The sequence below is a fragment of the Oncorhynchus keta genome, chromosome 24 (assembly GCF_023373465.1).
Source record: "Oncorhynchus keta strain PuntledgeMale-10-30-2019 chromosome 24, Oket_V2, whole genome shotgun sequence".
Lineage (NCBI taxonomy): Eukaryota > Metazoa > Chordata > Actinopteri > Salmoniformes > Salmonidae > Oncorhynchus > Oncorhynchus keta.
Genome location: NC_068444.1, coordinates 38,582,867 through 38,654,955, shown reverse-complemented (window position 1 = coordinate 38,654,955; position 72,089 = coordinate 38,582,867). Strand labels below are relative to the sequence as shown.

The following is a 72,089-nucleotide window of genomic DNA, read 5'->3' as shown; positions in this document are numbered from 1 at the left end:
CAAGGGTCAATATCCTCGGGGACGACGGTGAGCATGATGTCCTCGTTCCCCCGCCGGACCACCATTCGCAGCGTGTCGTCCCTCTTGATAGAGCTGCTGACATCACTGGCCGAGGTGATTCGCTGGCTGTTGATGGTGATTATGACGTCACTCTCCTGCAGGCCACCTCTGTGGAGAGGAGAGAGGAGTTAGGAGCATGTAGCAACAAAATAATGTGCTTTACTGATATAAAGTAGAGTACGTAAGACTCTAAGAAGTGTATACCATTAGGTTTCAACCCACAGAATATAAATAGACCTTCTTACATCTGTGAAGAAAGAGTTTTCCTCATTCCAAAAAAAGCTAAATGAATTTACAGAGGCAGTAACATTCTTCTTAGACACGGTGAGAAACTAAATCTGACCATAGTCTATGAAAAATCTAAGCGCCCTCGTTACCACAAATACCCATCGGACAAAAGGAAAGCTATTAATTTCCTTCAGTGGGAGACTGCTGCCTCAGCGCAAATTATTTTATGTGGCCACAAAAAAATATATAAAGACAGTGCATTCTGTAGGAGTGAGTAACCTAGATAGACTGCCCTATCATGTTGCTTATGTGGTCATGAAATGCTAATTCATTGTGCTACGAGGCCAGTCTATTTTTAAGACCAGAGGACGATGAACTCCAAGCAACCTTTATGGGACTAAAAGAGACTACAGCCGTCCAAATGCTTCCTATCCGAAACAGTTTTTGCTTGTAGTATGACAATTTGTAATGATTTTGTTAATTTTGGTCTTCCGCAAGATTTTTTCCCGGGTATTGGAGCACACAAAGCATTTCCTCGAGGCAAGACAAAGAGCCGAAGCCCTGTCGTCGGTCAATGGTCAACAGTGGAAATGTGTTTGTTGTAATTCAACGATTGTTGACTCTTTTTAAATGCACATTTTTTCACTCAAGAAATATTGCACCGAACATCTTAGATGTAAAATTGAACGACTAAGGTCTCCTCTGCAAAAATGTAAAAACGAATGACAGATTTCTGACTACGGCATCTCAAGATGGACAAACAGCGCCAGTCGAACCGAAGCGTGCGGAAGCCTTTAGCCAACTACCAAAGGAGTCCTCAAATGCTCCTGTCCGAATCCAAGGTCAAGGACATGAACTGTTGGCTCCTGTTTGTACTGATTTGAGTCAGTCCACCGACTTCTGGTTCAGGTATCAGTAAACTACTACTTACGTCTCAGCTGGTGTTTTTGGGATGACCTCGATGACATATGCCCCTGAGGTAACATCAGGGAAGTCTGATGTTCTCTCCTTCAGCTCCTTTGCTAGCCTATGACCAATGAAAATAGAGAGATAAATGTTTAATGTGCCACAAGTATTTGGAAGAATTGAATTCCCAAGATGAACCTTACGTTGGAGTGACAGTCATCATCCTCACACCGATGTACTTCTTCTTTGGTAATAATCTACCTAAAGAAAAGAGGATAAACACTACATAAGCATTATCAAGATGATAAACATTGACCATGTAATATGCAGGACCTGATCAAAACCGTGGGTGTGAACCTTTAGATAGGTCTAGCACAATATTTGTATAGTCGTCTAACCGACAATAAGCGTAAAAGTACAAATAAGTTGTCTTAATACAGGCATTTTATGAGTGGGGGGGTTTCAACCTTATTTTCAAGTAGATAGAAATAACCCAATAGTAGTCTAAAACATTTTTTTTTTTAAACGGGGGTGTCAAAGCCGAGTTGTATTCATTATGTGTTTCATAGATCATTTTCAAATGAGCACTAATTTATGACGCATTACAAGCTCAAAACCTTAAAAAAATTTAAATAAAAAAAAACACAATTATGACAACGCCTTTGGCAATTTAAATGACAATGAATTGTCACCTAAATATCCATAATCGTCACAGCCCTACCTTTAGATTGTCTGCCGTGGGACTCTGCCAAGAACTGACGGATCTTGTCTGAGGGGATGGCGAAGGAGATTCCTGCTGTCACCTTCAGTGTGTTGATCCCAATCACCTCTCCGTCCTGAAGACACACACACACACACACACACACACACACACACACACACACACACACACACACACACACACACACACACACACACACACACACACACACACACACACACACACACACACACACACACACACACACACACACACACGTCTCTTAGTCTAGTCCCACTTTCACTCTAACAGCTCATTTAGCTCCACGGATATGTATTTAATGCCACGTTTTCAAATAAAACATACTAAACGCTGCTTTTGAGGAAACATAGGTCTTTACTTATGTGGATAAAAACAATGGTGCTATCGCTAAATGCTGTAACGTGTAACTGCTTGCCAAGGTTTACATATGGATTCATATAGCCTTGTCTATCCCCCTTCGGAGGCGTCTTTATTCAAATACATCCTACAGACGTCTCATAGATTTACATGATACATATTCTAGAAGATGCAATCCTTATCAATAACAAATGATATCTTACCAGATTGACCAGGGGTCCGCCAGAGTTCCCATACTGAAAAGGAACAGCATTCAGGTTAAAGGGCTGATCAGATGGTAGATCTACACTTCCTTCCTGTGTAATGGGGAAAATAAGGAGGAGCTACTGTTGTGCATTCCACAACTAAATGCCCTGTGCTGATATAGATCACAGCTGTGTGTGCGCGCGTGTGTGATGTGCATGTATCCCTCACGTTGATGATAGCGTCCGTCTGGATGTATTCCATATCAGAGTTCCTCAGGCCCAGCTCCTTGCCTCCTCTTTGGGTGGTGCTGACGATACCTGTGGTGACCGTGTTCTGCAGGGAGAAGGGGCTGCCGATGGCCACAACGAACTCACCAGGCCTCAGGTCAGCTGAACGACCCAGCAGCAGCACCGGCAGTTTCGTCTAAACAAAGGGACACAGGACTCAGATCAGTCAAGATGTTCACATAGATTCATCCTGTGATCGTTACAAAAAAGGGGACAAGGAAAAGTAGAAATGTACTGTGCGTTCTGAACACAAACAATGCGTACGGTATCTACGGTAACAAGACCACCCCTCTTTGGAGACACAGCTGAAGTGCCTTTGCTATATTCTGTTTGTTTATGTACAACAGAAATAGCCCAGCGCCAGTTGAAATACATATGGGGGACAACATAAAGTTCCACAAAAATCTATTGAAAGGAAGTTGTGATGCCTGAAGCTATGATGTGCCATGACGTCGGCATACTCTGCATGCTTTCTGAGAACATACCAAGGCAGTGAACTACCACTTCCTCCATCTCAATGACACAATCTACAATAGACAAAATCCATTAACAATGCCAGGAGAACGGATTGGAGTTCTACGGTTGGATCTATGGTAGGTTGTGGCTAGGTTACACCAGACCTTCATATTAATAGGACAGGACAGGGCAGCGGGGTCAGGGAACTTTGCGATGAGGATACAGTCACAGTATATGAGGACAGGAACCATTGCCCCCCCTCCCGACACCTTGGGCTCAGTGCTCCAGGAATCCAGACCTGATATCCAGACTTGACACAGGAATAGCAGGCCGCTCCCTGGCCGACAGCCCTAAGCACTCTACCAGATGGGCTGCAAGTCGGATAAACGAACACGGGGTCAGGTGGATGGAATGGGACTGGGAGGAACGGCTTTTGGCACATGGTGACATGTCTGCCAATGTGTCTTTCTGTCACCCATCTGTCACACTGTCACACTTACTGGGTTACAGAGTCTAGGATTTTACTTTTTTTTTTTTACATAAACAGTGGGATAATACTATAGTACTACTATAAGAGTACTATAATACTACTGTATATTTGTAGTTGGACAGTTTTGTCTGTGTTGTTGTTACACACATACTGTAAGATACACACACAGTCATACACCGTCATACACCATCTAGCACAGGCCATCTTAGTGAAATATTACCATACACAAGGCGGGAATCTGAGTTTCCTGTGGGATCCACTGCGGAAGTGGCCTGGCCATCACTTGATCAAGATTCCACTTACTAAACATTTCCTAGTAATTCCTCAAATGAGCGTAGGGAGTCCATGAAAACAGTAGATGACAAGAAACAAAATGACAGTATTACACTTGAGATCCAGCCAGGTATAGATCCAGGACCATAGAACTCCCAAGATAATGGCACCTGAATACACGTTTGAAAAGATACAGTATCTCAGGATTTATATCTACCTCCGGAGGCAAACAACTCATGTATAGTACAGTACCGTGCGCTGTATACCTCAATCTGCAGAGTCTTAAGGTATCTGGTGCATATCACTCTAGTCTAGTGAGGACGAGGGCTTTGAGTGCCACTGTGTTTTCCCCAGGCAGTGAGAGACAGACTGACAGGAAGTGTTTTGCAATCCACGGTGTTGTACTCCCAGATGCATTATCAGACCACCAGTCTCCCCTCCTCCATCCCTTCCACTCCCCTCTTACCCTCCTCCATCATCCCCCTTCATCTGCTCGAGACAGCTGGTCCCCCCCCTCCCCAGTCCCAACAAGCACCCAATGCAATGAACTCAATCCACCCACACACTAGTCTAACTGTTACTGTGAAGACGTGCAGAGGCACGCCTCTCGCAAACGTCCTGTAAAACACCCTCCGTGTACTGGAAGGAATTACCTTGGAAAATAAAATAATTACTGCGGTTGTGAGATGCAATTATGAAATATTTGCTAGCAAGGTGAGTGGAAGGCTACACATGGTCTGTCTTTGGTTCTGTCTCAAATGACACCCTATTCCCTATAGTGCCCATAGGGCTCTGCTCAAAAGTAGTGCACTATATAGCGAATGCAGGGATGCAGGGCAGAAAAACTACTTGTCTGTCCTCGAGTATTAAATTGAGTAACAGGACCCAAGACTTATCGCTGGTGCACATTAGCATTTTTTCCTAACGTTTTTTGAGCTCCCTTGTTAGTAGGGGACCTCGGTCAACTCTCAGTGAATGGGATTACATTTGCTGCTGAGTCTGATACAGTGCCAGTGTGGAATGGTGAGAGACAGGTCTGTGTGTGCCAGTGGAAATGACCAGGCTGTCAGGGGAGGGGGTCTATGCTGCTGTCTATGCAGCAGTCTATGCTGCTGTCTGTTGCTGCTAAGGTGATTGACGAGGCACCTGTTTGCAAAGTGTGTGAGTGTTAGTGTGTGAGCTTGGTCTGTCAGGCCTGGACGTATTTGTGTTTGTATCTATGTGTCTGGACCTGAGCCAATGGGGACTGAACAGCCACCAACAGAGTTATTGTAGATTGATTTGCTCAGTGCTGATTAATGCTGAAATTAAATATAAAAGACACAATTAAGCAATAAGGCACCTCGGGGGTGTGATATATGGCCAATATACCACGGCTAAGGGATGTTCTTATGCACAATGCAACGCAGAATGCCTAGATTATAGCCCTTAGCCGTGGTATATTGGCCATATACTGTACCACAAACCCCCAAGGTGCCTTATTGCTATTATAAGCTGGTTACCAATGTAATTAGAGCAGTAAAAATACATGTTTTGTCATACCCATGGTATACTGTCTGATATACCAGGGCTGTCAGCCAATCAGCATTCAGGGCTCGAACCACCCAGTTTATAATATACTGTAAATCATAGAAAACAGGACTGTGATTACCAATAAAAGCAAAGAGTGTTATACACATATAATAAATCCAGAACTGCATGTTAAATATTGTCTATCGTCAAATTGTTTGCAAACATTCCAAAAAGTACATTTTGAAAAGCAGCTTGTGTTTCCATTTGGGATGAACAACACAGTAAAGCTGTCAAATAGCTAGTGTACAACCTGTTTTATCCCAGATTTACCAGTCTGTATTCAAGGTCAATCACACATCCTTTTGGAAAACTCATTCTGCTACTGCTACGTTCTCCTGCCAGGAAAGGGAGGACCTTACTTTTCCTCCCTTCTCATGATTCCTTCTAGCCGTGCGCACTCACATACACACGTACGCGCTCGTGTCATGGACGTCAGATTGCTTGCTTAGCGAGGACCACTTCCACCGCCAATGTGGTTCATACCTGGGTCGAACTTCGGGACCTCTGCTTTGCTAACACACGTGACTGCCCTCCTTGACCACGTTCCAACGGGTTGAGCCACTCAAAATGCCACAATCAGATGGCTCCATCTGCGACATTTCAAGCTAGCTGTGGAGTGAGCTTACGGTACGTTCCTAAGTCCGTTACACATGCAATCCATTGTCAGACTTTATCAGAGACAAATTATAAAAACTCTTCAGTTGTTGATTTATGATCTCGAAACTGGCTGTGGCAAACCACATAAAAAGTCACAAGCTATTGAGCAGCATCCAGGAGTTAGCCAGGGGCCTGAGAGGATTCACAACAAGGTGGCACAGAAAGAAGCCTGCAATGCTCCAGACACACCCCTCAAACATGCACACACGCATGCACGCACGTAAACACTACACAATATTCCGTCTTTGCTTGCATACGGGCCAGCAGAGACTCTTTAATTCTGCTAAGGCCACAGCTGAGTGTACAGTGTTCCCACAGCCCCCCTCTCGCTCCTTGTGTGGCTCTCCAGTCTGGCAAACACCTTTTCCACTTCCTCTAGTGTAAAAATCCCTTCCTGTCCCCAGGCAGGAGCTGTTCTTCACATTGAGTCAATCATGCATGGTGAGAGGGAGAAGGCTTCCTCTGAAAATAACTCTATTAGTCCACCGGACCCGTCTGTGATTGACCTGGACAAGATGCCTAAGGGGTTCGGCCGGTCTGGCTGTCTCCTGTCTGAGGAAAGACAAATGGGAAAATGGCCTAACTTTAAGAAATGGGGCAATTGGACTTGATAGTGTGTTTTCTTTCACTGGTTCCTGTCTGGCACCGACCATAGCAAGGATGAGCATCTGAAGTGATTCATCATTTCCCTCTTTCTGCAGATGGGATCTTTCCCCAAACCAACTTTCAACCGATAACAAACGCTCTCTGAGGCTGCTGAAAAGGGGAAAAACAAACACACACACTCACACACTTATATAACCCATTCCAATAAAGGCTCATCGATCCCAGATTTAGACTAGAATGTCAATTTTCAGTCCAGGCAGATGGAAAAAGTGACTGGCTGTTCCTAGATCAGGGACAAGGTCAGTAAATCATATTCAAACACTCAGACTCTGGGATTACGTTTTCAGGACCTGACTCTGTTGCTCTCAACTGTTTGTTGCTACGGACTTAGCAGCTCTAGACAAACTTACCATGTCACTGTTTTCTTTCTAGTTAATAAGAGACACAGCAAATCCCTCCGGACAGATGTCACTGAGGACTTAACAGTACTACACAAAGTCTCCCAGAGATTTGCAAATCGGGGAATCTTTTTCCTGAAATCTTCATGTCCCTGAGGGTGCAACAGGCCCAAAGACATCATTCAGAGCCAATTGAGAAAAACACAAGCCTGGGAATGCCAGCGTCCGGCGGAGGCATGTAATTGGGATGTCTTTCATCTCTGTTCCACACCACTAGAGCTTGCCTCTCTCAGACTCGACTCCAATTGAATGACACATGTTACAAATGTCCTCTTAAAAGTAGAGTGCAGGCTTTAGCCTGGTTACGAAGTCTTACCGCACGCAACGGAGAGAGATGGATGTTAAGGGCTCCACACGAGATGGATAAGACAGAAGCCCCGGAAAGTATGCAAGGATGAGACACTCCAACTGAGTGATGACTTTGTTGATGCCAGTGTCACAACTCAAAAATTCCGTCTCTCTCTTTGGTACTTGTTTGATTGGCAGAAATTGACGAGGTGGATGAAACCACAGGTGTGTAGAGTCTGCCTATGGGCTGGGATGAGTCGGGCCCCTTCTCTTCTCTGTGGTTTGGATTAGTCATGGTCGAATAGGAAACATGAGCTGGCACACACCCAGAGAAAATGATTTGATGTAAACTCCCCGTCATTTATTTGGTAAATCACCAACGTTTCGGCATCACCGTGCTTTAGAATTACTGGGAGTTTATACGCAGAGTGTGCAACTCTATTCTTTAAAAAACATTTTTTTATAGCTTATTGGATTAGTCATGGAACATGGAAAAAAAGTGTAGCAGGATAAAGACAACATCTGCTGGATGGAGAGACGGTATGGTAGAGGTTAAACAGCTGTTTAGTTGACCTAAAACCTGTTTACTTTGTACATGTTTTTGATTGATTCACCATACTCCGTCATCTGTGTGGGGCTGTTGAGACGACTCGGTCTCTGTCAAGAAGATTCAACAAAGTTTCTCAACGTGGTCTTCAGACCGTATCTTAACTTGATGCCTGTAAAAAAAACTCTTGACATCAATGAATGATTGATGAAAACTCTCGTTACGTAACGCTCACAAACTTCACGTTAGAATTCAGGCTGTCATTGTCCACAGTAGCAATGTAACAGAGGGTTCACTTTGGCCTCAGAGTTGGACAGCATCTCTTTGCTGACCAGCGGAAACAAGCTCTTCGTAGCCATTATCTAACATTAATGCATACAGTAATACGCCTCCACCTGTGAACCACATGGCACCCGGATCTTCCTCTTTACAGTACATCTGACTACTCAACGGCCTTCATATAAACAGGTCTGGTTCATTTCAGGCTATTTCAGGTGAAGATCACACCTCTTAAGGATCAGACCCTTTTTTTCAATTTTCGCCTAAAAACGACATACCCAAATCTAACTGCCTGTGGCTCAGGACCTGAAGCAAGGATATGCATATTCTTGGTATCATTTGAAAGCAAACACTTAGACGTTTGTGGAAATGTGAAATGAATGTAGGAGAATATAACACATTAGATATGTTCCATCATCTTTGAAATGCAAGAGAAAGGCCATAATGCATTATTCCAGTTTAGGCGCAATTTAGCAGTGTGTGTGTGCAAAGTTTTAAACTGATCCAATGATCCATTGCATTCCTGTTAAAAATGTTGTATCATGCCTGCCAAAATGTGCCTAATTGGTTTATTGATACATTTTCATGTTCATAACTGTGCACTCTCCTCAAACAATATCATGGTATTCTTTCACTGTAATAGCCACTGTAAATTGGACAGCGCAGTTAGACTAACATGGATCCTGTAAAAGGTTTTAAGAGGGAAATTGTAGAAGGGTCCTTTGACAGATGTGAAGCAGTGGTATACCATGTACTGCTACTGCACAGAGAGCTCAAGGCAGTTCATTCAGTAGGATGGGTAATGCCCTCCAGATGGAGGTTATGTAGCACAGTTAGGGACCTTATCCCCCTGGATGCAGGAAGCACGGCCCCAGGAAATGTCCTGTGCTGTACAGATCCGGGGAAATGAAAAGGTCAGTTGAGGGCCCCTTCAATTATATGTTAATGTAGATGTTTGATTAATGAGCACGGTGACAATATACTCTAATGGATGCAGTTCTTTGCCATCATCCAAGCTTGATGGCATTGAGCGAATAGAATGGCCCTTTGTGCCCATAGAATCCATGTTGGACGATGACCAAATCTAGACTAGAATGTCTGCTGAACAAAGACACCGCGCAGACATGAAGAACGGAAGGATTTTCAAAAAGTACAAACTTTTCATGATGGCAAGAGGGCATAGTATTGGCCGAGGCGTCCTAGTACTAGACCGCAAGGGAGATACTACAACGCAGGTCTGTTTTTGTGTGAACTGTCTTCCAATGACACAGCGCCGAAGATCACACGAACCACATACAAACCCAGCCACCACAGCAACAGAGAGCCATAGCCAGAAAAACAAAGGCTTCTCTTGTTGTGTGGACTATGATTAACCATGGCACTCCTGTAGTTTGACAGAACTGTACACAGCGTTTGGAAGTGACTCATCCATAGGAATTCACTTTAGTGACATTTAAACATGGACACATTTCCCCAACCAGTGTTTATTGCAGGCTGCTTGATGTTCGTTCTTTCCTCGGGAATGAGTACCTTTGGCAAGGTTCCCTGTAAACCTTCTGTACTGTGCCTATCTGTCCTCCATAGAGAACTTCAACAGTACGACAGCTATCAAATCTATCACGTAACATTCCCTCCGATACCAGCCTTAGCTCCACTCTCCTGCCTATCCAACCTCCGTCCCACTGTGGTCACGTGATAAGATTAGTGAACTTCCTCAGCCGAGTCCCAAGGGCCATAATTATACAGTGTGCAGATAGCATCACTGAAAATATTTATGCATTTCCGGGAAAACACGTTTCATCACTCTCAATAGGCTATGCAATGGAGGACTATAATTTGTGCTAAAGAAGATCAGTCTGTTTAACACTGATGTCCAGGCTTCCTCTAAAGTTCACGGAGATCGAGACATGTACAGTGATACACCGTGCCTTGCAAACTTATTCATCCCTTTTTCCTATTTTGTTACATTACAACCTGTAATTTAAATGGATTTTTATTTGGATTTCATGTAATGGACATACACAAAATAGTCCAAATTAGTGAAGTGAAAAAAAAAATAAAAACGTATTTCAAAAAAGTTAAGGAAATTAAAAACGGAAAAGTGGTGTGTAATAATGCATATATATTCACCCCCTTTGCTATGAAACCCCTAAATAAGATATGGTGCACCAATTACCTTCAGAAGTCACATGATTAATTAAATAAAGTCCACCTGTGTGCGATCTAAGTGTAACATGATCTGTCACATGATCTCAGTATATATATACACCTGTTCTGAAAGAACCCAGAGTCTGCAACACCACTAAGCAAGGGCCACCATGAAGACCAAGGAGCTCTCCAAACAAGTCAGTGACAAAGTTGTGGAGAAGTACACATCAGGGTTGGGTTATACATTTAAAAAAAAAACTTTGAACATCACATGGAGCACCATTTGATTTGATTTGATTTTTAAAAATGGAAAGAATATGGCACCACAACAAACCTGCCAAGAGAGGGCCGCCAACCAAAACACATGGATCAGGCAAGGAGGGCGTTAATCAGAGAGGGCAACAAAGAGACTAAAGATAACCCTGAAGGAGCTGCAAAGCGGAGATTGGAGTATCTGTCCATAGGACCACTTTAAGCCGTCCACTCCACAGAGCTGGGCTTTATGGAAGAGTGGCCAGAAAAAAGCCATGGCTTAAAGAAAAAAATAAGCAAATATGTTCACCAAAAGGCATGTGGGAGACTCCCCAAACATATGGAAGAAGGTACTCTGGTCAGATGAGACTTAAATTTATATTTTTTGGCCATCAAGGAAAACGCTATGTCTGGCACAAACCCAACACCTCTCATCACCTTGAGAACACCATCCCCACAGTGAAGCATGGTGGTGGCAGCATCATGATGTGGGGATGTTCTTCCATCGGCAAGGACTGGGAAACTGGTCAGAATTGAAGGAATGATGGATGGTGCGGTGCTAAATACAGGGACATTTTTGAGGGAAACCTGCTTCAGTCTTCCACAGATTTGAGACTGGGACGGAGGTTCACCTTCCAGTAGGACAATGACCCTAAGCATACTGCTAAAACAACCCTTGAGTGGTTTAAAGGGAAACATTTAAATGTCTTGGAAGGGCCTAGTGAAAGCCCAGACCTCAATCCAATTGAGAATCTGGTATGACTTAAAGATTGCTGTACACCAGCAGGAACCCATCTAACTTGAAGGAGCTGGAGCAGTTTTGCCTTGAAGAATGGGCAAAAGTCCCAGTGGCTAGTTGTGCCAAGCATAGAGAGAAATATCCCAAGAGACTTGCAGCTGTAATTGCTGCAAAAGGGGGCTCTACAAAGTATTGACTTTAGGTGGGTGAGTAGTTATGCATGCTCAAGTTTTCCGTTTTTTTGGTCATATTTCTTGTTTGTTTCACAATAAAAAATATTTTGCATCTTCAAAGTGGTAGGCATGTTGTGTAAATCAAATGATACCAAACCCCCCAAAAAACATTTTAATTCCAGGTTGTAAGGCAACAAAATTGCAAACAATGCCGGGGGGGTGAATAATTTCACAATGCACTGTATTCCAGACAATCCATTTAATTATAATACAGTAACAGCAAAACCTAGTTCCATCTAAAGTTATTAAAGTCAAGACGAGGTCCAGCTTTCTGTTTGCACATGCCCAGAAGGTGTAGGTAGAACACTGGCGATTAGCACTGCCATGACCCAGATCCACTCAGCCATTTAGTCCGTCAGTCGCTAAGCAAGAGACAGAGAAACATCGTCATGTCCTTGTTGCCAACAGGAGACCATTTCTCTTTTACTGCCTGTCCATTGACGCCGCCGAAGCTTGCGCCGACTCATCCTCTGACGTGATGGAAAGAGGAGCAGCGAGCAAACCAAAGGCACACGCAGATACCCGCCCAGCAGGGTGCATCTGTGTGGCTCCGGCGCCGCTTTAAGGACGATCTGCAGGCTAGCTACCACCGTGGCCCAAACGCCATTACCTCTTTCCAACCTCGTGCTCCAGGACAGGGTCAGGGAGTTTGGTCACTTCGTCTGGAAGGGGTCAGTCAGTCCTTGGGTTCTCTCCTAATGGTTCTTTCTGTGTTTATGGTGGGGTTATTACAGTGTAATTGTCATTTAATGACTTTCAACAATTTAGGTCTCTAAGGGTCAGATGATATCTGGAACTTACAGGCCTCCAGAACTAATATTGTACAATATGTTAACTGAGAACAGTGGAACAGTTCCTAACTATTAAAGAGACTTGAAGTCATTATGGGAGAAGAAAAAACACTGTCCACGCTCAGACTTTATCAAAGACATATGATGGAAAAAAACCTGTCAGAAGTGGATTTATGATGTTGAAACTTGCAGTTACCACGTAAAAAGTGACAAGCTATCAAGCAGCATCCAGGAATAAGCCAGAGGCCTGAGAGGATTGACAGCAAGGTGGCACAGAAAGAAGCCTGCCATGCTCTGGACACACCCCCCACACAAGCACATGCACGCACGTGTAACACATGGGGATGTGTGAAACTTACTTTTCAGCCTGAAGTGTACCCACTTCCGCCAGCAAATAGCTGGCTTTTCATGTGGTGCTGACTGGTAATAGACTTCAGGAGGGCGGTAGCGTGTGCTGGCAAGGCTAAAAACAGTCAATTACATCTAAATCATAGCACAAAAAGACCCTCCTGCTCTTGAACGTTTTTCACCGTTTTTACAATTAATAATGTTCGTTGCTGAGGCGCCCTATATCAACAATATCGCCATGCAAATATATTAAACCTGGCCTGCTCCAAGAATGTTATGAAGACCATTTTTTCATGCAGGAATTTGTCGGCCATAAATAAATTAATCCAGTCTGTGTTGGCAGATGAAAGACGATCTAAAAAATACTTGTTGTTATTTGTCTACTCCGTTCATAGCCGCTCTTAACCTCTCCATTGCATTCCTGTTCTCTGTCGCCATCTCAGAGAAAGAGATGGAGAGGGCAAGTGCGCGAGCGAGATCAAGATGACGAGCTAGATACGGAAGGAGTGAGTTAAAGAGAGAAAAGTGAGGTTGAGGTAAACAGAAGAGCTTGTAAAAAAGATACAGAATAAGCACCAGTGCATTCAGAGATGGCTGGAGAAGAGAGGCACCGAGAGAGGTAAAACAGGCCTTACCGGGGTGTCAATCTTGATGAGGGCAATGTCTGCCTTCTCGTCCACGTCTGTGATCTTGGCGTCGAAGGTGGCGCCACTCTTCAGCTCCACCTTCACCCGGTGCTTATTGGCCACCACATGGGCGTTGGTCACAATCAAGCCGTCCTCCGACACCACGAAGCCAGAGCCGCTGGCCACCGCCACCTCACGCTTAGAGAACACCATCCTGGGGAGAGGACAGACAGGAGACAGAGTGTGAAACAGGGGGACAGAGGGTGAGACAGGGAGACACAGGGTGAGACAGGGAGGGGAGGTGAGACAGGGGGACAGAGGGTGAGACAGAGAGAGGAGGTGAGACAGGGGGACAGAGGGTGAGACAGGGAGAGGAGGTGAGACAGGGGGACAGAGGGTGAGACAGGGAGACACAGGGTGAGACAGGGAGAGGAGGTGAGACAGGGGGACAGAGGGTGAGACAGGGAGACACAGGGTGAGACAGGGAGGGGAGGTGAGACAGGGGGACAGAGGGTGAGACAGGGAGACACAGGGTGAGACAGGGAGAGGAGGTGAGACAGGGGGACAGAGGGTGAGACAGGGAGAGGAGGTGAGACAGGGGGACAGAGGGTGAGACAGGGGGACAGCGGGTGAGACAGGGAGACAAGGTGAGACGGGGAAACGGGGCAACAGGGAAGCATTATTCATCTGTTTGCACCTAAAACACGTACAAGTAGAATAACTGTTCTGTAAAATGTGTAAGTCCACAGGTTCATGAGGAGACCACATGCTACTACTGCCAAATATACACCGGGATTTTGCTCAATGCAATTCCTCTTGAAGATCACTTGAACAAATGACCCGATGATGTGTTTATTAACAGGAGGGCCGGGGAGCATGTTTGTCTCCTTATGGCTACAACAGGACCCACTTTGTCAGGCTGACAACTATGTACACAGCTGTGCAAGATCTGGCCTGACATCTACAGTACTAAATATAGGTATGTATTTGTCTAACACTCCCTCTACCGCAATATAATTGATCAGGGTAATAGTTGGTAACTTTGTTGTCATAAGTTTTCTTGGGAAAAACAGCATCAGATACCTGAGCCCATATTCACAAAGTGTCTCAGAGTATAGCAGTGCTGATATAGGATCAGTTGTGACTTTTAAATGATAATGAATAAGATACGGAGGACCTAATCCTTGATCAGCATTCGAACTTGGAGACGCTTTATGAATATGGCCCAGATACCTGTAAATCTACTGTGGTCAGTGTGTGTGTGTGTGTGTGTGTGTGTGTGTGTGTGTGTGTGTGTGTGTGTGTGTGTGTGTGTGTGTGTGTGTGTGTGTGTGTGTGTGTGTGTGTGTGTGTGTGTGTGTAGGGGAGGTCCTTACTTGCGGTACAGTTCAATATGAACCACAGCGGGAGCAATCTCCTCCACCACATCAGCGATGAAGTTATATCTATGGCGCAGACTGTCTGGATTCTCCTGGCCTGGAAAACATTCCAGAAACACACTATTAATATAACATCAAATACATGCAGGGGTATATCATGTTGCCTCAAGCCCTGACATTAGAGGGTATCTCATTTCTGGGGGGAAATGATTATTTTGGCTTGGACTGGACCAGTCTACTCTATCTGTATAAAATGTTTGTTCAAAGTCTGAGCACTAAACTATATATATACATACAGTTCATTCAGAAAGTATTTAGACCCCTTAACCTTTTCCACATTTTGTTATGTTACAGCCTCATTCTAAAACGTATTAAATACATTTTCATCAATCTACACACAATACCCCATAATGACAAAGCGAAAACAGGTTTTTATAAATGTTTGCACATTTATAAAATAATATATATATATATATATATAGATATATAGAAATACCTTATTTACATAAGTATTAAGACCCTTTGCAATGAGGCTCGAAATTGAGCTCAGGTGCATCCTGTTTCCATTGATCATCCTTGAGATGTTTCTCCAACTTGATTGGAGTCCACCTGTGGTAAATTCAATAGATTGGACATGATTTGGAAAGGCACACACCTGAGGATTGTGTTGAGGCACCGATCTAGGGAAGGGTACCAAAACATTTTTGCAGCATTGAATATCCCCAAGAATACAGTGGCCTCCATCATTCTTAAATGGAATAAGTTTGGAACCACCAAGACTCTCCATAGAGCTGGCCGCTCGGTCAAACTGAGCAATCAGAGGAGAAGGGCCTTGGTCAGGGAGGTGACCAAGAACCCAATGGTCACTCTGACAGAGCTCTAGAGTTCCTATGTGGAGATGGGAGAATCTTCCAGAAGGACAACCATCTCTGCAAAACTCCACCAATCAGGCCTATATGGTAGAGTGGCCCGACGGAAACATTCTTCAGTAAAAGGAACATGACAGCCTGCTTGGAGTTTGCCAAAAGGCACATAAAGGACTCTCAGACCATGAGAAACAAGATTCTCTGGTCTGATGAAACCAATATTGAACTCTTTGGCCTGAATGCCAAGCGTCACATCTGCAGGAAACCTGGCATCATCCCTACTGTGAAGCATGGTGGTGGCAACATCATGCTGTGGGGATGTTTTTCAGTGGCAGGGACTGGGAGACTAGCCAGGATCAAGGGAAAGATGAACGGAGCAAAGTACAGAGAGATCTGTGATGAAAAGCTTGCTCCAGAGTGCCCAGGACCTCAGACATGAGCGATCAGACATGGACTTTCAAACAGGACAACGACCCTAAGCACAGCGCCAAGACAACTCAGGAATGGCTTCGGGACAAGTCTCCGAATGTCCGTCTCGAGACTGTAATCGCTGACAAAGGTGCTTCAACAAAGTACTGAGTAAAGGGTATTTGACATTTCAGTTTTACATTTGTAATAAATTTGCAAGAAATTCTAAAAACTTGTTTTTGCTTTGTCATTATGGGGTATTGTGTGTAAATTGATGAGGAAAAAACACTATTTTTTTTAGAATAAGGCTGTAATGTAAGACAATGTGTAAAAATTCAAGACATATGAATACTTTGAATCATGATATATATATATATATATATATATATATATATATATATATATATATATATATATATATATATAGCACCAGTCAAAAGTTTGGACACACCTGCTCATTCAAGGGTTTTTCTTTATTTGAACTATTTTCTACATTGTAGAATAAAGGTGAATACATCTAAACTATGAAATAACACATATGGAATCAAGTAGTAACCAAAAAAAGTGTTTAAAAAAATCAAAACATATTTTATATTCTAGATTTTTTAAAGTAGCCACCCTTTTCCTTGATGCAGATTTGCACACTCTTGGCATTCTCTCAGCCAGTCACGTGGAAGTCACCTGGAATGCATTTCAATTAACAGGTGTGCCTTGTTAAAGGTTAATTTGTGGAATTTCTTTCCTTCTTAATGCATTTTAGTCAATCAGTTGTGTTGTGACAAGGTAGGGTTGTATACAGAAGACAACCCTATTTGGTAAAAGACCAAGTCCATATGGCAAGAACAGCTCAAATAAGCAAAGAGAAAAGATAGTCCATCATGAATTTAAGACATGAAGGTCAGTTAATCTGGAAAATTTCAAAAATATTATTTGAGTTCAGTCAGTCACAAAAACCATCAAGCGCTATGATGTAAATGGATCTCTTGAGGACCGCCACAGGAAAGGAAGACCCAGAGTTACCTCGGCTGCAGAGGATAACTTCATTAGAGTTAACTGCACCTCAGATTGCAGCCCAAATATATGCTTCACAGAGGTCAATTAACAGACACATGTCAACATCAACTGTTCAGAAGAGACTGCGTGAATCAGGCCTTCATGGTCAAATTGCTGCAAAGAAACCACCACTAAAGGACACCAATAAGAAGAAGAGACTTACCTGGGTCAAGAAACATGAGCAATGGACATTACACCGGTGGAAATCTGTCTTCTGGTCTAATGAGTCTAAATTTGAGATTTTTGTTCAAACTGCTGTGTCTTTATGAGATGCAGAGTAGGTGAATGGAGGATCTCTGCATGTGTGGTTCCCACCATGAAGCATGGAGGAGGAGGTGTGATGGTGAAGGGGTGCTTTGCTGGTGACAGTGTCTGTGATTTATTTAGAATTCAAGGTTTGGGATGAGTTGGACCACAGAGTGAAGGAAAATCAGCCAAGTGCTCAGCATATGTGGGAACTCCTTCAAGACTGTTGGAAAAGCATTCCAGGTAAAGCTGGTTGAGAGAATGCCAAGCGTGTGCAGAGCTGCATCAAGGCAAAAGGTGGCTACTTTAAAGAATCTAGAATAAAAAATATATTTATTTGTTTAACACTTTTTTTGGTCACTACATGATTCCATATGTGTTACATCATAGTTTTGATGTCTTCACTATTATTCTACAATGAAAAACCCTTGAATGAGTGGTGTCCAAACTTTTGACTGGTACTGTCGAAACAGTTGTAGTCGGAAGTTTACACACACCTTAGCCAAATACATTTATACTCAGTTTCTCAATTCCTGACATGCAATCCAAGTAAAAATTCCCTGTCTTAGTTCAGTTAGGATCAACACTTTATTTTAAGAATGTGAAATGTCAGATAAATAGTTGAGATAATTATTTATTTCAGCTTTTATTTTTCATCACATTCCCAGTGGGTCAGAAGTTTACATACACTCAATTAGTATTTGGTGGCATTGCCTTTAAATTGTTTAACTTGGGTCAAATGTTTCAGGTAGCCTTCCACAAGCTTCCCACAATAAGTTGGGGATATTTTTGCCCATTCCTCCAGAGAGAGCTGGTGTAACTGAGTGAGGTTTGTAGGCCTCCTTGCTTTTTCAGTTCTGCCCACACATTTTCTATTGGACTGAGGTCAGGGCTTTACGATGGCCGCTCCAATACCTTGACTTTGTTGCCCTTAAGGCATGTCTTGGTGTTGCTTCAATATATCCACATAATTTTCCTACCTCATGATGCCATCTATTTTGTAAAGTACACCAGTCCCTCCTGCAGCAAAGCACCCCCACAACATGATGCTGCCACCCCCGTGCTTCACGGTTGGGATAGTGTTCTTCAGCTTGCAAGCCTCCCCCTTTTTCCTCCAAACATAACGAAGGTCATTATGGCCAAACAGTTTCACCAGACCAGAGGACATTTCTCCAAATGTACGAGTCTGACTTTTTTATGGCGGTTTTGGAGCAGTGGCTTCCTCCTTGCTGAGCGGCCTTTCAGGTTATGTCGATATAGGACTCGTTTTACTGTGGATATAGATACTTTTGTACCTGTTTCCTCCAGCATCTTCCCAAGGTCCTTTGCTGTTGTTCTAAGATTGATTTGCACTTTTCGCACCAATGTACGTTAATCTCTAGAAGACAGAAACGTATCTCCTTCCTGAGCGGTATGACGGCTGCGTGGTCCCATGGTGTTTATACTTGCATATAATTGTTTGTACAGATGAACATGGTACCTTCAGGCATTTGGAAATTGCTCCCAAGGATGAACCAGACTTTTGGAGGTATACAATTGCTTTTCTGAGGTCTTGGCTGATTTCTTTTGATTTTCCTAAGATGTCAAGCAAAGAGGCACCGAGTTTGAAGGTAGGCCTTGAAATACATCCACAGGTACACCTCCAATTGACTCAAATGATGTCAAGCCCTGACATCATTTTCTGGAGTGGAGTGGTTGAAAAACTTGTTTTAGTGACTCTAACCGAAGTGTATGTAAACTTCCAACTTCAACTGTATATCCAATACAGTATACTCTACAATATGTAAGAGATAACCAACAGAGGCTATGCGTTCTCTGGAAAATAATGAATTAAGTGGAAGGTGTGTTCCACGACGCGCTAGTGGAGTAGAACTGACCTTCCACGGAGTTGCATTATTTTCAAGAGAACACACAGAGCCCTGCTAGAAATGTGTTCAACATCCACTAAAGTAGGTAGCCAGTTTACTAGATAGCTACAGTACCATGGCAGTAGTGCCATGATAACCAAACAGACTTGATATTTTAGCTAACCAAACCATCAGTCCTGGCTTGCCATTGTGAAAATCGAATTCAGCCAATTATGTTTTCAATTTTAATTTAGCATCTTTACAGTAGCTCAAAGATAGAATATGTAAGAATGAACTATAGCCATTGAATTCTACCATGCAAATATATTGTGCGTGATCGGGAAATAATGCACGCTCTATAATGCCTTTCAAGCCAATCAGAAACAAGTATTCAGCAATGCCATGGAATAAACTTTTATAAACAACCGTTAAGAGCGCATTGGACCTCCGATCATCACTATACTGTATAAACAACTCTATTGATAACATCCACAAGGGTCGTGTGAGTGACAGAATCCAGATCAACCTGAAATAGGGAAATTGGAAGATCCGCTTTGAGGCTCGATATTGTACAGCATGGTCAGTCTTCTGATCTCCTCACCGGGCTTATAAAACTCAGGAAGTGACTCAAATCTGAACTTGTATAACCAAAACACTTTATTTTAACTTGCGCAACTTTGGTTAGGGAACAGATGCAGTTGCGTGCAAAAACATCTGCAATTACCCCTTTTCCTTTGGTTATTCATCTCTTCCACTTAGATCTGTGTCGGTCCAGTTAATGAATATCTCTAGGCCTATACACCATTTCCTCTTTCTAATAAATAGCACCTTTCCAACCCACCTCGCAAGCTGATGAAAGAGTTCTTTTAAAACCCCTATTTGGTGTGGTTTGGTCTCACACAACCTATGATAGGCTAAACATAATGCACTGCAGATGGGCTGAACTGGGCTGGATTGAGCTCCCCCAATCACCCCCAACCACAACAACAGGGACAGTCACACGGACACCTGCGCTCTTAGAAAAAAAAGGGTTACAAAAGGGTTCTTCGGGCTGTAACCATAGGAGAATCCTTTTTTGGTTCCATGTAGAACCATCTGTGGAAAGGGTCCTACAAGGATCTACCTGGAACCAAAAGGGTTCTACATGGAACCAAAAAGGGTTATCTTATGGGGACAGCCAAAGATCTCTTTCAGGTTTTAAATAGCACTAGATAGTGCCAGACACAGGGCTGGATGGTGCGTAGACATTCTCCTTGCTCTGCACTGTGGTGTATTAGCTTCTGGCAACATGGTGTCGATCCAACAGGTCCTAACAGCTCCATTAATATTATCTCAGTCTAATGAGTTTCACAGACCTAAAGAAATTCCCTCGACCCGACCTGCAGATAGAGACATGCACTCTGGCATGCCATGTAGAACGGCCTTTAAGCAAATCACATGAAAATACCTCCAATTTGATAAAAGATCAAAGAATATGGTGTAAATGGGAACTTTCTTAATCACTAACAGTCACACCATCTCTTTGGTGCACTGAATGCCTACAGCATGATTGAACAGAGACACACAGGCAGGTTGGGAAATAGATACACAGAAGTAGTATTGTGGCATGTTATTTTGACTCCAGTTAGCTAAACCTAATGGAATTATTATCCAAGATAAACATATTTTCTGGATGATATGCGAGAGGAGTCAGAAAACTCTTGACACACACACACACACACACACACACACACACACACACACACACACACACACACACACACACACACACACACACACACACACACACACACACACACACACACACACACACACACACACAAATATAAATTGTATCACGTAGAAAGAGAAAATAATATCCCACTAGCCTTACAGATGTGGGTTTCTCTGCCTAGCAGGTCTCTTGAATATAGGGCACGTCCAGTCTATTCTTGCCCAATGAAGTGCCCATCAGTTATACTGTATGACACTGACACTTGGCTTGGCTGGCTGTCTGGCCTCATGGGTCCCTCTCATATCACACTCTCGGAGTGAAGTGAGAACATAGAAAGACAGAGGCTGGCAGGAAGTGTAATTGTAATGACCTAATACTGCAGATATGGTCTAAGACAACAGTGTGGAATAAATCTACCTCAACAAGTTCTTTTTCCTTTCCAACTGTTTGCATGGTTGAGGGATTTCTTGCAGAATCTGTGAGTCTATTGAAATACTACCACGATTTGCAAAAGATCAAAACCTCTGCTGGGCTAACTTTGTGCCCTTGTCCTTGAAACAATGCTTGTCAATCAATCAATAACCCATCCATCTCTGCCCATTCATGTGACCTGTGTGTCCATGCCTGCACATGGGCATTCTTGTCAAGCATCCACTGTTATTCCCATGGTGCTCTTGACATCAGTGGTTCATACGTTTTCCCATGCGGAAGCCGCCCCTCTCCTCCCTCTACCGAACGCACTGGGTAGCAGGCTATATTTCAGTCTGGACCCTCTGACTACCTTCAGATCAACCTTCAGCTCTTCAGAGTCTGGGTGATGGTCTTTCACTGTCAGATGGTCTGTCACAGCGATCTCCATCGTGTCACTCGAACAGAGGACAGAGCATCATCAAGAGAAATAAATAAAGAGGTATTAACAAAGTATTAGTTAACTTAGCTACCGATTAAATAAAACAAACTAAACCAATATGATTTGAACCAACTAAATCTGTTGTGTAGAAAACATGTTATGGTAGGAGATTTTATTCACATTTCTTTCCATTCAAAAGGTATTAAGTTACCAGCCCAGTGAACGTTTCGTTGATCTTGTATCCATGTCTGTCAGTCACACGTACTGTATATGCGAAACGAGTCACCTCATGAAGAAATGGGTTGACAAAACATGGCTCTATGACTGTAGAATTTGACCTAGATCTGGATCCATCTGGTAGAAGTTATACAATCTACTGACTCCATGAGGACCAGATGCTATGACATCACAGGTGGAAGCAGCTTGTGACTCAGAGACCTTCCAGATCTTTGGCTTGGCTGAAACTCCTGGAGACCTCACTCAGCTATGAGCGGTCCTGTGCTCGGTTATTGAGTGAAACAGCTATTTTTGGGGTGGTGAGGTAAACTCATATCAAGGTAAGCCAGTCCTCTGACCTGAAGGGGGAAACAGAGTCCCAGAATCTGGGACAGAGTTTTGTGTTCAAAAGTTAGGAGAGGGAGGAGAAGGAGGAGGAAGAGGTTGAAAAGAAGGGGGAGGAGGAGGAGGGAGTGAAGAGAGCAGGAGTTGGATACTCAAATGTTCAGACAGGAGCTAAACTGAGCTGAGATTTCACCTTCCTGTGCTCTGTAGTCTGTCTAATCAGATAGGGCTCAAGTAACAGAGAGGCTCCAGTGTAGCAGAAAACGAACTGCTGTCACGCCCTGGCAATAGAGAGGCTTTTATTCTCTATTTTGGTTAGGCCAGGGTGTGACTAGGGTGGGCATTCAATGTTCCTTTTTCTATGTTTTTGTATTTCTTTGTTTTGGCTGGGTATGGTTCTCAATCAGGGACAGCTGTCTATCGTTGTCTCTGATTGAGAACTATACCGAGGTAGCTCTTTCCCACTGTTAGTTGTGGGTGGTCATTTTCTGTTTAGGGTGGTTCGCACCTGATGGAGCTGTTTCGGTTGTTCCTTTGTTGCTTTGATTATTCAGTGTTCAGTTAAATAAAAATGACGAACACGTACCACGCTGCACCTTGGTCCTCAATTTCTTCTAATGAATGCAGTTACAACTGCCACGAAATGATCTAGGTGTGTGTGTTTTCGATATATATACCTTAAGGCCAAGCATCACAACTATACACATCGGCAGAAAGCCAGAATTTATTTACACTGCATACGCCAAGTTCCCAAGAAAGTCTGATTTCAACAGGTTTTGACCCTGTATTAATATAATAAAATGTGACTTTGGAATGAAAGACCTTTGGCATAAGATGCACTAAACTGAAGTACTGAGAGCTGATGTTTGCAAACACCTTACAAGTCACTTAATTAGTCAAAACAGCCATGAAGGCACACCACTGAAATGTCAATCCAACTGCATTAAAATGTACTATTAACCAACAACTTAAGATATTTTTTAGACATATCATTAACATCTTATCTCCTTTTGAAAAACATTTAAAGACACTAAAGTTCTGTCTAGTTTGACTGGAAGGCTACGGTTAAATGTCTTGGGTATGATTGTGATACATTCTGACAAACTGGCTCTACCACTGGGTCCAAAATGCTTACACCACAGTAAGTCAGTTCCCTTTGAACCGTAATATATTTACAGTCATTTCATTTCATTTCTTTGCAACATATTATTTAAGGAGCATAATTTACCGCAGACCAATTCACTGGATAATATCATCTCCATTTGGTTTAGGCCTACACCTTCTACACATTATGGTTTTACGCACAACATCGTGCATGCTTGCTGATGGGTCTAACATAGAGTGATTTTGATACATTATGTTGAATTCCAACATGGACACATACCTTTGCTACAGGTTCCTCTCTGTATGAAGATGACCGGTGGCTGCTGAAGCTTCAGAGCCCGGTTACTCAATCTCTTCAGTTCGCAGATGTTTCGATAGGACACCCCGTCACTGCCGCACACCGGGTCCGCACCTTTGCAGACGCATACACCGTTTTTGCCCCGACGCCTTACTGTGGCGGACACCCCAATTCCGTCCGATATCGAGCAGTCCATGCCCTCTCCGCACTCCGGGTCCCCTAGTCTCCCCGTGCCGCCGCATACCTCACCTTCTCCGTGCGCACAGACCGGACAGCAGTCGCATTGGTCAAGGATGTCGCCGGCCATACAGTCCGCAGGGATCGGGGGACATAGAAATTTGTCACATTTATCTGGACAGCCGATGACATATCGCTTGGCTCTTGACTCGCAAACTAAAGGAGCAAGAAGTAAAGTTGCGCAGAAGACGGACCAAAACATTGTTAAATATTAAAGTATATAAAAATGTACAAAGTTGCCACAAAACTACTCTTTAAACTTTACGACTTTCTACAAAAAATATGTTTGATCTGCATAAATAAACGTAACATACATTTGCAAATAAATGTCAGACGCTTTTCACTAAATTGAGCTGTGTTGGTCTGCTGCTCCCAGTCAACAAAGATGCTCTAACTCCCTCTGTGAGGCTGCTATGTGAGCTTCCAGAGTTTATAAAGGCAACTGGCACGTTGTGGCAATATCAACAAGACAGGCGATTGGTGGACTCTTCTGATGTGCAGAGGGTGCAGTATGCATGCCTCCTCCACCCACCCCTTTACAAACACAATGTCAGAGTGTCACTGAGTTCATTTCAAACTGCTTATACTGTTCTACGAGCAAAGAAAATATGTCAACACACTTTTTCTCTTGTAGTAGCATAAGCCTACCCTTCAATTTCCACGGTGTATAATTGAGTTGGCCTACTATAGATTCAATTACTGCACTGGACAAGGCCTAATTATTGTTGTGCTGCAAGTAAAAGACGCCAGAAGCAACTGCATGCCTGTCGATCATTGACTTTTCCATTGCCAGACTATCAATGTTAAACAAACTGGTTACGTACATCAAAAGCCACCATGTGCTTGGTGTACCATAAACAAAATGCATAAAATCCTCTGAAGTTGAATTTGAAGCAGGAGAATGAATTGAATTGAATTGAATGCAAAGGTTATCATAGTTCAGTTTCAACGTTCAGGGTTTCAGCCCTTTGTGTTTTGGGGTTGATGGTCTGGGTGTTATCTCCCCTCTCAGATTGGAGTGGGTCAGGATTAAGCCAGAGGTTTCTGCATGCTACAGAGGCGTAAATCACATTATTCCGAGAGCCCTAACGTCTACGTCAGTATTCCGGAATGCTCATCCATTCCATGGCATTCTACAGGAACTCAAAAGCAAATGTAATCACTTCCATGTGCTGTTTGGAACGGGATTGATCGAATGCCCCTAAACTCATACCGCATTTGAAACGACAGATGCTTGCAACAGTCATTTCCACGAGCGCTGTAAAACCAACTGTGTTTGTATGTGTTGCTGTTACCTCCCTCATTGCCATAGAGACCCATATCGTTTGAGTAGACCCGAGGGAGGCCTTTAGTATGACCTAAGGATTGACTACAAGGCAACAGGAACAGCTAAGTGTCGACAGGCTACAGAGAGTGTAACACAAATTCATAGGCAGTTACGCTGGTCGAAACAGTGTTTCTATCGTATCCACTGGGAGTGAGAGCATTGGGAGTGTTTGGGAGTTGTGTTGATCACTTGTCGGATTTGACAGATTGTGACAGGAAATGGTGACGTATGATCGTAACCAGCTTCTCTAGGATGCCACTACAGAAAACCACGAACATCAACCCTAGGTCAGTAGGACATCAACGAGTAGGACATCAACGATTGACTGAATCAAAGTGTAATGCAGTGCATGTACTGTATTACAGCGCCTTCACAATGTATTCACAACCCTTTACTTTTTCCACATTTAGATGTGTTACCAAGTGGGGTTAACATTTACTTAATTGTTCTTTTTTGTTGTTGCCATCTACACAACATACTCTGTCGTTTCAAAGTGGAAGAACATTTGGATTTGTTTTTACAATGAATGGAAACTGAAACACTAATATATTTTGATGAGATATATATTGAACCGCCTGAGTCAATACATGTTAGAATCACCTTTGTCAGCGATTACAGCTGGGAGTATTTCTTGGTAAGTCTGCCTATTATTCTTTAACAAATTCTCCAAGCTCTGTCAAGTTGGTTGTTGGTAATTACTAGATAACCATGTTCAAGTATTGCCATAGATTTTCAAGCCAATTTAAGTCAAAACTGTAACTAGACCACTCAGGAACGTTCAATGTCGTCTTAGTAAGTAACTCCAGTGTATTATTGGCCTTGTGTTTTAGGTTATTGTCCTGCTGAAATTGTCTCTCAGTGTCTGCTAGAAAGCAGACTGAACCAGGTTTTCCTTTAGGACTTTGCCTGTGCTTAGTTATATTCCTTTTCTTTTTATTTAAAGTTTAGTTTAGTATTGTGGAGTAACTACAATGTTGTTGATCCATCCCCAGTTTTTTCCTATCACAGCCATTTAACTCTGGAACTGGTTTAAAATCACCATTGACCTCATGGCAAAATCCCTAAGCGGTTTTCTTCCATTCCGTCAACTGAGTTAGGAAAGATGCCTGTGTCTTTGTTGTGACTGTGTGTAATTGATACACCATCCAAAGTGTAATTAATAACTTCACCGTTGCTAAAAGGGATATTCAATATCTGCTTAAAAAAAATATGTCTACGAATTGATGCCCTTCTTTGTGAGGCATTGGAAAACCTCCCTTGTCTTTGTGGTTGAATCTGTGCTTGAAAGTCACTGCTCGATTGATGGACCTTACAGAAAGTGTGGGGTACAGAGGTGCGGTAGTCATTCAAAAATCATGCTAATCACCATTATTGTACACAATGAGTCCATGCAACTTATTATCTGACTTGTTAAGCTAATTTTTACTCCTGACATTATTTAGGCTTGCCACGTTTGTGTGTAGAGACGGACCAAGACGCATCGTGAATGGAGTTCCTCATCTTTATTATGTGAAACTTAAAACAAAACAAGAAACAAACAACGACCGTGCGGTACTGAGGTGCAACATGCACTGACTCAAAAACAAGATCCCACAAAAAAACTGTGGGAAAATGGCTGCCTAAATATGATCCCCAATCAGCGACAACGATAAACAGCTGCCTCTGATTGGAAACCATACCAGGCCAACATAGACATAAAACAACCTAGATAACCCACCCTAGTCACACCCTGACCTAACCAACATAGAGAATAAAAGGCTCTCTATGGTCAGGGCATGACAGTACCCCCCCCAGCTGCAAAACTTGACTCTATAGGGGAGGTTCCGGGTGGGCATCTAGCGTCGGTGGCGGCTCCGGTGCGGGGCGAAGTACCCACTCTGCTCGCGGATCCGCCAGCATCGGTGGCGGCTCTGGTGCAGGACTTTGCCCCCGCCCAGACCACGGGTCCGGCCATGGAGCCAGGTAGAACGCTGTGCCCAGACTGGGCACCGGCGCCGAAGAAGGCTCCGGTGCAGAGGAAGATTCCTGCCATGGAGCAGGAATGGACGCCGTGCCTGGACTGGGCACCGGCGCCGGACTGGGGAGGCGCACTGGAGGCCTGATACATAGAGCCGGCACAAATGGGGTCGGACAGATGACACACTCCACACTGCGAGTGCGGGGAGCTGGCACATAACGTACTGGGCTGTGGAGGCGCACTGGAGACCTGGTGCGTAGAACCAGCACAAATTGTACCGGAACGGTGACACACACTTCAGGGCGAGTGCGTGGAGGAGACACAGGACGTACCGTTCTGGGGAGGCCAGATGCGTGAAACTGGTGCAGATGACACCGGACTGGGGAGGCCAGATGCGTGAAACTGGTGTAGATGACACCGGACTGGGGAGGCCAGATGCGTGAAACTGGTGTAGATGACACCGGACTGGGGAGGCCAGATGCGTGAAACTGGTGCAGATGACACGCCCAGATGCGTGAAACTGGTGTAGATGACACCGCAGGCTCGTGAAACTGGTGTAGATGACACCGGACCCAGACCACACCGGACTGGTATCACACTCCTCAGCACGCCCGAAGCACTCTTTCGGAATCTGAGGTCCTCCTTCGACTCCCTGACGGTCTCTGGCTTATTCCTTGGCTTCGCCAACCACCCCCTGTGCCTCCCCCACTCAAAAATGTTTAGGGCTGTCTTTTGGGCTTTCACCCTGGCCGTGAACCCCGGCGTCGTCGCTGTCCTCCCTTCTCTCCTGTCGTCTGTTTCCACGGCAGGCTTTCGTGTCTTGCCAAGTCTTTCTCCCATGTCCAGGATATTCTCTCCTCGATCTCCTCCCAAGTCCAGGATGCCATCTCCTCCTGGGCACGCTGCTTGGTCCTGTTGTGGTGGGGTCTTCTGACAGGTTTGTGTGTAGAGATGGAGCAAGAAACTTAAAACAAGCTACCTGATTCGAAGTGTACTTAATGTTTTGTCATGCGATCGATAAATTTACACAAACGCTTGGATTGCTTTCGCTGTAAAAAATCTGACATGACAGGTGGATTAACAAAAGGCTAAGCTGTGTTTTGCAATATTGCACTTGTGATTTCATGAATATAAATATTTTTAGTAATATTTTGTGAATGTGGCGCTATGCTATTCAGCGGTTGTTGATGACAATTATCCCTCTAAAGGGATGGGTAGCATCAAGAGGTTTTTAATAGTCATAGTGTTATTATATGGTGCCTTCGACACGGTTGACCATAACATTCTTATTCAAAGGCTGACTGAAATAGGCCTGGATCAGGCTTCTTGCCAGTGATTTGAGAATGATCTGTCAGATAGGACACAATGTGTGATTTTTGATGGTGTCAAGTCTAGTTTCCTGGATATTACAAAAGGCGTACCGCAGGGGTCGGTATTGGGACCTGTTCTCTTGACTGTTTATATAAATAGTTCTCTTGTAATAGTCATCTGTGTGCAGATGACACTTATGTATGCCATTGCCCCAACTGTTGACCAGGTTAGAGCTGCAATCTGACTTTGTTGCCTGACAGAAAGCCCTGTCTGGTTTAAAATGTTTACTTAATGCGGGAAAGTCTAAATATACAGAATGCTGTTCTCTAATTCTCAACAACAACAAAAAATCAGATGGACTACATACTGTATTTATTCATTGGATGGTTCTTCCATCGACTGGGTTCCCCCTATAAATATCTGGGCACTTGGATCGACAAAGATGTAATGTTAACAAAACATATGGATGAGCTCGTTAAAAAGCTAAGATTTAAAGCGGGCTTCTTTTTAAGAAATAGATCTTGCCTCATAGCAGGAAGCAGATTGAACAGTCAACCTTCCTGCCAGTTTTTGACTATGGTGACACCGTTTAAACAGTTTGCAGCTACTCTTAAACCTTTGGATGTTGTCTACTACAGCATCCTTCGATTTATCACAGGGGACAGTTTTAATACTCACCACCGCATCCTGTATCAAAAGGTTGGCTGGTCCTCATTAAAGTCCCGTAGATCACCTCATTATTCCCTTTCTGTTTGCAAATCTCTACTGCACCAGCTTCAGACTTCCCTAACCTCCTCTGTTCCAAACATAAAAAACATGAGATACCAAACCCGTTCTTGAGGTTCCTCGGGTCTCAACCGAACTAGGAGAATCCGCTTTTTAAGTTTTAATGCACATTTTGATTTAGAAATGGTGTATGCAAGGCTCCCTTGTGAAAGAGACCCTGGTCTCAATGGTGACTCATTGCTTAAATAAATTGAGAACAAAATTCCTGGTATTGCAAACCAAAATAATAATATTGAAATAAAAACATAAACCCCAAAATATTCATAGCAAGGCAAAATAAAGGAAATAATTTATAAATGCACATAACAAATGATTTGGAAATGGGTGTGCGATTAAATAAAACGCCTCCCTCTTTCCTACAATTGTCCCTATCTATGGCTGTTATACTAACTAACCTTTGCTTTTTCTGCCTTTTCTCCAGTTGCAAGTTTCAAAAAACTCATACCAGCAACATAGCACCCTGTGTCCCACTTCTGGTTTGTTTCTACAGCTAAGCAGGGATGGTTCTTGTCGGTCCCTGGATGGGACACCAGATGTAGTTGAAAGTGGTGAAAAATAAATGTGTGGAAATGAGGTGAAAACCAGAAACAATTACATGAGGGAAAATTTTACATGAAACTTCACACATATGTCTGAAAACCACGTATGTGAGAATTATTATGACATTTTTCACGTGATTTGCTCACACGTGTTATTTCATGTGTTTTTGTTGTTGTTGTAAGGGCCCTTTCATGGGACCCTCGACATCTCATCACAGTTTATGAGTGACGCTGGAGGGGAGTCAAACAGAGCTCCACCCCTCTCCATCCCCTCCGTCATGTCTTCTGAACCTGGCCGTCCCAGTACATATGAGTCACACCCGCTCGCTTTTCACAGCCCCACCATCAACACATAGACAGACTCCACAGGACCCACAAAGCTAATGAGTCTCAACCCATTCCCATCACCACAACTCTGATCCAATTTACCGTTGACTCTACATCCCCACCACAAGAAACATAACTTTACTGTAGCTTATGTAATGCTGTGGATGCTGACAAGGAAGAACGTCCATGCTCATTGGGGGACAAGACACTATGAATATCAGAATGGCTGAATTGCAATGTCATTTTAATGTTATTTCTGCCTGCCCAGACACCACAAGCAGAACCAACAGGGTTTTGACCAGAGGTCATCTAGTTCAGAGGTCATCTAGTTCAGAGGTCATCTAGTTCCCCACCCTTGTCCAGGACATATCGTGTTTACCTGCCATGTTACTGGCGCATGTCATGCTGCCGCTTGTGCTACAGTACATCCCCATTATGGCTGAGAAACGAGAGCCACCAGCAGTTGGCAGGAGAAAGATCAACAGTACACTAATAGTGGACTGCAGCACACTGGAAGGCAAAGAAAGCCACATTAGCCACAAGAGACAATGTTCTTTACTGAACAATCCCCGAACAAGACTCCCAATCCTCGTTGTCCTGTCAACAAAATATATTGGCAATTTTCGGGGATGTTTGTTAACCAGAGTTGGCTGTAGAGAGCCATCTTTCTGTGGGAACACATTGTCCTCTATCCTGAACCGTACTGGTGGGGTAAAATGATCCAGCTGAGTTCTACTGTTTCTCTTATTGGGTGCTGAAGTGCTGCTGTACGGTCCATTAAATTGATTAAGAAGCTTCGAAGTGTCTACCAAGTGCTGACGAAGCAAGTGTAGCTCTTTCTAACAGATTAAGGGACTGTAAAGTTGCACAAGGAGACCTCAAGGGTCCAGCAGGGGTGCTTCAGCAGCGCAGTTTGGGAGTTTATAGGTCTGTGTTGGTGTTCAGAGTAGACGGTTGGTTTGGGAAACGTGAGCCGAAGTGACATTGATGTCAAACTTACGTCATCTCTTGTAACATGTATTGTTCACTTTCATTTCACCTGGGAGCACTTTTTTTTACAACAGGAAATAAACAAAGCACGTGGGGGAAATTAAGTTAATTACAGTAATGCGGTGACAGGGTGGAGAGCTTACCGTTCCAGGTCAATTTAACTGCTGTTTTGTTTTGTACATTGTTTTGGTAGTGGAGTTATTGGGCTGTTTGTGTCTTTATCCTAACTTAAATCATGTGATTGATCATATTGCTTAACAGCCGTGTCTGGCAACATTATAGAAGATATGGAAGAAGAAACTGGAAGCCAGGCACGCAAAGCAGTGATTAGTTAAGCAGGAAATGTATTGGCCATATTATGTCACATGTACTGTAATGTCTGGGGTTTCTCAGAACCAGTCAAAAGTATATAGATGTGGCAGCATGTCTAACATTCAGATATACTTTTGCTCCATCACATTGTAACAGCTAGAGTCAAGCATCTCTTAAGTAACACTAAAGTGGGTGTGTTAGTGACCGCGCACACACACACACACACACACACACACACACACACACACACACACACACACACACACACACACACACACACACACACACACACACACACACACACACACACACACACACACACACACACACACACACACACACACACACACACACACACACAGATGAATCGAGGAGGAAGGGTGGAAGGAGGAAGTAGAGAGGGTGGGTTGGATTGCTGTGTTCTCTGGCTGTGCAGATGTCAGGCTCCAACCACTCTCTCATTGTGAGTGATGTCCATTAAGCACCCAGGGACCAGTGTGGAGAAATCCTCAGCACCCCAGGAAAATAATAAGCTGGACACGGCCATTGACACACATTGGGGCGGACCATGCAGGCTCTGTTTACTCCCGTTGTGGTTACAGAGTTCACCCAGCTGTTTATGTTGTCCTTGACTCACTTAGAGGCCTCTGTTAGGGGCCATATCATCATTGCTGACATCATCACTCCCCGCCAAGGGCTCTGGGTTTGACAGGATGGACCTGATTCGTACAACTGGCCCTAAATATTTAGAAAAGGCCTGGGATCGGAACAGACCTGATGCGTACACCTGGCCCAAACAGCCATGGGTCAGCAGAACAGTTCTGGGATCAGAACGGACCAGATGCGTATAATTAGACCTGGCAGCCAAGGGCCAGCAGGACAGACCTGGGATCAGTGGCTAGAGACCTGCTGTCTTCATAGCATCATTACACTGTGGTGTCCAACCTGCATGACTAGGTCGCTAGTTCCCCATATGACCAAAAACAAAACAAAAAAGCCTGTTATGTAACTACAGATAACAGCTAGTTGGCTCTTCGAGATGAGAGCAGAGGCCAGCTTGAAGATTCATGTTTACACGATCATCCACATAAAACGATGGCCTGAAGTGCAACCCGCCAGCACTGTTTATTTTAACTGGCATTGGTGGCATCAGAGGAGAGGTCAACTGTTCAACATCACTCACTGCAGTCACCAACATAGATAGATTCCCCAGTGGTCGTTTCCCCCTGGGCACACTCTGGTTGAATCCACGTTGTTTCCACATCACTTCAGTGAAATTACGTGGAATAGACGTTGACTTGACGTCTGTTCCCAGTGGGTCTCCTACTCGTGTTCTTTAGAGTTCCACTATCTGGCAAGCGCATCCTTCTCAATAAGAGCCCATTATGTGTGAACGGACACTTCTAGTGAAGCACTACGAATGTCCGTTTGAGCCAAACCTGAACCTCGGGAATGGCGAGGGATTCCAATCGTTGAGTCCTCAATGCAATTTGCTACAACAAGCTTTGGCCACACCAAGTCCCTGCCAGTAACATCTAAACTCTGAGACATTACATTACATTACATTTAAGTCATTTAGCAGACGCTCTTGTCCAGAGCGACTTACAATATGTTTAAGCAGTTTTTATTGGACCTGTTTGTGTAATAGTAAGACTAAGAGGCAGAAAAGGAGGGCCTAGCATCATTAGTACATGGTTGGAATGATGAGCCCCCTGCTCTTTCTCTCAATTGGTTCCCTATCCAAACAAGAGCTTTAGAGCAGGGTTTGTTTCCTCATACCTGGCTCTGTGCATCACAACACTGTGACATTGAGTCAGGCCTGGCCTGCTCCCAGAGCACGACGGATTCCAGCTGGGTTTACTACGAGATAGCAGGGACCTCTCGGTCACAACAGACAGCTCCTGCCAACTGGTCAGTGTGGGGGACTGGCCATCTCCAAGTTGAGGTTTTGTGCACTACTTTTCACCAGATCTGTATGGGCTATGGGGCGCTACACAGGAAATAGGGTTCCATTTTGGACGCAGCCTAAAGTGTATGATGTGGCCTTGATCATTCAGACTGATGGAATTCACCTTTGTTCCGAACACCAAATTGAGATGAATGAGAGACATTTGCTAAATACCTCAGTTGGCCACAGATGCCAAAAAGCAAGGCCAACAGATGGCAGTAGAGCCCTGCATTGCCAAGTCCTTTCCTCTGGTCTTACCAGGCCTTGATGTATCAACTTTGAAAAACACGGTAAAAAACAAAGAAATGGGTTACACCTCTAAATGCAATCTACAATAACATGCTGGAAAAGGTGGGGGTTACAAAAGAAGTGAACATAGCAGACATTGTATATAATAGAAAAATATTTGAGCAAAACACGGGCTTGTAGTTCTTTCCTTCAGCACTAGTGTCAATTTTCTGTTTTGACTGCGTCCAACCTAAAAAAATAGAAGACATTTAAAGGATTTGAGTCAACACAAAAAAGAAGCAAAGTCACTCCAACTTGAATCCATTGATTTATTCTCAAACTCCACTTAATAAATAATGCACATGATTCAGAGCATCAGGTACACAATTAAAAGGGTCAAAATATCTTCTTTTTTTTCTTTCTTTCTTCTCTCTATAAAAAGAGAACGCAGGCACTTTACCAGCTTTACAGTAGAGGTGTGCAACACAGTAACAAGTTACAGGAAGAGTACGGCTGAGAGGCACAGAAGGCCTCCCCACAGACACACAAACTGTCACAGCATACGGGAAAAGTAGTAAAATAGTCGCACAGTAGAAAAGAGAAGAGGACCACAAAGGAACACCCAGAAAACAGATCAAGGGCAGTGAGCAGCTTGTCTGCCCACATGAGTTTCCACAAGGTGCCATTTGAAAGGCCCTGCCAAGAGGCCTATAGATGTGTTGCACATATACATGTCCTGTTTATGTCCTCCTGAGGGAGAAGTCTCTATTCAAATGCATGCTAACATTGGCAGGCACATACAATACAGCGCAGGACTTCATTTGGCGACAACAACAAAAGAACAGAGGTGTGACAGTGTGTGTGTGTGTGTGTGTGTGTGTGTGTGTGTGTGTGTGTGGTTGACAGAGAGAGAGGGAGAAAGAAAGAGAGAGAGAGAGTCTAAAACACAACAGGTGTAACTCTCATATGAACAGGACTCAAAAGCATATCTATTTTAAATGATGAATAGAAACAGAAAATATAAACACGTAACACCCACTTCCTTTCTAAAAACGCAGCTGAAAATAAGAAAAAGCTGCAGGGAAATTCATCTGCTAAAAGTTATCTTTAGGATGGGGATTCATGATGTGCTTCAACAACGGCTTGCTTTGGATAGAAGCTCAAATGGATGTGTTAAAAGTACAAGTCTACACCACGCGTGTATGTTTTTGTGTGTGAGTGGGGTTGTCTCATTGACACCAGTTACAACTTTTTCATTTACATAACTATGAACACAAATAACATCTAGCCACTTTTTTAAAAACCCTGATAACAGTAAATCAAGTGACGTCTGGGAGGAGGAAGTGGAGTGGGAACTAATGACAAAAAATGATTTGTGAGTTTCTCAGCAGAGTAGCCAACCCAGTCCACCTCTTGTAACCTCTTGAGCCAATGGAGAGGGGAGGATGTCCAGGAATCATACAATACCAACAACAAGAGAGAAAGAGCAACACCCAACAGAAATATCAACAACGAAAGAGACTGAAATAGAACATCTGACGGCGTCTCCCTGCCCTGAAACGTCACGCCATTTGCTGTGTTAAGAGAGGGTCTGGATACAGGGGAGAGTAGACGATCAACGGTCACAGCCAGGGACCACTTCCTGTCTACCTGAGGGCCAGGTTGGCGCTGATTGGTCACGTTTGATTGGCTTTCCTCTTGTCGTTGTTGATGACTGTCCACTATGTCCAGTCCCCTTTCTGTCAGTGTGAATCCTGACAGGAGGGGTCAGGGTTAGAGGCTCACACCTGGCTGACATGCAGGTCTGAGTCCTCGAAGCCGAGGGAGGAGAGTTCCGGTTGGTCGCCCTCTACCTTGCTGCGCCGTCTCCATGGCGACAGCTCCTCCTGGTGGGCATTGGTGGGGTAACAGGACGAGGCGCTCACTTGGACAGGCGAGGGGTCTCCTGGAGAGAGAGGCGGGAGCGGTGCGGTGGTGGTGGCCCCTGGTGGCCTCGCCAGGGCAGCAGGCCCAAGAAGTCCTGGCTGTCCCAGGTCAGGGCCCGGGCCCCCCTGTGGCTGGTGGTAGGGGAGCTCTGCCTGGATGGGCGAGCGAGGGACGGGGGGTCCCGCCTGATTGCTGCTACAGTAGAAGGCGGAGGGGGTGTGGTCACTGTGCTCCTGCAGAGTGTTGGGGGGAGGGAACGGAGGTAGGGAGGGGGACAAAGTCATTCAGATTCAGAAGCACTGGATGCAGGGGAGTCAGTCAGGTCAGTCACAGAGCTGTAGCAGGGGCAGTGGCACAGGGTGGCAAAGGGAGGTAGGACAGCATCAGCAGCAGCAGTAGTTGAAGCAGTGGTAGTATCTATAGTGGTGCAGGAGCAAAGAGGAGTAGTGGAGGAAGCTGGAGGGAAGCAGCAGCAGACTGAGGCAGCAGATGTAGTTGAAGGAGGAGGATGGCAGCACAGACAGTGGTGGTACAGTAGACATTGAGTGTACAGTAGAGCTCACTTGGGAAATGTTAGTATCTCACTGTCAAATTTGACTCTCTGAAAAACACGACAGAGACAAAACAAAGAAAACAGATGGCCAAACGTTAGCGAAAAGATGACCAGTTACGACGAGCTAAAAACCCGTAGAGGAATGGCGAGTTCCAGCAAGGGAGTGAAAAAGTGGGAAAAGTGACACACAGGGTGAGATTCGAGACAAGAAGGGCAGAGGGATGTGAAATCAGAATAAATGGGCAGAGCTCGGAGAACGTAAGTGTGTGTTGAAGGGGTGGGGGTGCACGACGACATGTTGACAAGAATCACAGCATTACTGGGTCATTAGAGAGCATGAAAGGCTGCAAACTACTCAACACACTTTCCCCAAACCAAAACAGTAACGAGAGACTCTAAAAGACATGTGGAAGTGTTAAAAAGTCTCAAAATTGGTAAGTGTAAGATGTTGAAGACAAAGAATGAATGAAAGAATGAATGAAGATATACTGTAATGGTCAACCTTGAGGATTGCTGTGTGCGTGTGTGTGTGTGTGTGTGTGTGTGTGTGTGTGTGTGTGTGTGTGTGTGTGTGTGTGTGTGTGTGTGTGTGTGTGTGTGTGTGTGTGTGTGTGTGTGTGTGTGTGTGTGTGTATTTCTAGGATAGGTCGGGGAACATGCAACACCAGCCTTAGGCCTAGATACCAGCTACAGGTTACTGTACTACAGACTACTGCACTACAGCGCCCCACCCTACATTGGAACCCAGTGACGTAAGTGTTGTCTATCTATAATAGAAAGAGGCCAGATAGATGGCTCTTTTCTTCTTTTTTTCCCTTCCCATTGTCTGTATAAAGGAACGGGAACTCTGTAAAAAAAAATATCCTAAAACTGACCTGGAAGTCACAAAATGTGTTAAGAAATGCATTCAAATCAGTTGAGGAAAAAGGTAACCAATGATGCCAGAGGGAGTTTTCCAAGAAGCCTTGTCAAGAACAGACCAGTCGATTACTGATCTCTGGAAGGAGGAGGAGTGATGTCATGTGGACCAGGCGAGTTAGTCTGGTCAATCAACGGCAGATTAGAGGATGTCTGTCCAGAACAGTTAGGATGGAGAAGGGGGAGGGGCTAATGATCAGCACTCAAGCGTGAGATGGAAGTCTATCTACTATCTAGTAACTGGGCTTGCTTGGGTGTTTCAGAGGGGAGTAAGCAGTCAAAGCTTCATTCCACTACACTGGACTGTGTCTGAAATGGCACCCTATTCCCTACATAGTGCACATCTTTTGACCAGAGCTCCACCTTGGTCAAAAGTAGCGCACTATTTAAGGAATAGTGTGCCATTTCAGACGCAACCTAGGACTACTACTTGGCAAAACAGAAATGAAGCTGCTTGGCCGACACGGGGGAATCACATACGTGCTGCATTCACCATTGCGGAATGTATACCTCTGTATACAAGGGTTCGACAGCCGACGGGCCTGACGCATCTGCAACAACACAGTAGTGCACCGCTTAGTTAGGAGTTTGGAGAGAGAAAGAGAGAATGGGGGGAGGACACTCCAGCCAAGAAAGGGAGAGAGGCAAGGTGGAGAGAGAGAGAGAGAACAGGAGAGTGGCTGGATTTGGAGATGGGGGTTTCTATTCTGTGCCGGGTGCGACCATCGGTTACGGTTCGAGGTGGGGTATCTAGCAGCGTCACCAGGTCGAGTAGAGATAGAATACTGCCTTGTGTACTGTAGTGAAAGCTACACCTGCAGTATGTCAATGAAAAACCTGTAACCCCTCCTCCAACTGTGATTGGAGTGTCTAGGTTTCTAAGCTGGGGTGGTGGGTGGGTGAATGGCTTACATCCAAACCGGATCTTAACGTTTATTCTTCAACAGCCAGAAACAGACTAACTAGAGACATTCTAGCCAAACCGGAACAGCGGATTTAGATCAAATATGGTTCCCTGCAAAAACAGTCAAGTTTCTCCCTCGGAACAGAGATCTCCAAATACTCTTCCTGGGCACCCACATGTCGTGCAGGTTTTTATTCTAGCCCATCACAAACACACCTGATCCAACTAACCATCAAGCCCTTGGTTAGTGAACCAGGTGTGTCATGTAATACAAGGCTGGAACTAAAGTGTTGAAAGTTGTGACACCCTGTGGGTGCCAGACAGAGCCAGTATGGAGGACCAGTGGCTCAGGCCCAGCCCAAGACTGAATACGTACAGAGGCAGCTGAGCGTCCAGGCCCCCGCTGGGCCACAATGGCTCCAGAGATGGCCTTTATCCAGCTGTGCATCTCCTCTGGACTGTCCGACTACAGAGGAAGGAAGAGGGGTCACGAAGACAGACAGACAGACAGACAGACAGACAGACAGACAGACAGACAGAGAGACAGACAGACAGACAGACAGACAGACAGACAGACAGACAGACAGACAGACAGACAGACAGACAGACAGACAGACAGACAGACAGACAGAGACAGACAGACAGACAGAATAGGTTACTGTGTGCCAATGGCAATGGACAGTAACTATATCTCTTCAATGGAATTCAGTCCATATATTCAGACATTAACTGGAGAAAGAATGGTTCTCACCTGTATGTAAAAGGTCCTTGAGCTAGTGACCACTTCAAATAGATTGTCCCTCTGCATTAAGTCACTAGATAGAAAGACATGAAAACCTCTTTCAATAACATTCAAACGTCCCAGTAGCGTAAATCACTGGGTGTGAACGTAAGAGAGCGCGTCGCCGTCGAAGGACGACAGTAAGCCAATTCTGTGAGTCCATATCCAACATTTACACTTCTCATCTGTGAGGACGCTACAGTTGGCAGCCAGGTCTGCATCCCACATGGCCCACATCTCCCTCCCAGCCCCTATCACCTTGGCACTTGTCCCGCCAGTGTCGATAGCCAATCTGTCTAGCTCAGTGACTAAAGAGTAAAAAGACACTGACCTCTGTTTGCACTCCTGAACTTTGTGAACCTCTTTCAGTGGGATCACACGCAGTGGCTCTCTCTCCTGAGAGAGAAAAGAGAGAGAAAAGAAAGAAAGAAAGAGAAAGGGAGAAAGAGGAAATAGCCACAGAACATGTTACACCATCACAATACATCATTAATTCAACACAAGCAACATGACATAAACAATCCAAAGTGTAACATGACAGCACAGGAGCTAGTCCCTGACGTGCCCTGAACAGAGAGGACAGGCTGAGAGGGTAGAAGGGGAGTCCTCGTGATCTGCCCTCACAGGCCTAGCTCTGATCCAGGGCGTTTCGTCACGCTTGCTTTTTACGGGAGGCTCAGCATCAGCACGTAACACCCTGGACAACAGCTATCACAGGCCTAGAATGAAGCTAGGGGACAGAAATTCATCCACCGTAGGACTAAACTGAGGACGTGCCTCATTTTCCCCATCTGCTAAAAGGTTCTAGGACTAAGAATATGATCATTGACAATAGGCTCTCTGACATTATGCTAGATTATTAGGAACATAATAGGATGCCTGCCCACCTGCTGCCAACCATCCATCCACACACACACACACACACACACACACACACACGCTGGGACATGCTACGCTGTCCACAAGTGGAGCACCAGGAATGGAATTCACGACGCATTCCACGACATGCTGAGACAACAATCCCCAAAGGCAATACCCCAGTCCCCCTATAACCCCACACACACACACAATGAGATTACAGTGTATGTGTTTGTCTGGATATGTTGTGTGTCTGCTTTGTGTAACAGTTTTGCTTCCGTCCCTCTCCATGCCCCAACCTGGGCTCAAACCAGGGACCCTCTGCACACATCAACAACTGCCTCCCGAGAAGCATCGTTACCCTTCGCTCTGCAAAAAGCCGCGGCCATTGCAGAGCAAGGGGAACAACTACTTCAAGGTCTCCGAGCGAGCAACGTCAACAATTGAAACGCTTATTAGCGCGCACCACCGCTAAACCAGCAAGCCATTTCAGACCAGTAACACTTGGATATGTTGATGTTGCAAGCCCGGGGACAGTCAATAGCGCAACCCCAGCATTATCATCTCTATAGGAGACGTATCTCACCATGTCTTTGGCCCTGGGATAGAGGCACTAATGGCATTTCAGTAGGAGAGGATGGAGAGACGAAGAAGTCTGAACAGAGAAAGCACACACTCAGGCCCAGTGTTAGGGCCAATGGGAGTCAAGCTAATTCCACTGCAGCAGCACACCAACCACTCCTAAGGGAGGGGGAAGAGGCAGACAACGCGTCCCTCTTGTCTGAACTCGTTCTCTACCTCTCAGATCATGAGAGAGAGGAGGTGCAGAATGTGAGCGGGACAAAACAGATCTATCAACAATCTAGCAGTCATTTAGCCACAGTTCAGAATGTGAACGCAAGGAATCTAACCTTTCCCTCATAGAGGAGAAGTCAAAACCAGGCTTCTCGATTTGGAAGTCCTATTTATTAGTGGCTGTGCCAAGAGCTTTGGGAGCCGTGAACAATGCACAGGCCTGGAGTCAACTCTTATCTGATTGGTGTGTGTGTGTCCCCGTCTGTCCGGGGCTCTAGGGGTCTGTGAAACACAGGTGCAACACAAAGACGAACTGCTGGCCAACGGGGTCACACAGCGCCTTTGTATTGCATGTGTGTGTGATGGGGCAGGCGGGTGGGCGGCTCAAGGACACTTTATGTGGAGTGTGTGTCACCTCGCTCACAGCCGCAGCGGTGGAGAGAAGAGACATTCCCACTCACCAGGTCTGACTTAAAGTAGCTGACCGCGTTCTCCTCCAGTAAGAAGTATCTCCTCTTCCAGTTCTTCATCTGCGCAAGAGAAAGTTACAAACATTCCAAAGTCATATACAAAGTGGATATCAACATTTCCAGCACCTGCAAATCCTTCGACTTGCTAAGAGCGTGGCTAAATGATTGCTATTCTGATATTGTATAGGACCACGGTTTGCTTTAGAATGGCTGGATCACTGTGGTTAATATGGTCTATTTATAGGGGATAAGAGAAGGTAAGGTAGGTTAAGGGTAAAACAACAATGAGGGATATAATTCACCCTCAGCACCCTGGCTGTGTCCAAAATATCTGGTCAGAATCCCACTGCTTTCTAACTCATCATCATCCTAACACAACAACAAACACACAGCACTGGTAGTGTTAAATGCTTGTAGCTGACAGAGAATCTATCTGAGCCTGTGGTGTATTCATTAGGTACCATCCAAGGGAAAAACAAACAAAAACAGGGAGCGACTACCTGGAATTGTCCAATAAGAAACACTCATGTTCATTGTCTGTGCAAAACGTTTTCCACTGCATTCCTGAATATATCCATGGTTTTGAGTGTAGGCTGCTACAGCACTCTCTCCCCTCCCCCCAGAGAGCATCCTCCTCTACTGTCTACCAACCAGGGCTCCTTGCTTGACACAGTATCCAGCCTTGATGAGCGCCTGGTCCTGCACCCCCCGCCCCAGGAAGTAGGGCAGCTGGCTGTGGGCCTTCCGCAGGCCCCCCCTGTCTGCTCCGTTCTGCCCCCCGTCGCCCTGCTCCTGCACCACGGAGAAGGAGGGAGGACACATACACATACACATAAACTCAGCAAAAAAGAAACGGCCTCTTACTGTCAACTGCGTTTATTCTCAGCAAACATAACATGTGTAAATTGTTGTATGAACATAAAATTCAACAAATGAAACATAAACTGAACACGTTCCACAGACATGACTAACAGAAATTGAATAATGTGTCCCTGAACAAAGGGGGGGGTCAAAATCAAAAGTAACAGTCAGTATCTGGTGTGGCCACCAGCTGAATTAAGTACTGCAGTGCATCTCCTCCTCATGAACTGCACCAGTTGTGCGTTCCTAGGTGTAACTCGTGTAGTTGTTGTTGCCATCCTGTACCTGTCCCGCAGGTGTGATGTTTCGGAAGTACTGATCCTGTGCAGGTGTTGTTACACATGGTCTGCCACTGCGAGGACGATCAGCTGTCTGTCCTGTAGCGCTGTCTTAGGAGTCTCATATAAGGACATTGCAATTTATTGCCCTGGCCACATCTGCAGTCCTCATGCCTCCTTGCAGCATGCTTAAGGCACGTTCACGCAGATGAGCAGGGATCCTGGGGATCTTTCTTTTGGTGTTTTTCAGAGTGCGTAGAAAGGCCTCTTTAGTATCCTAAGTTTTCACAACTGTGACCTTAATTGCCTACCGTCTGTAAGCTGTTAGTGTCTTAAAGACCGTTCCACAGGTGCATGTTCATTAATTGTTTTTGGTTCATTGAACAAGCATGGGAAACAGTGTTAAAACCCTTTACAATGAAGATCTGTGAAGTTATTTGGAATTTTACTAATTATCTTTGAAAGACAGGGTCCTGAAAAAAGGGACGTTTCTTTTTTTTGCTGAGTTTATAAGTGTATAAAGTACAAACACAATCTATATTTTTAATCTTAGTTCAATTTTTCATACTCTTGTATTGCTGTGCTTAGGGCACCTTTGAAAAAGAGACCCTGGTCTCATTGCATTTCCCACTACTAAATAAAAGTTTAATAAATAAAACACACACAACTACAAAACCAATCTGGCACGCCAACGCACAGACAGAAATGCAGAATCAGATGAGTGTGGGAAAAGCCCCCCACCACATCGTCTACAGTGGCTAGAGATATGATAGACAATTCACTGCCTGTTGCATGTGTCAAGCAGAAGTTGAGGCCCACTGCAACACCACCCACACAGGAAGTGACATCAGAGGCCATAGCTTGAGCATCTGGATGTGAATTTTCACTTTCAGCTACTATTGGCTATACACCAGATACCAGCACAAGACAGGATATGATTTGTACTGCTCATAGCTCATACACAGCAGCAAACATACAGTGACTGAGCTCCTCAGTCAGTGGAAAACTATATTCAATGTCTGTCACTGTCTGTCTAGCTAAAAGATGGCCTGATCCATGGACACCTTCAGACAGACCGTCTATTGACTGTTTATTCGGAAAGTATTCAGACCTCTTCACTTTTTCTTACATTACAGCCTTATTCGAAAATGGATTGAAAAAATACATAAATAAATATCTACACACAATACTCCATAATGACAAACAGGTTTTTAGAAATGTTAGCAAATTCATAAAAAAATAAAAAAATTGAAATACATTATTTAAATACAGTAAGTATTCAGACCCTTTGCTGTGAGACTTGAAATTGAGCTCAGGTGCATCCTCTTTCCATTGATCATCCTTGAAAATGTTTATTCAACTTGACTGAGTCCATCTGTGGTAAATTCGATTGATTGGACATGATTTAGAAAAGGCACACACCTGTCTGTATAAGGTCCCACAGTTGACAGTACATGTCAGCGCAAAAACCATGCACGGAGGTCGAAGGAATTGTCCGTAGAGCTCCGAGACAGGATTGTGTCGAGGCACAGATCTGGGGAAGGGTACCAAAACATTTCTGCAGTATTGAAGGTCCCCAAGAACACAGTGGCCTCCATCATTCTTAAATAGAATAAGTTTGTAACCACCAAGACTCTTCCTAGAGCTGGCTGCCCGGCCAAACTGAGAAATCGGCGGGGAAAGGCCTTGATCAGAAAGGTGACCAAGAAGCCAATGGTCACTCTGATGGAGATGGGAGAACCTTCCAGAAGGAAAGCCATCTCTGGAACACTCCACCAATCAGCCCTTTTTGTTTGAGTGGCCCGACGGAAGCCAATCCTCTGCAAAAGGCACATGACAGCTTGCTTGGAATTTGCCAAAAGGCACCGAAAGGACTCTCAAGACCATGAGAAACAAGATTCTCTGGTCTGATAAAACCAAGATTGAACTCTTTGGCCTGAATGGCAAGCATCACATCTGGAGGAAACCAGGCACCACTCATCACCTGGCCAAAACCGTCCCTACGATGAAGTGGTGGCAGCATCATGCTGTGGGAATGTTTTTCAGCGGAAGGGACTGGGAGACCCAGAGGGAAAGATGAACGGAGCAAAGCACAAAGTGATCCTTGATGAAAACGTGCTACAGAACGTTCAGGACCTCAGACTGGGGTGAAGGTTCACCTTCCAACAGGACAACGAACCTAAGCACACAGCCGAGACAATGCAGGAGTGGCTTCGGGACAAGTCTCGGAATGTCCTTGCCTGTAACTGTCTGAAACCACACTTGACTGAAGTGCTCCAAGCTACAACAGAGTAGGTGGCCTTCAAATATATGTCAGATATGACATAAATATGTCAGATATGTCCAGAAGTTTTCGGTAACTCTCCCAAAATCCCAGAAATGTCCCACTTTCTCTAGAAATCCCAGGTGAAGGAATCCTGGATATCCTGCTTATTCCTTCTTGATTCCAGGAATATTCTAACCAGGACTTCTGAAAAACCTGAGAACATCATTTGTTACTTCATTTTTTTTGCAACTCTACGCATGTTCATATGAGTGGGCAAGGTTAGGGTTCGTTAAGTGCTGGGCCAGACTGGTGATCCTTCCTTACCTGTGTGGCAGTGATGATGGGTACCCCTCCTATGATCTCCGTCTTATAGGAGATCTGCTTCATGGAACCCAGCACCTCCTGAGGCATCTCTGCACTGGGCTGGCCGTCCCCCGACTTTGGCACCTGGAATATGTTAAATAAACATCAACTCCCAGAGTGCATCAGGAGCCAGGAGTCTAGGACCAGCAGAGTAGACAGCATGCTCCGATTGTTAGATGTGTCCCTCTGCAGTCTCTGTAGTGATGTGATGTACTCCCTGCCTGCTTGTTAGTGTATTTTCCATCAACTCTAGCCTGGGGGCTTCAGAGAGACACTGCTACACTGTTGAGTAACAGTGAGACTGTGAATGGGAGCTTGTTGAGTAACAGTGTGACTGTGTATGGGAGCTTGTTGAGTAAACAGTGAGACTGTGTACGGGAGCTTGTTGAGTAACAGTGAGACTGTGAATGGGAGCTTGTTGAGTAACAGTGAGACTGTGTACGGGAGCTTGTTGAGTAACAGTGAGACTGTGTATGGGAGCTTGTTGAGTAACAGTGAGACTGTGTACGGGAGCTTGTTGAGTAACAGTGAGACTGTGTATGGGAGCTTGTTGAGTAACAGTGAGACTGTGTATGGGAGCTTGTTGAGTAACAGTGAGACTATGTACGGGAGCTTGTTGAGTAACAGTGTGACTGTGTATGGGAGCTTGTTGAGTAACAGTGAGACTGTGTACGGGAGCTTGTTGAGTAACAGTGAGACTGTGTACGGGAGCTTGTTGAGTAACAGTGAGACTGTGTACGGGAGCTTGTTGAGTAACAGTGTGACTGTGTATGGGAGCTTGTTGAGTAACAGTGAGACTGTGTACGGGAGCTTGTTGAGTAACAGTGAGACTGTGTACGGGAGCTTGTTGAGTAACAGTGAGACTGTGTACGGGAGCTTGTTGAGTAACAGTGAGACTGTGTACGGGAGCTTGTTGAGTAACAGTGAGACTGTGTATGGGAGCTTGTTGAGTAACAGTGAGACTGTGTATGGGAGCTTGTTGAGTAACAGTGAGACTGTGTACGGGAGCTTGTTGAGTAACAGTGAGACTGTGTATGGGAGCTTGTTGAGTAACAGTGAGACTGTGAATGGGAGCTTGTTGAGTAACAGTGAGACTGTGTATGGGAGCTTGTTGAGTAACAGTGAGACTGTGTACGGGAGCTTGTTGAGTAACAGTGAGACTGTGTATGGGAGCTTGTTGAGTAACAGTGAGACTGTGTATGGGAGCTTGTTGAGTAACAGTGAGACTGTGAATGGGAGCTTGTTGAGTAACAGTGGAGCTTGTTGAGTAACAGTGAGACTGTGTATGGGAGCTTGTTGAGTAACAGTGAGACTGTGTATGGGAGCTTGTTGAGTAACAGTGAGACTGTGAATGGGAGCTTGTTGAGTAACAGTGAGACTGTGTATGGGAGCTTGTTGAGTAACAGTGAGACTGTGTACGGGAGCTTGTTGAGTAACAGTGAGACTGTGTATGGGAGCTTGTTGAGTAACAGTGTGACTGTGTACGGGAGCTTGTTGAGTAACAGTGAGACTGTGTATGGGAGCTTGTTGAGTAACAGTGAGACCGTGTACGGGAGCTTGTTGAGTACCAGTGAGACTGTGTATGGGAGCTTGTTGAGTAACAGTGAGACTGTGTATGGGAGCTTGTTGAGTAACAGTGAGACTGTGTATGGGAGCTTGTTGAGTAACAGTGAGACTGTGTATGGGAGCTTGTTGAGTAACAGTGAGACTGTGTACGGGAGCTTGTTGAGTAACAGTGAGACTGTGTATGGGAGCTTGTTGAGTAACAGTGAGACTTTGTATGGGAGCTTGTTGAGTAACAGTGAGACTGTGTACGGGAGCTTGTTGAGTAACAGTGAGACTGTGTACGGGAGCTTGTTGAGTAACAGTGAGACTGTGTACGGGAGCTTGTTGAGTAACAGTGAGACTTTGTATGGGAGCTTGTTGAGTAACAGTGAGACTGTGTTGCAGTCTGTCAGCAGCAGGATATAACTCAATGACGAGCACAACACTGTATTGAAGTCATTATAAAAGTTCATTATTACGTTACTATACTCAACGCCCAGTCCATGCCTCATACATGGATGTGGTTTAAGAGTAATTGGAGTGAGACATCCTCTCCATGCATCTTTGTGAAAGCTGATCCACAGGCACACAGCTCTGCTCTGTCCCTGCACTGCCGTTTCAAAGAGAGAGCATTATTTTCAGAAGCCCTCAAATCTGTAGAGACCGTCCGTGACTCACGACACACGCCTTCCCCTTTGTCCTGCCTGCTCTGGTCTGTGTGTGCGCGCGTGTAAGTGCCTGCCTGTGTATGTGTGCATGCGTGTATTCCAGGGCTAGTCAGAGGAGAGGGAGAGGAGCAGAGTAAGCCACTTTCGTTGCCCTGGCCGTCAGTGACGCACTCATGGAAATGATCCCCCCCGTCCAGAGGGGTTTCGATGCCCTCTAGGAGACAGATATGGGCTCCTGGTCCCAGCAGACCGTAACACTGTGTGCAATGACTGTTTCATAAGGTATGTCTCTCCCCTGTTGACTTGACAGTAGACACATGCGTGGTATGCCCTTGTCTTGTCATCGTCCTCCCTCACGCCCTTCTTGTCCTGTAAAAACTTCCACTCACGCTGGCTGAAATGGGCTAACACATGCTCATTGTGAATAACAGATCCTTCCCAGAGGGGTTGAGATGGGAGCAGTCTTGTACTACAGGAGGTGGTGCTGTGACAAAGTGCTACTTATGACAGGTAGCAGGGCGGGGCACTCACTGTGATCTTGGTGGCGTTGTTGAGCACGTTGACCCACTCTACCAGATCCTGCTGATCGTTGGCCTGGAGGTAGAACTTCCTCATACCAGCATTGATGACTTGAGAGAGAGAGAGAGAGAGAGAGAGAGAGAGAGAGAGAGAGAGAGAGAGAGAGAGAGAGAGAGAGAGAGAGAGAGAGAGAGAGAGAGAGAGAGAGAGAGAGAGAGAGAGAGAGAGAGAGAGAGAGAGAGGAGAGAGAGAGAGAGAGAGAGAGAGAGAGAGAGAGAGAGAGAGAGAGAGAGAGAGAGAGAGAGAGAGAGAGAGAGAGAGAGAGAGAGAGAGAGAGAGAGAGAGAGAGAGAGAGAGAGAGAGGAGAGAGAGAGATAGATAGATAGATAGATAGATAGATAGATAGATAGATAGATAGATTCTAGGATCTGGTCAGTTTTCAAAAAGAGAACAGTAGCAGTTCTGTCAGTTAGGTCCACATGCGTCACTGTAATATATTCCTGCTAACTAGTCTGGCACTCAGAGAATATCATGCGGTTAACAGTCGACAGGATCCCAAGTTCAGAATCCAGGGAGAGAACTTTTATTGCATCCCAAATAGGAATCTACTAGTCCACGGGCCAGAGGTCAAATGTGTCCGCTTTGGGGTGGCAAAGGTTTGATGGTATTAAAATATGATAGCCACTCCAAAATAGTCATACTTTTCTATGTCTTGTTGATGGGAGTCTACGCAATAGAATGTTTGCAGGCTGATAAAGGAATGATGAGACAAGTTGGAATGTAAACGTTCTCATTAAAAATGACCGTTTCAAACAGCAATGGCACATTGTATTTGGTGGATCTGGTCTTAAAAACCAGGGAATTTGGTAAATATGATGATGCACTATCATTGAAACAATAATGTTACGAAACATAAATTAGGGTTGTTTTAGTGAAATTTGTCATACTGGGAAATAATACAAGTCCAAGTGATCCAAATTTGGAACTTCCTGGGATAACTCAACAAATAACAGAGGACGCCTTTAGAATGCTGGCCATTGCTATACAACAGACTATTACAGATGGCAATTAAGAAAACGAATATTCTGGACACAAAGACATACAAACACAAACAATCTCTAAAAAGGAACCTTGGTGATTACAAGCTCTTCTGTCCCTGGCCATTGTGATTTTAAACGTGATGCTCTCAAACCGTACAAGTTATTTAATGAAATATGTTGTCTAATCATTATGTTGCCATTAGTTCAGTGGCTGGTTAACAAATGTAATAGAAATGATGCAATTGGTGATTTGTAAAAATAAATAAAAATCCAGCCTTTTATCAATTGCACCATTGCTGATGCCCTCAACAACCCTCAAGAGACTAATCAATACATATTCCAGTGGCCGTATACTACAATACACTATTTCCCATAAACAGTGTAACTGGACACCATCCATAAAATGCAGTGATAATGAAGTGATACACTTCTTGACTATTTCCACATTTGACTGTGTTACAGGTTGCGTTTTAGGTTATTGTCCTGCTGAAAGGTGAATTTGTCTCCCAGTGTCCATGGGAAAGCAGACTGAACCAGGTTTTCCCTCTAGGATTTTGCCTGTGCTTAGCTCTATTCCATTTCTTTCCATCCTCACAAACTCCCTACTCCTTGTCGATGATGAGCATATCCTTAACGTAGGCCGTCACTGTAAATAAGAATTTGTTCTCAACTGACTTGCCTAGTTAAATAAATGTTAAATAAAATAAATAGAAACTTGACGCAGCCACCAACCATGCTTGATAAATATAAAGAGTGGTACACAGTGATGTGTTGTGTTTACCCCCCCCCAAAAAATAATTATTTTTATCCAGAAAAAAAAAGAAGGAAAAAAAATGACTTTATTACTTTAGTGCTCTATTGCAAACAGGATGCATGTTTTGGAATATTTTTACTCCGTACAGACTTCCTTCTTTCCACTTTGTAAATTAGGTTAGTACTACAATGCTGCTGATCCATCCTCAGTTCTCCCATCACAGCCATTCAACTCTAACTGTTTTAAAAAGTGGTGAAATCCCCGAGCAGTTTCCTTCCTCTCTGGCAACAGAGTTAGGAAGGACGCCTGTATCTTTGCAGTGACTGGGTGAATTGATGCACCATCCAAAGGTTAATTACACATAATTGTATGTGTGGGTACAAAGATGGGGTAATCATTCAAAATGCATGTTAAGCACCATTATTACACACACCGGTGCACCTTGCACCTACTACCATACCCCTTCCAATTCACTTCAATCGTATGTCTTGCCCATTCACCCTTTGAATGGCACACATACACAATCCATGTCTCAAGGCTTAGAAATCCTTATTTTACCAGTCTTCTTCCCTTCAGCTACAATAAGGGATCATGGCATTCACCTGAATTAACCTGCTCAGTCTATGTCATGGAAAAACCAGCTGTTCCTAATGCTTTGTACACTCAGTGTATCAGTCTTCCACCATCCCACTCAACTTCTCAGTTTTTCTATGAGCCTCACAATGCTTCACCAGAGCACCCCCCGTGTAGTGGCGGAATAGATTGATGGGACTATTGGGGGAGAATCCAAAAGTGGATCTGGATCATGCAAATAACGAGGCTAAAAATATCCCAGAGATTTAGAGAGGGTGGGTTCCGATTGGGACGCCAGCATCCTGTCATGCAGGAAAGCGCGAGACCCCAACACCCCCCTCATCCAATGACTTGCTTGGGTCAAGCCAGCGCTTTGCAGTCACAGGCGGTTCATCCTACTGCTTCCTTCTATTGAGTGTGGGGGAGCTATACTCCTGACTGGTGCCGCTGAGGGACAAAGGGCCTGTTGAACAACAGCACGTCATATAGGAAACTGTCCCATCCAAACCTCCGCAACGTAGGGAGGGAGGAAAAGAGGGAAAAGGAGACTGTGGAAGGAGAGGACAGGTGAACAGTGCAATTACTGGCTACCATCTATGAGCTGCACGGGGCCTCACATCATCCACCTCAGTGAACTAACTCATTCTAGTCCAATTGGTATGAAGGGGCCCTGAGAGAATGACACTGAAGACCCTAAGTATTGTGTGTGTGTGTGTGTGTAAAGCACATGTTGCGAGGCCCTGGTTTCTCATTTGAATCCCCTGGGGAGCAGTTGACAAAGCCCCCTACAGTGTGTTTGTCCGGTCCACTCTGATGAACAATAGCTGAAGGTTAGGGGCCTCCTTGCTACAAGCCTACTACCAAACCCCGAACGCTCCCTTCCCAGTGCCCCCTGCTTCCTCCTTCACAGCCCCCTCAGACAGCACAATGCCGCCAACCTGAGAGACAATATCACTGCGCTAGTCAAAACATACAGTACTCATACACATATAAAAACCACCATCGAGTGTTGCAAACATTTGGTTCACGGATCCACTGTGTCAAATTCAAAGGTTGTATGACTTACCGAAGCAGAACTCCGCCTTCGGTCGCAGCTTGGTGGCATCACTCACCTAGGAGAGAGAGTGATAGGAAGAGAGGAAGATAATGAGTGAAAGTGGGGCAGATGTTAATGTTTCCCATATATGCACTTAGCAATGGCACCCGACCGCTGCTATTCATTTTCGGGATAGAAAAACACTTTCAGTAGAACCTTAAAATGACTAAACAGAAAGTATGTAGACTAGGTCCTTTACCTGTATGTTGTTTTATAATATACATCTTTAACAACTACAAAACCCCATAAATAAAAGCTCGACTGTGAAGGAGAATTTAAAAATAAATAAGAATTTAGGAGATTTTTTGTGTTGGCTGGATTACTGACAGGACACGCAGGGCACATCCCCAGGGACCCCGATTGGCGTCCCCAATGGTTTTATATTATATTGTTTGAGCATAAGAACACAGAATTAGCCATGGAAAAATGTATAGAATTGCTTTGTTTTCAAAGGGAAAAAAAATGTCTCAGCTACATGGAAAAATGTACAGAATAATAAGAAATGTGCCAACAAAATAAAACTGCACATTCCTCTCTCTGCCGCCAAATATGGACCTATTTAAACCACGCCAATGGGCTGACCACGGCTATTACGACCCCCACAGCTCCCCACGATGGTTGCCACCACCAAATAAATAAACACCGAAGGGAAACACCGGATGTTCACACCTAAGACTGTGGTTTGCCATGTCTGTGTCTGTCAGACAAGATATAATTGGACAACTTGACTGACCTTTGAGATGTAAGAGAGTTTGAGGGAGCCAACATGTTCAGCTCCTTTGGGCAGGTTCTAAACACCAGACAGAGACAGTGAGTGAGACAGTGAGTGAGACAGTGAGTGAGACAGTGAGTGAGAGAGAGAGAGAGAGAGAGAGAGAGAGAGAGAGAGAGAGAGAGAGAGAGAGAGAGAGAGAGAGAGAGAGAGAGAGAGAGAGAGAAATTGTGAGATCGCTAACCTAAAAACATATTATCATAATATAATATAAAGTGCTTAAACAGGAGAGTGGTAGAACAGGAAATCAAAAGGGACAGCTAGAGAAGGTTCGGAGGAGAATAGAACCGGAGTGAACTTGGGAGCAGAACTTAAAGAGTCTGAAAACTGTCTGAGAATCAAAGAAATTCAACAGTGATAAAGCATGAATCTTTTAGCGGGTCTTGGAGAACGAGATGGAAACTAAACTGAATTAAATAATTCAGAGCCCAGGGCAGCATCAATAAATTACATATTTTTTGGGGGGGCATGACCAAATCGGTCTTTGTACAAGTATTCCTCACTGAGCTCCCACTCCCAGCCAAACAAGATGACATGCAGGGCCTGCAAAGCAGCATTCTCAGGAGAGTTTTTTTTTCTGTTTACACCGGTGTTTGATTGATTGGTTAGCATCTATATCAGGTTTACAAGATGAATCCTTTCTCTTGTCATTTTATGCCATGTAAAGGAATGTCCAAATCAGTAACACTGCTGTTATACTATAGAGCCTCCATACTCAACTGGCGGTTAGGCTTCGACCCCGGTATCACAAGCACACAAGACATGGAAGAACCCATATAATTGCAGGAAATTAGCTTTAAAACAGCAACATTTTCTTCCGCCAATAAGAGGGGTGGCATTGGTTGCGTTGGGGGGGTTTGTTACTACGCCGATGAATTACATTATCCACCCGGACCTTTGCCACATAGGAAATTTGGGTGACCGGACCTTCTCAAATAGTGCGCGAGTAACCCTGCTATAGAGCACTATTATACTGTTCCAACTGTAAAGCAGCTATACTTTATATCGACGGCAGCGTAAAATCCCATAAGAAGTTCAGAGATGAAAAAGCTCAAGTCATGAGCCTTACTTCACACGTCACGAGAGTAGAGTTCTGGGGGGGGACAGGTAGACGGACGAATGGACCGGCGGGGCGGCTGGGCAGACGTACGGGTTGCGGTGGGGGGGGTTGTTATCCCAGATGTAACATCATCTCCCCAGCGGATGACACACACATTTCTTCTTGATGGGGCCCAGAGTGGTCTGGCCAGGCCAGACAGATCAATCCAGTCCAACACGTTATGAGATTAGCTCAGTCCAAACACAAGCAGCTATTCAATCCATCCTACTGCCATTGTCCTACTACAGTGCACACAGGAAGTACATGAGTCGGCTTCAGCCGCTGCCCATTCAAGTAATGACATCAGCCTAAATGCATGCATTAAGCAAACAGACAGACAATGACGACTGTTGAGGGTAGTGAGAGCGTCACAGCTCTCACTACCCTGTGAAATGTATGTAGTCCAGAACTACACGTCCCAGGGTACGTGTGTGTATCTGTTCTGTGTACGTGTGTCTGAGTCTGCTTCTGTGTGCACTCCTCTGCTGTCCTACCTGTGGGTTGTCCATGTACCACACCAGGCTACCCTCCTTGGTGTCCAGGATGAAATAGCGTCGGAGGAACTTGCCGCTGTTCTCATTCTCCTCGATGTCCAGGAAGCCACAGATCCTGTTCTGCCGATCCACGTAAGGCATCTCCCCGCCTCAGCCTGCTCATTCCAGTGCTGCTAAGGAGGAGATGATGAGGAGGCGAGAGAGAGAGAGAGAGAGAGAGAGAGAGAGAGAGAGAGAGAGAGAGAGAGAGAGAGAGAGAGTGTGCGTGGGTGGGGATAGAGAGAAAGAGAGAGGAAGTAGAAGAGCGATAGGAGGAGAGAGACGAGGGAGAGAGAGCGAGCAGGAGTCAAAAATCGATCTTTCAGCTAAGCAGCCAAAGAAGCAATAAGTTAGTCTAGTCTAAAGCTGTAGTTAGTCTAGCCTACAGCTGTAGTCAACGGTACACAGTTACTACACCATTCCTACTCTTTATGGGACAGTCACATTCAACACTCCCCTCCCTCCCCATCTCTCTCGCTCCACCACACCAATAGCAGAGAGGCACGGCTTATCCCTGATATGAATATAAGCGGGCAGATTTCACATGGGGCTTAGGGAGGATTTATAATGCCATAAGTCAACATTTCAACGCTGGCTACAGAGAGAGGTGGAAGGCTTATCCTGCTTAAGCACTCCCACTCACCTGTAGCCCCTTGAATCCCAGACTGCCCCGTTAAAATGTCATGGCAGCCAAACACTGATGAGTTCAACACAAGTTCAACTCTCTTTACAATCTCTCTGAAAACAAAAAAAGTGTTTCTTTCCACAAATGATACGCGAAGCACAGGAAAAACAGGTCATCTAAATGTTAATGTGGTAACGTTCAGTGACCTTTTCTACTGTCCCCAATAGGTTAGTCGAACTAACTACGGCACAACGCATAGTCCCTGTCCTTGTAGGCACAACTTCTCCCTGCATAGTCCCGGTCCTTGTAGGCACAACTTCTCCCCGCATAGTCCCGGTCCTTGTAGGCACAACTTCTCCCCGCATAGTCCCGGTCCTTGTAGGCACAACTTCTCCCTGCATAGTCCCGGTCCTTGTAGGCACAACTTCTCCCCGCATAGTCCCGGTCCTTGTAGGCACAACTTCTCCCCGCATAGTCCCGGTCCTTGTAGGCACAACTTCTCCCCGCATAGACCCGGTCCTTGTCGCACCGTGCAAAGCTTCAAACAGTGAATCTGCAGATGTTTCGACGGTTTTAAAAATGACACCAGAGGCTGTTGGGTCGTGTTCATTAGGCACCAAACGGGAATGGACTACCTGGAACTGTCCAATACGACACGCTCTTTTAGTTGCAAAATGTTTGAACATTTAGTGTGCCCGTGAACACGACCATGGTGAGCGTGCTGTATTGAGGCCATACAGGCAGGGTAGAGTGTATGCTGTCCCTGAGTAGCTTAAAGTGACGCTCGAGAGATTTTGAAAGGAGTGCTCACGAGCCAAAACAGGTCCGCAAAAATTGTGTTCTGTGTCATCCATTTAGTATGAAATGTTACATCCTGCAAAAAAATATATACAGTATATTAAAAACATAAATGCAATTCAAATTTGTACAATATGTTACGAATTTGTAAGTGCTCAAGATCCCGGACTGCATCTTCAACTATCTAAAGCCTTCTGACATCACAGGGCCCAGGCCTGAGGCGCCAGCTCCTGTATGTGGTGTTGAGGTAATGGTGCTGAAAGCTTGGCCCGGCCATGCACGCATGTACAGAGACCAACGGTCCAAATTTCCCTTCTGTCCAGGGGGAGGATGTGTGAGCGTGGCTGAGGCATGGGACTGTTTACAAACAGGCCGCTCCGCTCCAGTGCGAGGCTCAGCAGGCTGGATGGCATGCCCCCAGACCATGGGATCTCTCCAAGGCCAGTTTCCATTGTCGCCCTCCGTCAATCAAGGGCATCGGGGAGCGTTTGGTGTTCAGAGGGGCTGCTAGGTAGTGACGTGACCTCTGGCCCAGTGGGAATAACTAACACACAGTGTTAAGGCTGTGGCTCAGGAACAGCACTGCTGGGTGAGTAAACACACTGGGATTAAAACACTTAGCCTGGCCAGGTGCCTTGGAGATCCCAACACACACACACACACACACACACACACACACACACACACACACACACACACACACACACACACACACACACACACACACACACACACACACACACACACACACACACACACACACTGCAGGGTGGTATTTCAGGGCGCGTTCTCAGAGCATGCGCAGAACAGCTGGCAGGCATATTCACAGTAATTTTCAACCTCTCCTTGTCCCAGTCTGTAATCCCCACATGTTTTAAGATGACCACAATCATCCCTGTTCCCAAGAACTCTAAGGCTTCATGCCGCAATGACTACCACCTTCTAGTACTCACATATGTAATCATGAAGTGCTTGAGAGGCTGGTTATGACACACATCAATTACATAATCCTAGACACCCTAGACCCACTCCAATTTGCATACCGCCCCAACAGATCCATAGTCGACGCAATCTCAATTGCACTCCACACTGCCCTCACCCAACTAGATAGGTATTCCTCTTATGTGAGACAGCTGTTCATTGACTACAGCTCGGCGTTAAACACCACTGTTGTGACCAAGCTTAGGACCCTGGGACTGAACACCTCCCTTTGCAACTGCATCCTGGACTTCCTGACAGGTCGACCCCAGGGTACGCAACATCACCTCCGCCACATCGACCCTCAACACTGAGGCCCCACAGGGGTGTGTTCTTCGTCCTCTCCTGTACTCCCTGTTCACCCATGACTGTGTGGCCTCACACACCTCCAACTCCATCATCGAGTTTGCTTGACGACACAACGGTGGTAGGCATCCTCGGTGTCCAAATCACTAAGGACTAAAAATGGACCACACACGCGCACAGTCGTGAAGAAGGCGTGACAGTGCCTCTCCCCCATCAGGAGGTTGAAAAGGTTCGGCATGGGCCCTTAAATCCTCAAAAGGTTGTACAGTTGTGCCACTGAGACCATTTTGAATGGTTGCATCGCTGCTTGTTATGGCAGCGCCCTCGATCGCATGATGCTACAGTGGCTGGTGAGGGACAGCCTAGTACATCACTGGAGCTGAGCTCCCTGCCATCTAGGACCTCTATATTAGGTGGTGTTAAAGGAAGGCCAGGAAAGTCCTGAAAAGATTCCAGCCACCCAAGCCATACCGGTGCATCAAGTCTGACACCAGCGGGATCCTGAACAGCTTCTATCCCCAAGCCATAAGACTGATAAATAGCAAACAAAATGGATACACAGACAATCGGAGTTGACTCACGCACACCGACACGCCCACGCCCATAATTTGCTCACATACACATAACATGCACACACATTTATACTGACTCGCCACACACTCACATACAATCATCATATATACGCTGCTGCTACGTTGCTTATCATATATCCTGATGCCTGGTCACCTTACCCCTTTACATGTCTACCTCTATTACTCCAGTATCCCTGCACATTGTAAATATGGTACTGAAACCGACCCTCTATATAGTACACTTTCTTACTTCCTCGTGCTCTTCTTATTGTCATACCTTGTGTGTTTTTGTTCTACATTGATATCCATTACTGCATTGTTGGGTTTAAAGCTTGCAATAAAGCCATTTTACATTACTTGTGGCAGTGGCATTAAAACGTAAAAACACACACACACAGGTCTGTACAGCAGCGGTGTCCTACAAACAGGACACTGCTGCTATGCTATAACGAAGGAAATGAGGAACAGAGTCTGCAGTGACGGTACAAACAACGCACGGCTCAGTGCGTGTGTGTGTGTGTGACTGTGTGTGTGTGTGCGCGCATTGTGGTGAGGAAGCAGAGGCACGCACAGTAAGATGTAAGCGGAGAGCGCTGTCATTCTCAGACTCCAGACATTCCCGTGAGGTTAGGGTGTCGAGAAGACAGGTCGCGTGAGGTGTTGTGGACAGATATTTGAAACCTTGAAAACATTCCGTGGGGCCTGTCACGCCAACGTGTCCACCACTGCGTCACAACGGGATTCGAGTGGTTAGCGTCCAGTGCTATATGAACAGTGTGATGCGCTAATGCTTCTAATTCGGGAAGACCATTACAGTCAAAATGGATGTTCTTTTCATCCCCGCTATGTAAGCAAGGCTGATTTACGCGACAAATTTTCCACCTGTGACACGCCGATGCTCCTTGACTGGCTCTCTGGCTATGGGCCTGAATGCTACAGCACATATCCATTAAAAAGCTCTGGTGTTCATGGTTCATTCACTGCATTCCCTGGGCCATACGCTCAGGCTGCTTTTTGAAAACGCCACTCGATTCTGTAGATGGCGCTCTACTTTTGACCAGGGGCTCTGGTCAAAAGTAGAGCACTAAAGAACAGAGTGCCATGACGAATGTGCCCTCTGCCTGGACGGGTCCCGCACTAAGTTACTGGACTGGGTGCATTTTTCATTTCCAACTTGTGTACGGTAGGCCTAGTGTAACAAGTTGGATGTGCTTTCAGTCATTCAGCCTAATTACAGTGCGTTTGGAATGCAACAAAAATATCTGTCTAATGGGGTCACACAAGGAAGATAAACAGTATTTGCATTCCAACCAGAGATGATGAGAGAGGGGGAGGAGAGAGGGAGGAAGAGAGGGGGAGGAGAGAGGGAGAAAGAGAGGGGGTTGAGAGAGAGATAGAACGAGCGAGCAAGAGAAAGATAGATATACCGCTGCTTTTTTGTACACCAGCTTCCAAAGAAGGTGAAACCGTCAAATGAAAACCAACACTGTATGCTACCTGTGTAGCATACATTCCTGAAAACTAACTGTCAAAATATAAGACAATTGAAGACTTCAATTAACTATCTATCTAAACTGAAGACCATAATAAGTGGACAAGCTAAAACCACCTGGCTGTAGACCTCCTGTGTCCAGAGCGACACACAGAGCAGAGCAGGGGCCCTCCTGGGTCCAAAAGTACCAGGACCTCAGAATAGCTCCCTCCCTCTCCATCTGCTTCTCTTGTCCCTCTGACTATCCCTACTTACACTCGCTCTTTGCAGTTTTCCCTTCTCTTCCTACCCTCTCTTTGTATGTGTACAGCTGTGACTTAGTCCTAGCCTCCCAAATCTCATGGTTGCCTGAACACACACACCCTCCAGGGAAGTTTTTGGTATTATTTTTAGGACCAGAAAACAGAGAGAGAGAGAAAGCAAGAAAAAGAAAAGAGAACCTGAATGTGGCCGAGCTGACGTTCAACCTTTATTTTTATTTTTATAGTCGACCACACATGCAAGCTGCCACACACACACACACATCTTTGACTCGTGTCCTTGTTTCCACTGCGAGTGCACAAGGCCTTGAACTCAACCGCTCTGTAACCAATACCTATCAACACACGCCCTCCTACATTCTGTTACATGCTTACTTTCGTGTATCACTGATAGGGGGACATTATATGTGACATATGGAACAGCACAATAAAAAGGTTTGGTTTGGGGTTTTCGCTTATTCAAAAGAGTCATTGTGTGTTTTTTGGGCAAACAAAATGAGCAAAGGTACAGGTATGAAGTAAGAAGAAATTGACTTTGCCAGAAATACACTCTTCACTCCTGTCAGTGTTGAATTGATTTGTGTAATAACATGGTTAGGCCTATTATAGCTAATATTATATTAAACATGTGGATTTTTTTTTCTAGACGATTGGCCTTTATTGGTTTTGGCCACAATCAACCACCTGCTCACACCACTGATTCACATTCACAATGTGTTATTTCCTTTTAGAAAATATTTTATTTGTGATAACTGATTTTTTATAACACAAAATTTGCACATCCAAAATGATAACAATACAGATGCATACAAACATGCACGACATCAGCCCTGCCCGGACCCACCTGCTCACACCCCCCCCATCTCCAGCGCCCGTATCGCTCTCCACCACATGGCCTCAAACTGCACCATCAGTTTCTCTCCGTCGCCCACGTACTTTCAGCATTTAGATAATTAAAGAATTTGACCTTTCCATTGTGTTAACGCTGGAGGATTGGTTGATTTACCGTTAAAAGTCAAAAATGGATTTGAAGACGATTGACGAGAAGAGTATCGTCCAACCCATCGGGTATCTCACTGCACCCTCATATACCAGGTCTTGAAATACGCAGACAGACGGATTGAAAAAGTACATTTACATTGTAATACTTCGATGTGTTATTTCCATTTCCTGTCACTTCACTGAATACAATCGTCTGCTTAGTTGACTGTACAGTATATGAAGACCTACTGCTACATTTGGAACGGTTGAAATTCCTCTGGCGGAGGTGTTCTCAGCCAGTGTGCTATGTAGGCCTATATGAAAAGGATGCAAATGACATGGTTCCATTGCATTCAGCTCCAGGCAATGGTAGATATGTTAATATGTTTCAGAATGATATAGGCTGGCTACACACAAACATAGGCACAGGTGGAAAGATCCTCCTTGTCGTGGTTGATTACACACATTGTATGAATGTGTGTTTGTTTTTCCACTTTCTTCAGGCCTAGCAGGCCTAGCAACTTTAAAATGTCTCCCATTTGTCTTCAGAATGATGAGATGGTCTTTCAAAATGTATGACATCTATTTCCCTATAAAACCCCAAACCATAACAGTGGTGTGACTACTATGTTACAGCATTGCCCACTTGTGCTGGCTCGTATTCAAACAGCTGTCTAGTGGTTGAAGGGCGCAGCCTCAACCTTGTTACAGTGGATTTGTGGGAGTATCGCCTCGGCTGAAGTATGCATCACTATTTCCATCAGACATAGCAGCATAGCACACTTGGTCTGTGTACCAAATGGCAACCTACTCCCTAAATGGGTGATTCTACAGAAGTGCTGCAAATTGCAGTCCCAACTCCAACTCCCAACATTTATTCACATCATGATATGCTATAATTTAATCGGAAGCAAACATATTTTTTACATTAATTTAGTGTTAAATGTATTGTTTATACAGTCATTTTTTATTGAGGTGGCTGTCCCAAACTCTGACTCCCAAACTTCATGTTTGAAAGTAAAAGAATTTACTGATTTTATTTTTTTCAAAATTCAATAGAACATCTTGAGTTGTTCTAATATTACTATCAATGTGTCCCCTATATTAATTTAGCAGGACGCCACTGCTAAATCTTTGCCGCTACTCCAAAATATATGATTAAATAACAATAAGGATGGTAAAACATTTTCAGTGTAAACTTAAAACGACTAAAACCAGATAAAGTCTGTAGAAAAGATAATGGGGCTATATACTTATAAGATCATCTTTGAGAACAAACAACCACAAAAAAAAAGACAGGTGGAATCTAACATTTAAAAAAATGGCATTGATTTTGTTATAATGTTTGATTTACTCAGATCGCATAAGAACACTAACAAGAGCATTATCCCTGGCAAAATGTGTAGAATTGCAGGAAATTAGCTTTAAAACTACAAATGTACTCTCAGCTCCATGACAGAATGTCTAGAATTGCAGGAAACTGGCTTTGAAACTGTAAAATGTTCTCAGTCCCATGCCAAAATGTGTACAATTGCAGGACATCAACTTTTTTTTTAAAACTCAATCTGAGGAGAGGAGGGTTGCATCATTGGCCACGCCCACTACCCCGCCACCCACGCTAACTTTAACAACTATGCAAAAAAATATCCTAGGGGAAACACTGAGTATTATTACATTGAAAGATACTGATCTAACTTGTAATTTTTGTACACTTTTTTCAACATATTTCTCAAAAAAAAAGAAAAGCTGTCTCACCATTTGTGGTCACTACCGAAACACATACAGTTGAAGTCGGAAGTTTACATACACCTTAGCCAAATACATTAAACTCAGTTTAACAATTCCTGACATTTCATCCTAGTACAAATATCCTGTCTTAGGTCAGTTAGGATCACCACTTTATTTTAAGAATGCAAAATGTCAGAATAACAGTAGAGAGAATGATTTATTTCAGCTTTTGTTTCTTTCATCACATTCCTAGTCGGTCAGAAGTTTACATACACTCAATTAGTATTTGGTGGCATTGCCTTTAAAATTGTTTAACTTGCGTCAAATGTTTTGGGTAGCGTTCCACAAGCTTCCCACAATAAGTCGGGTAAATTTTGGCCCATTCCTCCTGACAGAGCTGGTGTAACTGAGTCAGGTTTGTAGGCCTCCTTACTCGCTTTTCCAGTTCTGCCCACACATTTTCTATAGAATTGAGTTCAGGGCTTTGTGATGGCCACTCCAATACCTTGACTTTGTTGCCATTTTGCCACAACGTTGGAAGTATGCTTGGGGTCATTGTCCATTTGGAAGACCCATTTGCGACCAAGCTTTAACTTCCTGACTGATGTCTTGAGATGTTGCTTCAATACATCCACATAATTTTGCTTCCTCATGATTCCATCTATTTTGTGAAGTGCACCAGTCCCTCCTGCAGCAAAGAACCCCACAACATGATGCTGCCACCCTCATGCTTCCCGGTTGGGATGGTGTTCTTCAGCTTGCAAGCCTCTCCGTTTCCTCCAAACATAACCATTTTTATTATGGCCAAACAGTTCTATTTTTGTTTCATCAGACCAGAGGACATTTCTCAAAAAAGTACAAACTTTGTCCCCATGTGCACTTGCAAACCGTAGTCTGTCTTTTTTATGGCGGTTTTGGAGCAGTGGCTTCCTCCTTACTGAGCGGCCTTTCAGGTTATGTCGATATAGGAATCGTTTTACTGTGGATATAGATACTTTTGTACCTGTTTCATTCAGCATCTTCGCAAGGTCCTTTGCTGTTGTTCTGGGATTAATTTGCACTTTTGGCACCAAAGTATGTTCATCTCTAGAAGACAGAACGTGTCTCCTTCTTGAGTGGTATGATGGCTGCGTGGTCCCATGGTGTTTATACTTACATACAATTGTTTGTACAGATGAACGTGGTACCTTCAGGCATTTGGAAATTGCTCCCAAGGATGAACCAGACTTTTGGAGGTCTACAATTGTTTTTCTGAGGTCTTGGCTGATTTCTTTAGATGTTCCAATGATGTCAAGCAAAGAGGCACTGAGTTTAAAGGTAGACCTTGAAATACATCCACAGGTACACCTCCAATTGACTCAAATTATGTCAATTAGCTTATCGGAAGCGTCTAAAGTCATTACAACATTTTCTAGAATTTTCCAAGCTGTTTAAAGGCACAGTCAACTTAGTGTATGTAAACTTGTTACCCAATGGAATTGTGATATAGTGAATTATAAGTGAAATAATCTGTCTGGAAACAATTGTTGGAATAATTACTTGTGTCATGCACAAAGTAGATGTCCTAACCGACTTGCCAAAACTATAGTTTGTTAACAAGCAATTTGTGGAGTGTTTGAAAAACGAGTTTTAATGACTCCAACCTAAGTGTATGTAAACTTCCGACTTCAACTGTACATACAAATATTGTAGAATGAATGTGCCTTGAGTCACACCCCTACAAATATCTCCATGTGATGGGATTGCACACCTCTCCAGCATGGCCACATGGTGAGTAGTCAACATTTTGGAGAATATGAGTACGCAAGTTGGTATATTTTCATGTATTTTTCGAACTACCAATTTGGGATTTAAATATATATGTTTCCTAGGACATACATCTGTCCATATTAAAGATAACCAGCCATATGTTAGCTATGTGGATTCTTTATAGTCCAAAATACATTTATTTAATTTAAAGATGTTAAATACTTATTTTCCACCATAATTTGCAAATAAATTCATAAAAAATCCTACAATGTGATTTTCTGGATTTTTTCTCTCTCATTTTGTCTGTCATATTTGAAGTGTACTTATGATGAAAATTACAGGCCTCTTTCATCTTTTTAAGTGGGAGAACTTGCACAATTAGTGGCTGACTAAATACTTTTTTGCCCCACTGTATATTAGGTCTCATCTTTGTATCTGTGCCATTATGGCGTCTGTGACAGCAAGTTTGCGCCATGCTCTACCAACTGAGCTTACAGAGGACCACCATGTGGGTTGTGGACAAGTGCACACTATAGGAAAAAGTGTAGACTATTGAGATGCATAGCCAGCAGGGGGGCGCAAACTCTCCAAGAGCCCAAATATTGGCCAAAACATAGACATCTATAATGTACTGTACTGTAATGCAGCAGTTCTCACCTGATCGGTCACAACCCACATTTTTGAATGGTTTCTGAGTGGGTAGCGGGTGTCTAAAAAAATAAATGTTAATGAACAAAAAACACCCCCGTCTGAACTGAAATGACTAAAACTAGGTAGAAAGTGTTCAGAAATTATAATGAATATACTTTATTTTTTAATAGTTTTTAATTAAGTTAATCCCTGAACAATGTTTCTTTAATCCCAGTATTTTCAATGTAGAGCTATTAACGCTATTTAGCAGATCTAGTTGATCTTGTGGTCTCAAACCAGTGAGCTTATTAATATTCTTAAATCAAGACTCTGGGCAAAATGTAATTATAAACAACTGAAAAGGTGGGAATGTTGTTCCCTTGTCATAATTGTCACATTTACTATCAATATAGCACTAAAAATGGTTTTCCAGATTGCATTTTGGCCTATTTGTTTTATGCAAATATTGGGTTGTGACAGACAACCTGGTTCAATTTGGGTCCCGATACAAAACCAGTTGAGAACCACTGCTGTAATGTACTCTCTGTACTCTGCTCTACTGTACTCTACCCTAATGTACAGTACTCAAGTTTACTGTACTTGAGTTTCTTACAATTGAAGACAGGGCCAATGTACTCTGGATCAAGGCCAAAGGACTACATCAACTCGGTCTTTAACTTGTCATGGTCTCAACTCACTGGGTCTTGTTCTCGGTACCAATGTCCTGGTATAGATCTTGGTCTTGGCTCCTGGATATTACCTTAGTCTTTGGTTTACAAACCATAGGCAACCCAATTTGAAGAAGACAATGCTTTCTTATCATTGGCTGATCACTCCCAACCCATAGGAATTCCCACCCAGTTGACTACTTTTAAACAGTGGAAGCCCTCAATGGCAATGTCTATACTAAAACATGTTATATCCATATACAGTCCTTCATTTCTCTATGATTGACACTTGACAGCAAAATGCCTGTTATTCTGCCAAATAAAGATAGGTAAAGTGATAATTGAAACATCTAACAACATCATGAATTAGATGCATAAAAATCATTTAAGTTTCAGATTCATACAATCAACATTTAACATTTTTACAGAGAACAAGAGATGATATCTATAAATTAAATTTAAAAGGTTTTGAAAATTAGGTTAAAAATCGTGTCTTTACTAAGTTGTCAATTTGGTATGCAAATAACATCTCTAAAATGAATTTGTAATGTAAGCTTAATCAAAATGATCACCAGGGTGCATGATTCTCCCCTTATTGCAACTTTTTCACTATGTGTATGTAGTGACAAATTTAGTGGTGTTAAAGAATTCAGGTAAATATTTCAAATAAAGTGTGCCAGTAGTATATACAGTGCCTTGCAAAAGTATTCACCCCCCCCTTGCCATTTTTCCTATTTTGTTGCATTACAACCTGGAATTTAAATGGATATTTATTTGGATTTCATGTAATGGACATACACAAAATAGTCCAAATTGGTGAAATTAAAAAGAAATAATGCACATGTATTCACCCCCTTTGCCATGAAGCCCCTAAGTAAGATCTGGTGCAACCAATTACCTTCAGAAGTCACATAATTAGTGAAATAAAGTCCACCTGTGTGCAATCTAAGTGTCACATGATCTTAGTATATATACACCAGTTTTGAAAGGCCCCAGAGTCTGCAACACCACTAGGCATGGGGCACCACCAAGCAAGCGGCACCATGAAGACCAAGGAGCTCTCCAAACAGGTCAGGGACAAAGTTGTGGAGAAGTACAGATCAGGGTTGGGTTATAAAAAATAAAAAACAAAATCGAAACTTTTAACATCCCACAGAGCACCATTAAATCCATTATTAAAAAATGGAAGAATATGGCAAACCTGCCAAGAGAGGGCCGCCCACCAAAACTCACAGACCAGGCAAGGAGGGCATTAATCAGAGAGGCAACAAAGAGACCAAAGATAACCCTGAAGGAGCTGCAAAGCGCCACAGCGGGCATTGGAGTGTCTGTCCATAGGACAAGAGCAGCCAGAAAAAAAGCCCTTGCTTAAAGAAAAAAATAAGCAAACACGTTTGGTGTTTGCCAAAATGCATGTGGGAGACTACCAAAACATATGGAAGAAGGTACTCAGATTAGACTACAATTGAGCTTTTTGGCCATCAAGGAAAACGCTATGTCTGGTGCAATCCCAACATCACCCCAAAAACACCATCCCCATGGTGGTGGCAGCATCATGCTGTGGGGATGTGTTTCCATCAGCACGGACTGGGAAACTGGTCAGAATTGACGGAATAATGGATAAATACAGGGAAATTATTGAGGGAAACCTGTTTCAGTCTTCCAGAGATTTGAGACTGGGACGGAGGTTCACCTTCCAGCAGGACAATGACCCTGAGCATACTGCTAAAGCAATACTTGAGTGGTTTAAGGGGAAACATTTAAATGTCTTGTAATGTCCTAGTGAAAGCCCAGACCTCAATCCAATTGAGAATCTGTGGTATGACTTAAAGATTGCTGTACACCAGCGGAACCCATCCAACTTGAAAGAGTTGGAGAAGTTTTGCCTTGAAGAATGGGCAACAATCCCAGTGGCTAGATGTGCCAAGCTTATAGAGACATACCCCAAGAGACTTGCAGCTGTCATTGCTGCAAAAGGTGGCTCTACAAAGTATTCACTTTGGGGGTGAATAGTTATGCACGCTCACGTTATGTTTTTCTGTCTTATTTCACCCCAAAAAATATTTTGCATCTTCAAAGTGGTAGGCATGTTGTGTAAATCAAATGATACAACCCCCCCCCCCAAAAAAAATATCTTAATTCCAGGTTTTAAGGCAACAAAATAGGAAAAAGGCCAAGGGAATACTTTCGTAAGTCACTGTATTGTACAGGTGTTTCTACCTGAAATATGTTGGAAGACATATGCACTGAAAGTTTGGGGAAAATTAGCTTTTTTTAACCACCAATTTGCACCACTTCTATAGAATGACCCATATATGTAACGGCGTTCTTCGTTTGTCAAAAGAGAGTCGGACCGAAATGCAGCGTAGTGGTTACTCATGTCTTTAATGAAGAGATTGCGATACATGAAATAACTTATACATATACAAAAACAACAAACGGAACGAAACCTAATTACAGCCTATCTGGTGAAACTACACAGAGATAGGAACAATCACCCACGAAATACAAAGCGAAACCAGGCTACCTAAATACGGTTCCCAATCAGAGACAACGAGAATCACCTGACTCTGATTGAGAACCGCCTCAGGCAGCCAAGCCTATACAACACCCCTAATCAGCCGCGATCCCAAATACAAAAACCCCAATACGAAATACAACAACATAAACCCATGTCACACCCTGGCCTGACCAAATAATTAAAGAAAACACAAAATACTAAGACCAAGGCGTGACAATATACAGATGTAGGATCATAATTTATAGTGCTGAGCGATTAGTGCTTTCTGGAAGTCAGTATGGTTTTGGCTTGATTATTAAAAAAGTATGTTTTTTCCATTTTGGTTGAGATTATTTTGGTTGAATGCTATAACACTGAATAAATAAATTAATAAAAGTCGTGACTGCCCATTACTGCTTATCACTTATTAACCATATTTATTCACATTACGAAAATATTTCAGTTGTGAATATTACATTTGTTTTATTTGATGACTATTATTTCATTAATCTCTATAGAGCTGCTGTCTAACAAAATCCCTATTTTGTAGTTCTTCAAAGTAAATAAGGCATATGTTTATGACTGCTGAATATCAACTATCGAATCACTTGGCTCATGTTCTGTATTTTTAGGTAGAGTTACCTCGAAGCTACAGCTGCTCTCTCTATCCCTCACGATTATGCTTTCTTGGACAGTACAGTGAAGCACAGTACAGTAGAGTGCAGTACACTAGAGTACAGTATAATGTACTGAACTCTACTGTACTCTATTGTGCCATACTGTGATGCCTAGGCTTGTGAAATATAGACGTCTATGATTGGTTCAGATTAGAGGTCGACCGATTCATCGGAATGGCCGATTAATTAGGGCCGACTTCAAGTTTTCATAACAACGGAAATCGGTATTATTGGGCGCCGATTTCCGATTATTTAAAAAATAAAGATAATTTTTTTATACCTTTTATTTAACTAGGCAAGTCAGTTAAGAACACATTCTTATTTTCAATGACTGCCTAGGAACTGTGGGTTAACTGCCTTGTTCAGGGGCAGAACGACAGATTTTCACCTTGTCAGCTCAGGGGTTCCAATCTTGCCGCACAGTTAACTAGTCCAACGCGCTAACCATTGCACTCCATGAGTAGCCTGCCTGTTACACAAATGCAGTAGAAGCCAAGGTAAATTGCTAGCTAGCATGAAACTTATATTATAAAAAACAATCAATCCTAATCACTAGTTATAACTAATATTTTCCAGTTTAGCGGGCAATATTAACCAGGTGAAATTGTGCCATTTCTCTTGCGTTCATTGCACGCAGTGTCAGGGTATATGCAACAGTTTGGGCTGCCTGGCTCATTGCGAACTAATTTGCCAGAATTTTACATAATTATGACATACATTGAAGGTTGTGCAATGTAACAAGAATATTTAGACTTAGGGATGCCACCCGTTAGATAAGTAATGAAAAAGTAATAAACGTTTTGTTTTCGAAATGATAGTTTCCGGATTCGATCATATTAATGACCAAAGGCTTGTATTTCTGTGTGTTATTATTATGTTATAATTAAGTCTAATTTGATAGAGCAGTCTGACTAATCATTCATTCAAACAGCACTTTTGTGCGCTTTGCCAGCAGCTCTTCGCAAACACAGCGCTGTTTATGACTTCAAGTCTATCAGCCTAATGGCTGGTGTAACCAATGTGAAATGGCTAGCTAGTTAGCAGGGTGTGCGCTAATACTGTTTCAAACGTCACTCGCTTTTAGATTTGGAGTAGTTATTCCCCTTGCGCTGCAAGGGCCGCGGCTTTTGTGGAGCGATGGGTAACGATGCTTCGAGTGTGGCTGTTGCCGATGTGTTCCTGGTTCGAGCCCAGGTAGGGGCGAGGAGTGGGACAGAAGCTATACTGTTACATTGGCAATACTATAGTGCCTATAAGAACATCCAATAGTCAAAGGTATATGAAATACAAATGGTATAGAGAGAAATAGTGCTATAAATACTATATTAACTACAACCTTACCTTGGAATATTGAAGTTTCATGTTAAAAGGAACCACCAACTTTCATATGTTCTCATGTTCTGAGCAAGGAAGTTAAACTTTAGCTTTTTTACATGGCACACATTTTTACATGGCACATATTACTTTCTTCTCCAACACTTTGTTTTTGCATTATTTAAACCAATTTGAACATGTTTCATTATTTATTTGAGGCTAAATTGATTTTATTGATGTTTTATATTAAGTTAAAATAAGTGTTCATTCAGTATTGTTGTAATTGTCATTATTACAAATGTAAAAAAAAATGTTTTTTTAAATAAATCGGCCGAGTAATCGGCAGTGGCTTTTTTTTTTGGTCCTCCAATAATTGGTATCGAAAAATCATAATCGGTCGACCTCTAGTTCAGATTTGGTCTTTTACTGAGCAACCAAAATGTAGTCTTGTTTGGGGGCAGAGCTCATTAGAATAATAGCCAATGTGTAGAATAATACCCATATATGCAAAGGATGATATTGCATATTTCTACATTTGTGTACCTATTCAGGATGCATCACAGTGTAGAGAATGACGTTCATATCCATAATTAATCATTTGTTATGTACAGAAAGGGGGACCTATGATTTAATTCTGTTACTGGGTGTAAATCCACTTCACTGACAGTGTAGTTCAATAACCAAAATATATTTTCTGAAAGTCAAGGTGTCATGTCATAGCTGACACCGCATTCTTTCTGCAGACATCTTCGAATCTTAATTCTGAGCAGATAATGAACCGTTTTTGGAAAACGTGAGGTAGATTTTTTTTAAACCGTAATACTGTTCCCAAACGTTGCATCTGCACAGTTCTCCAAGTAAATTTGTTTTTGTGAAAATGTATGTGTAAATTGCTCCAACGTAGTCCTTGTGCATAGAGTTGAATGATTTGTTAAACTTTGAAATCAATGGTTTTTGTTTGGCATAAAGTGAAAAATCGGAGTCTCTCAGCCTAATTCCGTTCACGTGGAATTGCCCATTGTAGATACAGTTTAGCGGGTTGTTTTTGAATTTGATAGATTTATAGGCTACTGTTACGTAGCAGTTTGTATTAACAACAATAACAGACAGTAGACACATTGAGGACAGTTCCACACAACCAAAATACTTCCCCGATATGACGAGAAACACATAGGCCTAAATATCATGTGCGACAGTAACATTGCATAAAGTAACTTTGATTCTAACAATGTACTGATACACAGTATCAAAAGTGTAACATCGAATATAGTCGGCTACTGTAAAATGGTCTATGTAGGCTATATTTACATTCAGGGTGCGTGCAATGTCCCTCAAGCTCTACGTGTTCATGCGAAGGTACGTTGTGTCCTAACATCGAATGCTATCACAATAAAGAACCTTTCGGGTATACTTACATATTTCTGTTATTTCGGGAATGCTATTGGCAGCTTGAGAGATCTTTCTGGATGAAGCGAAAGGAGTTTCAGCACATCTCTCCACCACGTATATTTCATCTATGTGAAGCTAGCCACAATAAGGATAAGCCACAATAGAGGAATTTGCGGTTCGCCTTCAAAATAAAATCCCCACCCCCCCATTGAAAGTGATTCAAACGGATGCAAATAGTAGAATCATGCCATATTTACAATAATCATGCTAAACAAGGTCTGAATGTTGTTATATATGCAACAAAAGACAACTAATTTAACACAAAAAAAAATCGCACTGTGGATGTATTAGACTTTAGAATTGCATTGGGGCATGCTTATATGAACTGTACAGCATAACCCCTTCCATGGGTGCAACATTCATAGGTTATCAGCCTACTCGATGACTCTCACTGAATACAACTACGTCGAGTTTACACAAATATTAGCAATTTAGCTCTTATTATAGAGCTTATTAGGGAACTTTAACTGTGGGAAATCAGCTCACTACACAGCCTATTATGTGTATTGAACATACGTATTGGACTGTACAGCCTAAACTAGAGATTGTGCACCCATGAAATGGGATATCAGCCTACAGAACACAAATATTTGTGTCGTAGCACATATTGCTGGACTTTGAAATCGGTGTGAAATGAGCAACATTAAGTCACCAGTCAACCTACTATGTTTTTTCACCTTTATTTAACTAGGCAAGTCAGTTAAGAACAAATTATTGTTTTCAATGACGGCCTAGGAACAGTGGGTTTAACTGCCTGTTCAGGGACAGAACGACAGATTAGTACCTTGTCAGCTCGGGGATTTGAACTTGCAACCTTCCGGTTACTAGTCCAACGCTCTAACCACTAGGCTACCCTGCGAATTTATATAAGAATTTAAATAAAGGTTACATTTAAAAAATAAATAAAAACTTTTGAGGCCACATATTCAATTTCCCCACCTTAGTTCATATGTTTAAAACGTATAATGAGACAGATTCATTCAAACCTATCATACTTTTGCCTATTATGTTCCCTCCAGTTCTATTTAATTTGGTTTCTGTCTATTCTATTCTACTCCCCGGATCCTTTCTATTCTACTCTGCTCTCTGAAAAGCCACTAAGGTCCTTTGCCAGCAGAATTCAAACCTATCACAGACTTTTATATCCCCTCTAACTCACCAAAATAAAAGTATTTCACATAGCCTCCCAGTAAAAAAGGATGCATGCTACAAATTAAATCATATGTTATCAGTTGCATGCACACATTTAGCAGATGTTATTGTGGGTGTAGCGAAATGCTTGTGTTTCTAGCTCCAACAGTGCAGTAATATCTAACAATAAACACAAATCTAAAAATTAAACAAATTAAATTAAGAAATATATATTTATACTCCGGACTTGTCCTAATATGCTGTCTCCTGAGGTCCACAATCAGCTCCTTCATTTTGTTGATGTTGAAGGAGAGGTTATTTTCCTGGCACCACCCCTCCAGGAACCCTCACCTCCTCCTTGTTGGCTGTCTTGTTGTTGGTAATCAGGCCTACCACTGTTGTTGTTGTCTGAAAACTTGTTGATTGAGTTGGAGACGTGCTTGGTCATGCAGTCAAGTGTGAACAGGGAGTACAGGAGGCGGCTGAGCACGCACTCTTGTGGGGCCCCCGTGTTGAGTATCAGTGTAGTGGAGGTGTTGTTGCCTACCTTCACTACCAGGGAGTCCAGGATCCAGTTTCACAGGGCGGGGTTCAGGCCCAGGGCCCTGAGCTTAATGATGATTTTGGAGGGTACTATGGTGTTGAAGGCTGAGCAATAGTCAATGAACAGCATTCTTACATAGGTATTCCTCTTGTCCAGATGTGATAGGGCAGAGGGCAGTGTGCAGTGTGATGGCGATTGTGGCATCCGTGGATCTATTGGGGCTACATGCAAATTGAAGTGGGTCTAAGGTGTCAGGGAAGGTGGAGATAATATGATCCTTAAATAGACTCTCAAAGCA

General features: G+C 43.8%; 2 protein-coding genes across 7 annotated transcripts in view; both read right to left on the bottom strand.

Annotated features, from left to right (window-relative positions):
• The window catches only part of LOC118357510 (serine protease HTRA1B-like), a 24,983-nt gene extending 469 nt beyond the window's left edge, over positions 1–24,514 (bottom strand). The window contains exons 1-9 of one of the 2 annotated variants that reach the window (XM_035734667.2): positions 23,838–24,514; positions 14,906–15,005; positions 13,539–13,743; positions 2,708–2,902; positions 2,497–2,589; positions 1,916–2,030; positions 1,398–1,455; positions 1,220–1,315; positions 1–168 (exon numbers count right to left, since the gene is read on the bottom strand). The exon at positions 1–168 is cut by the window's left edge and continues 469 nt beyond it. In XM_035734667.2, the coding sequence (XP_035590560.2) occupies positions 1–168; positions 1,220–1,315; positions 1,398–1,455; positions 1,916–2,030; positions 2,497–2,589; positions 2,708–2,902; positions 13,539–13,743; positions 14,906–15,005; positions 23,838–24,294 (1,487 nt within the window). In that variant the 5' untranslated portion in view covers positions 24,295–24,514. The remainder of the gene's footprint in view (positions 169–1,219; positions 1,316–1,397; positions 1,456–1,915; positions 2,031–2,496; positions 2,590–2,707; positions 2,903–13,538; positions 13,744–14,905; positions 15,006–23,837) is intronic. The other variant, XM_035734668.2, reaches the window with a different exon arrangement.
• Positions 24,515–34,132: 9,618 nt separating this feature from the next.
• On the bottom strand, positions 34,133–70,233 carry LOC118357511 (pleckstrin homology domain-containing family A member 1-like). Of its 5 annotated transcripts, XM_035734672.1 has the most exons (13): positions 70,083–70,230; positions 53,351–53,523; positions 51,719–51,775; positions 50,956–51,001; positions 47,535–47,632; positions 44,752–44,874; positions 41,674–41,814; positions 41,014–41,082; positions 39,231–39,295; positions 38,870–38,933; positions 38,495–38,584; positions 37,695–37,765; positions 34,133–35,976 (listed from the first exon to the last, which is right to left on the bottom strand). In XM_035734672.1, the coding sequence occupies exons 2-13, from the start codon at positions 53,489–53,491 to the stop codon at positions 35,739–35,741; spliced, it is 1,203 nt and encodes a 400-aa protein (XP_035590565.1). In that variant the 5' UTR covers positions 53,492–53,523; positions 70,083–70,230; the 3' UTR covers positions 34,133–35,738. The 5 variants fall into 5 exon arrangements, with proteins under 5 accessions (XP_035590565.1, XP_035590563.1, XP_035590562.1 ...); XM_035734670.1 differs by lacking the exon at positions 37,695–37,765 and having other exon boundaries at positions 53,351–53,520; positions 70,083–70,233; XM_035734669.1 differs by lacking the exon at positions 37,695–37,765 and having other exon boundaries at positions 70,083–70,229.
• Between the last annotated feature and the right edge of the window lie 1,856 nt (positions 70,234–72,089).

Coding starts and splice junctions, on each gene's coding strand:
- LOC118357511 (XM_035734670.1), bottom strand. CDS start 53,491: ATGCCTTACGTGGATCGGCAGAACAGGATCTGTGGCTTCCTGGACATC. Junction 47,633..50,955: donor GAAGGCGGAGTTCTGCTTCG/GTAAGTCATACA, acceptor CTCTCTCTCAAG/TCATCAATGCTGGTATGAGG. Junction 38,585..38,869: donor CAAGGACCTTTTACATACAG/GTGAGAACCATT, acceptor CTTCCTCTGTAG/TCGGACAGTCCAGAGGAGAT.